The sequence below is a fragment of the Atractosteus spatula genome, chromosome 24 (assembly GCF_055471065.1).
Source record: "Atractosteus spatula isolate fAtrSpa1 chromosome 24, fAtrSpa1.hap1, whole genome shotgun sequence".
Taxonomy (NCBI): domain Eukaryota; kingdom Metazoa; phylum Chordata; class Actinopteri; order Semionotiformes; family Lepisosteidae; genus Atractosteus; species Atractosteus spatula.
In genome coordinates, this window is record NC_142729.1 from 6195252 (window position 1) to 6267340 (window position 72089).

The 72089-nt window shown below is 39.2% G+C and overlaps 2 protein-coding genes across 2 annotated transcripts in view; one reads left to right on the forward strand and one right to left on the reverse strand.

Moving 5' to 3' along the window:
• Positions 1–16680: 16680 nt before the first annotated feature.
• Positions 16681–42299, forward strand: LOC148815826 (cytosolic phospholipase A2 gamma-like). The gene is made up of 8 exons (XM_088904710.1): positions 16681–16772; positions 16946–17144; positions 17624–17732; positions 30775–30972; positions 37319–37369; positions 40258–40412; positions 40809–40985; positions 42144–42299. The coding sequence occupies exons 1-8, from the start codon at positions 16681–16683 to the stop codon at positions 42297–42299; spliced, it is 1137 nt and encodes a 378-aa protein (XP_088760836.1).
• Positions 42300–67806: 25507 nt separating this feature from the next.
• Positions 67807–72089, reverse strand: part of LOC148815827 (uncharacterized) — a 6195-nt gene continuing 1912 nt past the window's right edge. Inside the window, exon 2 of the mRNA XM_088904799.1 lies at positions 67807–69355. Coding sequence (XP_088760925.1) covers positions 68265–69355 — 1091 coding nt within the window. The 3' untranslated portion in view covers positions 67807–68264. The remainder of the gene's footprint in view (positions 69356–72089) is intronic.

Consider the following 72089-nt stretch of genomic DNA (forward strand, 5'->3'; position numbering starts at 1 on the left):
CTTTTAAAGGTGATATGTAAAATAAAGTTTTTTATTATTGTTATAGAGAAACATGATCAGATTTTCCCTGGTTCAGAAAAAAGACGATTAAAATCTGTAATCTTTCCACTTGTATGTCATCGGAAAATACAAGAAGTTTCTGCTTTGTGTAAGGATGGTATCAAAAAGTAATCTAAGTGGTGAGAAAGCTGTGCTCCTCAAAGCACTTTACGGGATAAAAACAATAACAACAATAGTGTTAGGCTGGGCAAACGATTTTTTTATAGAAATACAAAATGAGATATAATGATGTGTTCCGGCTTAGACATTAACGAGTACAACCCCCCTCTCTGCGGGAGTGCTGGCTGTGACGAATTAAACTGGTTTCACAGGCATTTTCAAAGTAGAAGGGGGCAAGTGTTCCAGCGAAAGACACCTCCCCCCTCCAAAACCAAGGAAGTAGTTAAGAAAGCTAGGCTCCTCAATGAAATCGCTTTAACATGCTAATGCGTTGGTGTAACAGTCCGGGCGTGGCAAGCTTCTAATGTCAACTTGACTCGATTGGAAGACAATGAACATATTCTAGCCCTAAATGAATTAATAGCAAACATGGTTTACATAAAAGACATTTTTCCAAGAAAGTTTATAATAATACGATCTATAGTTGAAATCTGAGCCTAAATAAAAAGAAAAAGCATTTTCAGAGAGCAATTACACTGTGTTTAATTGCTTCTTTTAATTGTGGCAAGCTTCTAATGTCAACTCGACTCGATTGGAAGACAATGAACATATTCTAGCCCTAAATGAATTAATAGCAAACTTGGTTTACATAAAAGACATTTTTCCAAGAAAGTTTATAATAATACGATCTATAGTTGAAATCTGAGCCTAAATAAAAAGAAAAGGCATTTTCAGAGAGCAATTACGCTGTGTTTATGTAGAAAAAGTGATTAGGTTTATGAGCAATCTAATTACTTATTTATTTAAAATGCTATATAAAATAAACGTTATTATTAATGTGCTGGACAGAGCAGTGAACATTATTATGGATAAGACAAAGATAACGATCCTGATCAGTTTATAAATCTGTGTACGCTGTAAGGTTTTTACTTCTTAAACTTTTAAAATACACGTTTCGAATAGAAAGAAATCATCTTCCTGGTACAGTATGTATAGCAAACCAGCATGTCTTTTTTCTCCAATCAGAGGGGTTAGATGCTCGGTTAAAAGCAAAAGAGATTGTCTGTTATAGTGGACATAAAAACAAGAGTTTGCTGGCATTATATCCTAGAAGACACAGACCGGGAGAATGCCCGCAGCGTAAAAGAAAATGCCTGATGAACTAGGTATTGGACAGTTTCCAAGTGCTTGTACAATCGATGGAAATGTTCAAATAAATGTGCAAAAGAAATAAACAAAATAATCATTTATTTCTTTATCATATTGGCTAGCTAATGTCTTCTCTTTGCCAGTTAGTGGCTGTGTTTCTGCGTTGGGTAAGAGATGGTAACCAGCTTAATTTTCGTGTCAAATAATTTTTTAAAATTAAAATTTATTCTATACAGCAATCGTATATTTGGGTACCGTTTCATAAAATGTTCATGCTTAAAATGTTTAGGGAGAAATGGAAGACTGGTGTGTATTTTTTCTTTAAACTACCAAGGCCAGCCATACACAGTACAGTTTATGTACATACAGTAATGTTTATGTTCCTAAATTAATATCGTTTATGACCTTCAGATGCATTATGCTCCTCTTCTTTTTATGCTCAGCTACTAAAATTTCCCTTTAATGGTAAAATTCCATATAAATATTCAAAACTAAGCAGATTAAAATGTGCACAGTAAAGACATTAAATGATTAAATCTTTTCACTACCAACCAATGCACCACGAGTGCCCCTGTCGGTCATTTTGGCCAGCCAATCACTTACCTTGTGGCTTGTGGGTAGATTACCATACCGCGGGTTTGTACCGCACATTTTGAATGCCTGCATCTGTACAATAAGTACCGGTAATTGTAATAGGCTGGGTAAATTAGTGACTATAAGTGGCAATATAATCAGAGATAATCAAATCAAGTTAAGTATCCTTTACAAACAGAGGGTTACTAAGAAAGCCAAAAGCATCAGGGAGTGTGTGTCTCACCCCCTCCATTGTGAATTCACACTTCTTCCATCTGGGAGCCGCCTCTGTGCCCCCAGGTGTAAAACCAACAGACTCAGGAAATCTTTCATCCCCACTGCAATCACACTCTTAAACAATGCAAAGTAACAACCTTATCTCTTGTTTCTTTTCTCCTTTAACACTGCTGTGTTCTCTTCCCTTTTGATAATGTGTATTGTCATTGTGTTGTGTTTGACTGTGCCGTAAAACAAATTTCCCCTAGGGGACAATAAAGCTTGAATTGAAATTGAATTGGTGCTGCTAAACTGAATATTTGTTGATATTCTATTTTGTTGACAGAAGTCCAACTGTTTTATTTATTTGATCAGACCAAATGTCTATTGGGAGCTCATTGCAGAAGACTTTTGTAGAATTCTGGTTTACTTAAAGTGCCCAGGTGGGAACTGATTATGTCATTAACAGGTAATCAAAAGTACTTCCATTAAATATGAAGTTCATGGGTCTGAAAACTTATGCAATCAACATGTAGCAGTTTTGCCTCTTTAGTTTTTTTCTGACATTTGCTGTAACCTATCTTAATCTTAGAAGTCTTTAGCTGGAGTGTGAAGGCTTTGAATAAAATCATTTTTAAAATCTGTGCATCATTTTATAATTTCACAAAAATTGGACACCATAGGAAGGGTTTAAATGCTTTCTGGACTTTCAGAAATGGTCTTTTTTGTCACAGATTAAAACACACCTCACTGAACTGCGTTGTGATATCTTGCATCTCTACACTGTCCACTGTATAGGGAAATCTTCTTTGGTATATTTGAAAAGCAGGCTAAACATATTATTGAACTACAGAGGCTGTGTAAAACTCTTGGCATTCATTCACAGAAGCTTACAGTAGCACACTAACAGTAATGATAAAAGCTTTTGAAGAAGGAGTGTGTGATAAACACATGGAAGAAGGAACAAAGTAGACGAAATGTGATTGACTGGATTATTGAATAGTAAAAACAACTGATAGGATGAATCGTGAAATGTATTGTAAAATGGATACCTTTTGTGACACAAATAGGTTGTATATAAGCAGTTGTGTCTGCTTTTGTATTTCAAGAATTGCTGGTATAACAGAGGAACCTGTTACTAAGATTCTAACTCTCTGGTGGCAGCATCATGATATAGAGATGCTTTGCTGCATCAGGATGAGCAGCCTCTTGGAAGATAGAAGCAAAATGTATGCAGCAAACTACCTGGAAACCCTGGAGGAAAACCTGTGGCAGCTAACAAGAGACACAAATCTTGGCAAAACACATTATCTTCCAGTAGGACAAAAACATCCAGCTAAAGCCACACTGGAGTGGCTTAAAAACAAAAACATAAATGTTCTGGAATGGCCCAGTCAAAGCCTGGACCTCAATCCAATTGAGAATTTGTGGCAGGAGTTGAAAACTGCAGTTCACCAACTGAGATTGAGCAACTTTGCAAGATCAATGACCAAAGAGTATATGTATAATTTTGTTTTCTTTTTAACATTATAGTTTTTTTGTTGATCAATGGCAAAAATCCCAATTAAATAGACTTTGATTCCAATAAAATATGAAAAAGCCATAGTGGGTGAATACTGTACCTTTGACAGCCAATGTACAGTCACTTGAAATCACTGGGTTGAATGTTGTTTGTTCTAATATAATCAAATGTGTCCATGGAATTAACCCAAATTAAAACATTTGTTATACTGTATTTTGAATATTTTGAGCTTACTGCATTTTTTTTCTCTTCTCTTGAAAAAAGTGATTTAATTTTTGGAAATTCTCCAGTTTACAGCATCCCAACAAAGATAGCTGCTGAAGCTTCCCTATATGTTTAGATTGACAGGTTATAAAAAGCTCCTATGATTAGTTAAAATGACCCTCCTCTCTATAGCATACATGTGTAAAAAGGAGTGAAATTTTTTTAACTAAACATTATAAGAAGCTTCTCTAGGACTGACAGTATTTAAGTACAACAGAAAAAATGGTACAGATCCAGTCATTCAAAGTGTGGGGCACAGGCACGTGCCGGGGGTAATTGGCTACATCATCGCACATCGTGACGCGAGATGATGCAAAATACCGTGGTATGTGATTGGTTGACCGACAGAGGCACTCATGGTGTGCTGGTCAGTTGTAGAAAGATTTAAATGTCTTTACTGTGCCCGTTTAAGTATTGAATATTTATATGGAATTTTACCACTGAAGGGAAATCTTAGTAGCTGAGCATAAAAAAATAGGAGCATACTTTAACGTGTGTGAAGGCCATAAACTATATTAATTTTGGAACATAAACATATAGTATATGGCTGGTCTCGGTACTTTAAAGAAAAAATACACACCAGTATTCCATTTCTCCCTAAACATTTTAAGCATCGAAGTCTTTAACTAATGTGATACCGGAGTCAACAAGCATACGTTTAGAATTTGATTAAAAGGGAATATAATATGGAATCGCGTATCTAAAAAAATTAATAACGTTATAATTATATTCATGTACCGCAACACAAGAATAGTACATGCTGTACGATGTCTGTTGATAATGTTTCTGTAGGGCTTTTTCAATACTCCTCATGTGAACTTGCCAGTGGTGCTGTGGGTTAGGTTCCCAACTCACACATCACACGTTGGGTGTTTGAATCCAGCTGGAGCCGTGCCTTTTTTTTAACAAACATTTCTTTTTTTAAAAAATAAGGTTAGTGTTAGGGTTACTGTCAAACTAAATCAACAATTGATTTAAGGACGATCTGTCAAAGTGCAATGAAATACAATATTGTTGTTTTTATCCTGTAAAGCATTTTGAGAAGCCCCCTTTAAAGGCGCTATATAAAAGCACTGATTCTTATGGAATGTGTTTTCTTTCTTCTTTTTTTCAGCATGGAATAAACCTATTACTTGATTCTTATGGATGCCTAGTTCCGCCGGGGATTAAAAAAAACAACAACCTGGAATCGCGTACAGTATCTAAGGAAATAGCAGTATAACCTTATTCATGCACAAACTGTGGCCTGTTACATTATTAATTTGGGTTTCTCCTCTTGCCAGAAAGCTCTAAATTGCATTTTGAGTGCAGTTTTTGACTTTTTTTAAATTACAACCCATAAATAAAGCTGATACTGTTTAGACTTTTAATTATTTAAAACTGTATTACAGCAGCACAATGCACAATGCAACGTAAATCGCTATCTTTGTCTTCTGCGTAATAATGTTCACCTCTCTGTCCAGCAAATTAACAATAGTAATAATAATAAACTTTATTGTACAGATGCAGCCATTCAAAGTGCGCGTTACAGACACGTACCGCAGGTGACGTCGCTCAGTATGACGCAAGATGACGCGTGGCACCGCAGTACGTAATTGGTTGACCAACAGGGGCACTCGTGGTCCGTTGGTCTGTCGTAGAAAGACAGTAAACGTCTTTGCTGTGCCCGTTGTAGGTATTGAATTTTACCACTGAAGGGAAATCTTAGTAGCTGAGCATAAAAAGAATAGGAGCATACTGTAACGCGTGTGAAGGCCATAAACGATATTAATTTTGGAACATAAACATACAGTGTATAGCTGGTCTTGGTACTTTAAAGAAAAAAATACACACCAGTATTCCATTTCTCCCTAAACATTTTAAGCTTCGAAGTCTTTAACTAACGCGATACCGGAGTCAACAAGCATACTTTTAGAATTTGATTAAAAGGGAATATAATATGGAATCGCGTATCTAAAGAATTTAATAACGGTATTCGTGTGCTGCGACAGGGCTGTGTAGGGCTGTTTCGCCTGCCTGTTCATGTGAGCTGTCTTGTAGACGTGACTACCAGCTGACAGGTTGTGTTTTCGAATCCAGCTGGTGCTGGTCTTTTCTTTTAACAAACATTTCTTCGAAAAAATAGAATAGCGATATTATGGACAATCAATTGACTTTTATATTTCAAAATATCGCAACATGATCGATATTTGCGATATTTTGAACATATCTTCCCTTCTGACAGCGGTGCCTGCTTCTATTGTGTGTGTGTGTGCAACAGAGTAAATTTTTAATAGCGTTTTAAGCGAATAGGTAATTAGATTGCTCGTAAACCTAATCGCTTTTTCTACATAAACACAGCATGATTACTCTCTGAAAATGCTTTTCCTTTATTTTTAAAGTAGGCTCAGATTTCAACTATAGATCGTATTATTATAAACTTTCTTGGAAAAATGTATTTTATGTAAACCATGTTTGCTATTAATTCATTTAGGGCTAAAATACGTTCATTGTCTTCCAATCGAGTCGAGTTGACATTGGAAGCCTGCCACACCCGGACTGTTAAACCAACGCATTAGCACGTCAAAGCCCATTGAGGGTATTGAGCCAGTATTGGCTTTAGTATTCCCCCCCTCTCCCCTCAATTCAATTCAATTCAAGGTGTTTTATTTGCATGACAGATGGGTACAAGCAGTGTTGGGTATGTATATTGTAACGCTTACGGCAGACAGGCACTGTGTAACAGCCGGCGCACCAGAGCAGCGCACCGAGGGAGCGTCTGCATTTATAACTTGGTTTTTAAAATTAGTCAAGCAATATGAAGCATCTTCTTTTACTTTTGAGTCCCTTAAATACATTGAACACAGCTTTCTCACCACTTAAGATTGCTCTTGATACCATCCTTACACAAAGCAGAAGGGAGATTTTAGTGCCTGAGCATAAAAAGAATAGGAGCATACTGCAACGCGTGTGAAGTCCATAAACGATATTAATTTTGGAACTTAAACATTCAGTATATGGCTGGTCTCGGTACTTTAAAGAAAACATACACACCAGTATTCCATTTCTCCCTAAACATTTTAAGCATCGAAGTCTTTAAGTAACGCGATACCGGAGTCAACAAGCATACTTTTAGAATTTGATTAAAAGGGAATATAATATGGAATCGCGTATCTCAAGAAATTAATATGCAATAACTGAGTCAAGGGACTCAGAGGATCCAAGGCTAGACTGAGTATAATAGGCTTCGGGCTTCTATTGTGACATCTACTGTAAATTACAGAAATGTTAAAAGTAAACAAAATAAAGTAACTAAAATGTGGTCTAAAATCACCCCTTTAGACACCCCTTTTACTTCACTGGTGTCAGATATGAAAGGCAATAGTCTCCCGTTCTGTCTGCTGTGTGTTGCAGCAGAGGGACTCCCTGCAGCTGAAAGGGGCAGAGTAACTTGCATGCCCTCTAGTACAGTTTACACATGCACGACTTTAAAAGCTAGCAAGACAGGTTTCGATTCACATTAGCTGGCGAGCCTTGTTAAAAAAACGAATGATAATGTAACATGCCACTGTTCATGAACAAAGTTATACTGAGATTTCCTAAGATACGCGATTAAAAAATAAATAAATAAAAATTTGAATCTCCTGCGGAGCACATTCCATAAGAATCAGTGGTTTTACAGTATATATCGCCTTTAAAGGTGGCTTCTCAAAACGCTTTACGGGATAAAAACAACCAGAACAGCAGCAACAACAATATTGTATTTCGTTGCACTTTGAAAACCAAGTAATAACTTAACTATACAGTACGTGCAAACGTTTCGTATGTTGCTGTCGTGAATGCCTGCGTACCCATAAGTATCTTATTTGCCTTGAGTCTGTCTACAGTATCTCTGTCCCACTACCCCCATCTCTCCCTCAATTCAATTCAAGGTGTTTTATTTGTTTGACAGATGGGTACAATTCTTGTTGGGAATGTATACTTTGATATTTACACCCGGCGCGGCACCGAGGGAGCGTCTGCATTTATAACTTGGTTTTTAAAATTAGTCACGCAATATGAAGCATCTTCTTTTACTTCTGAGTCCCTTAAATACATTGAACACAGCTTTCTCACCATCCTTACACAAAGCAGAAACTGTCCGATGACTCACAGTACAAGTGGAAAGATTACAGATTTTAATCGTCTTTAATTTTGTCTTTAATTTTGCCTGTGGAGTGTATCTTATTAAGCTCTAAATTGCATTTTGAGCGCGGTTTTTTACTTTTTTTTAATTGCATTTTGGGCGCGGACAGCACATACAAGGGTTAATGAACTGCGCCAAGAAATTTAAAATAGTATTCTTTAGGTGTGAGGGTAGGAGTGGACCGCAGCAGGGATAATCAGCAAACCAGGAAAACAAAGAACAGGACAGGTGAGATGTGTATCCAGAAAGCGAGTGATCAGAAAAAGGAAATGGAAAACGCAGAAAAAGGAAACGCTTTACAGGATAAAAACAATAACAACAGTAGTGGCTGGGCAAACGATTTTTTTTATCGAAATACAAATTGAGATACTGTACTGTATAATGATGTGCATGAACAAAGGTATACTGCAATTTTCCTTAGATACGCGATTAATGCTTCGTAGGAGGAGGCGGTCTTTTCCTCTTGTCTAACAGTTTGTCCACAAACAAAACATTCCTGTTAGACAAAAGGAATTGAAAAAAAACAATTTTGTCAATGAAAACCGGTGTGTGTGTCTCTCCCTGCTGGATGTTCCTCTCACAAACTGCTGAATGAATAAAATAATTTTATTGAAAATGCGTTTGCGATTGTCTGGTATTTAATCTGGTCCCTTTTAACTGTTTTTCGATCTACTGTATTGCTTTGAGATGCCACTTTTAAAGGCGATATGTAAAATAAAGTTTTTTTTATTATTGTTATAGAGAAACATGATCAGATTTTCCCTGGTTCAGAAAAAAGATCTAAAGTGCTACACATAACTTTCTTAATTCGATGTATTTAAAGCAGTGAACTACTGTAGGTGTCACATAACATTCAGAAATACAATCACGTATTTGACAAATAAAAACGATTATAATCTAATCCTTCCACGTTTGATCCCAAAATCCCAAGAAATATAAATCTTGACGGGTAGAAAGCTATGCTGAAAGTTTATTAAGATGCTTAGAAGACAAAGATACTGTATCAATTTATGTTGCATTAGCCTGATTATGATTAAAAAACACATATAATTAAACACGCGTTTGCGATTTAAATCAGAACACGATTTAAATCAATATCGATTCCATATTATATTAGCAGAAAAGCTTAAAACTACCACTTTTTCACACGCTATTTCACATGCTAGTTAAATACTTCGATGCTTAAAATCGTTAGGGAGAAATGGAATACCGGTGTGTATTTTTCCTTTAAAGTGCCGAATCCTGGAATCTGACTGGCTGACACCCCTCTGAAGTGGTTCCATAAAATCTGGTATACGGAAAAGAAAGCGTTGATAAATACAAGTGTCTTTTAATACACTCTTTGCTGTGCTCTTGAGGATCCTTGTGATATTTTAAGCTCTAGTTGAATGATAAGTGTCGCATTTTAAATCATTTTCGTAGTTAGAAATTATGAAACGCCCTGTTAAAAGCAAGGAAGTTTTTATGCCCGTTGAAGTAAAACAAAATGCCTGACAAAGTATGGCTTGGACAGATTCCAAGTGCTTGTACAAATGTGCTAAAGAAATTATACTTTGAGTATACAGCTTGTCTAAAGTCATCCATTATTAATACTATTAGTAATATCTTCAGTAAAGGCTTTGATGCATAAATATTTATGATAAAGGTAGGCTGTGTACTTTTGTCCAACTGAGCAATCTTGCTTTCATAAAATATACCAACATTTTAATGACTGATGATTAACATGCTGTAATACACAGTTCAAAATTAAAGGCTCAAATGCTGTACATGAGAGGTTAAGCTCCCCCTGGCGGTTTTACAAGGCGACGCCGGATAGTTAACCACGTGACACCACGTTAACTGCGTCATACCGCGTGATACTGTGACACGCCCACCGGGGTATGCCGCGAAATACCTCACGCATTTTGAATGGCTGCATCTGTATATAGCGCCTTTAAAGGTGGCTCCTCAAAGTGCTTTACAGGATAACAACAATAACAACAATACTGTTAGGCTGGGCAAACAATTTAAAAAAAAAATAAAAAATACAAAAGGAGATACAATGATGCGTTCCGGCTTAGACATTAACGAAGAGCATAAATAAGGTCATAAAGGTCATAAACGATATTAATTTTGGAACATCAACATATTATGTAAACTGTAGTAGTTCAGGTGGGTAGCTGCGTCAGCATGCGTAGGCTGCAAAGGAACAAGTAATAGGTTTATTCCATGCTGAAAAGGCTCCACGGCCGAAACGTTGTGTTCTCTTTCTTCTTTTTTTCCATCATGGAATAAACCTATTACTTGTTCCTATTATGTAAACTGAATGTTGCTGTTATTGGTATTTTAAAGAAAAAATACTGTACAATCCTGGGTTCGGTACAATGTTTCAGGCATTCATGTGAAGGACAACAGAGCTTTCACTGGCCGATTATCAAACTTTATTGATAAAACAAAAATTATCCGACCAAACCAGAAAAAGAAAAAAAGAATAACGGATACAGCGTGAGCCTGCATTCTCTCCTCAGCCGTCCACACCACACTTTTCCCTGGGTCAGAGATTAAATAAAACTTCACTCGCACCAAACAAATTACCACACGCTGAACACTGAACATGTTAACCTAAATATGTCTCACAATACTATTATGGTACATTACTTTGCTAAAATGTATTTAAAAATAAAAACATTTACAAATGCCAGCAGAGAGAGAGAGACACACACACACACACAGTTCTTCATTGTCAAAAAGTAATTGTTTTTTACTTTGTCAGCACCCAGACAAACGCAAACGCGTTATTAATGAAATGCTTTTATTCATTCTTAATCGAACTCACAAGTTGTCATCTGCTGTTGAAGCTCTGTGAGACTAGACTCACACATGGCTAGACTTGACTATTTAACCATGAGATTATGTTTATGTTTATTAATCTTCCTTGTTATGCACTGAGAATGATAAGCACCCCAAACACGAGGACGGTGTAATGGTCGGCTCTGGCTTTCCCATCTATACTGATGCACTGCAAGTACAACCCCCCCTCCTTCTCTTAATGGCACTATATACAATAAAGTTCATTATTATTACTATTGTTAATTTGCTGGACAGAGAGGTGAACATTATTCACACAGAAGACAAATATAGCGATTTACGTTGCATTGTGCATTGTGCTGCTGTAATACAGTTTTAAACAATTAAAAGTCTAAACAGTATCAGCTTTATTTATGGGTTGTAATTTTAAAAAAGTCAAAAACCGCACTCAAAATGCAATTTAGAGCTTTCTGGCATTAGAACACACCCAAATTAATAATGTAACAGGCCACTGTTTGTGCATGAATAAGGTTATACTGCTATTTCCTTAGATACTGTAACAGACATCGTACAGCATGTACTATTCTTGTGTTGCGGTACATGAATATAATTATATCGTTATTAATTTCTTTAGATACGCGATTCCATATTATATTCCCTTTTAATCAAATTCTAAAAGTATGCTTGTTGACTCTGGTATCACGTTAGTTAAAGACTTCGATGCTTAAAATGTTTAGGGAGAAATGGAATACCTGTGTGTATTTTTTCTTTAAAGTACCGAGACCAGCCAGTTCCAAAATTAATATAGTTTATGGCCTTCACACACATTACAGTTTGCTCCTATTCTTTTTATGCTCAGCTACTAAGATTTCCCTTCAGTGGTAAAATTCCATATAAATATTCAATACTTAAACGGGCACAGTAAAGACATTAAATATACAGTACAGTTTACATTCAGTAATATGTTTATGTTCAATCATAACTCATTTATGAGCATGTGAAAGGCATGGTGAATCGGAGATTCTAAAAAATTACTGTATTTTGCATGATTGGAAACAAATGCGTGATTGCGAAATGCTGTGGTGATACTTTTACAAAGACGGTCAATGGAAAAAAGAATGTGGACCAGGGCAATACTTTGAGTTTACAGCTTGTCCAAGGTCATTCATTATTAATACTTATAATATAACTTATAATATCTTCGTTAAAGACTTTGATGGCAACAGCTCAAACATGAGGTTGAGCTTTATTAGCTCCACCTTGTGGAAATTCCGGATACTATTATTTTACTTGCGGTACCACGTGGTATTATGAGGTACGATACGAGAATTTACGGTAACTCGCGGTAGGCTGCGTCAAGCACACCGCAAAAAAATGCGGTATCACCTGTTTGTTTTGAATGGCTGCATCTTTATATAAGTTATTCTTGTCATTAGTTTTTATTTAACATTTTTGGAAGGCTGAGGAAGCCAATATATGTCCTGCCTTATAAAGAATCATACATTTCTTTATATTTGTCCAATCACTTTCAAATCTCTGTGGAAAGACAATAAAATGTGTCTGTGTTTTTTCATTTTTCTTCTGGATATTTCTTTATAATGTGTGTACTGAGAAAGACATATACAAATCTGAAGGTTCATACAGGATGTCCCATGAATTGTCTTCAATTCAAGACCCTAACCAGTCCTGTACTCTATGTAGTTCCAAGATAATAAGATATTAAAAGGTTCATCCTGGTTCCCAATGGTGTCCTGATGTTTTGATGTCTAATCACCATCTGTACCTCCCTTGGGAAATTGCTACTCTGCGCCCAGAGAGGATATGTACCATGATACCCCTCCCTCTACAGAGTTTGCACAGTAGATCTTCCCTCATACCCAACTTGTACAGATGTGTTGGTGTTGGGAGGGTGTAGCAGACTTCCCGAAGCAGGAAAGAGATATGAAAGGGCTCCAACTTCCACCATTCTGTCCAAGTCAACCTGCTTTCAGGAAGATTCCACTTTGTGCATGTTACCTGTACTCCCAACTTCACTGCTCTGGACTTTTGGTGCTCCTTCTCCTGATTCCTAATTTCTTACTGTACTACAACTATCCTCTGCTTTAAGCTGGAAGTATGTTGTTCCCAGGCCCTGCTTGCCAGTACATGGGTTCCCAATGGTGTCCTGAAGTTCTAATTCACTCTCTTGAGTGTCTGCAGCTGCCAATTTCCTTCCTGATCTGGTAAAGATTCCTGCCCCTCTGGAGTTTCTAAAGATCTTCACCCTGCATTTTGACACCTTGTATTCTTCCACAGCTGAAGAGCTGCAGCTGTCCTGATCTTATGTAAAGCCACACCGATGTGAAATTTGGAGGGCTTTCCCGCCACTTGTGGAGGTACTTATTGATCCTTCACTATGCCCTTCTACTATTATCATGAGTGCCTCATATACTGCTAGCAGCCATCTTGAATTTCTATGGGAGACCTGATCCCATCAATCATGCTCAGCCACGAATGTACCTGTGATTCCCTGTCTGATAACATCTGGTCATACCACTTTCCCAGGCATTGTACTGGATCTGCCTCTAATGACCCATCATCCCCAGTCTATTGATGGAGTGGCTTCACTTTAGACCTAGAGTTTGAATCTGTTGGTACTCTACCTTTCCTGATCACCATACATCTTGACTTACTTGGTTTGATCTTCATTCTTGCCCAGATTGCCATGTCCTCTAGTGCTCTCAAAAGTCAACTTGATTTCATATGGTATAGTATGTAGTTGTTGCTGTAAGATCATCTATGAACAGACAAGAAGTTCACAGACATTTAGGACAGGACCTCTTCACAACACAGCTCCACTGCCACTTTGCTCCTGAAATTTACTTTACCACTGCCTCTTCCTCATCTTCAGTCAGCTTCAGTTTTTTCTCTGTTCTCCAAGTTTGGAAATGGGCAAAGCAAGGGTCTCGGAGTTAATTCTTCCTAAAGAAAAAAATGAAAGAAAGAAATTAGATCCATAAGTGGGATTTGCCATCAAGAATTAAAACATTAACCACCTTCACCTGTTCCCTGTTAGAATCAGTGAGTTTTCAACACTGAACTAGTAAAGGATCAAATCAGTTTTTCAAAAATACATTAGGGAAAACAGAATAAAAATGTTCATAGCACTTGAAAAGAACTCAAACATATATTACTAATGACTGCAAAAAGGCATATGGTTTTCGTGCTTTGAACTAACAGGACTGGTTTGATAAAAAAAAACAGTTGACTGATGATCACAAGGGCAACGCTCTCTTTGCATGGAAGAGTGGCCCTAATTCCTAGCAGAGTAAACTTTCTGATCTGACAGGGGCTGGGAGACCAGTCCACAATCTTTTAATAACAGAATAGAAAATTTGATTTCCCAGTGTGGAATTGAATGTAGTTACAACAACTGATTGGAACCACATGAAAATCTTGTTTAGCTGTAAGTTTATTATATGGGTTCAATTGATGATAACTACAGAGACCCTGCTTCTATCTCTTGCTACTGAAACTTTAAAACTATTTTCCTAGTTTCTTAAGTAGTTGTTGACAAAAAGTGCCTGAGTCAAACACATCAGGAAAGAGCAATATTGTCTAAACCTGGAATTACCTGAACTAACATTGAACTATTACTGAACTATTGTTTTTGCACACTGCCTGTTGTTGTTTTTGCACACTGCCTGTTGTCTGTGTCTTTCTTTTATTATACAATTGTATTGTTGTTTTTGTACTACGTATCATCTAAGAGCTAAATAGAATTTCGTTATACCATATACCTGTATATGAGTATAATGACAATAAACTTGAACTTGAACTTGAACTATCAGACATTTCCACCCTACAGAAATATAATCTTTATATATTTAACAAGTGGAACAAAGACAAAGTTGACACCCAGTCAAGTTGTCCAATCAACGTGCTATAGCACACTCATTTGGGTGTGTTTCATCTTCTAGGAGGGTATGAATTGCACCACAAACAATAATATTGATCAGCTGTTCATTGTTTAATTCTGCTTATTTGGGCTAATCAGGCTGATCAAAAAGGAAATTGGTACTATTGATCTGAAGTTGCAGATAGCAGTTTTAATAGTTTTTAGATAGTAATTAAAAGACAAATAATGTCATTTACAAATGTACATTACTTGTGAGTTAAAAAGAAGAAGAAATAAATCAAAAGTATGAGTAAGGTAAATAGCAGCAATAATAGTGTTTCTGATTAATGGCGTTATAAATTGGGAAGTCCCCATTTACCTACTGGAAATGAATTAAAATAGAAACACATTAGCACACAAGTACTCTTCACATCTATTCATTAATATACATCAGCAATTCATTAAGCTGGTATTACAAATTTCTACACTCAGAAATGGATTGCCAATATTAATCTATACTAAACATTTATGTTACTTTCAGTTTACAGACAAATTCCAGAAAAAAAGTTCTGTGTACACATGTCCTGGAGATTGCAGAGTACTATAGTTACTCGAGTGAGGAGATCATTGTGTGTATCTTGTTTTACATGGTGTGCTTTTGTCCTACACATGCACATTATACACTGCATACTGTAGCAGGGGTCTCCAACCTTAGTCCTAGAGATCTTCTAACTGGTCACAAATTCATCTAATACTAAAGATTAGGATCATTCATCTCTGGTCAATTAAGTTTCTATCAAATTAAAGTTCTGGTCACTTAAGCAAGTTATGTGTTAAATCAAGGACATCCTGATTCTTTAGAACTAAAGCTTTGTGATCCAAGTGATATTTTGATTACTTTATTTAACAAGGCATCTGTTTAATTAGAATTATATCTTTGAAGTGCAGAAATTGGATAATAATAATAATAATAATAATAATAATAATAATAATAATAATAATAATAATAATAATAATAATAATAATAATAATAATAATAATAACCAGCAGCCATATCACCCTGCAACTCACAACTGGCAACCCACTGAAGCTAAGCAGGTGTGAGCCTGGTCAGTACCTGGATGGGAGACCTCCTGGGAAAAACTAAAGTTGCTGCTGGAAGAGGTGTTAGTGGGGCCAGCAGGGGGTGCTCACCCTGCGGTCCATGTGAGTCCTAATGCCCCAGTATGGTGACGGGGAAACTATACTGTAAACAGGTGCCGTCCTTCGGATGAGACGTAAAACCGAGGTCCTGACTCTCTGTGGTCGTTAAAAAAATCCCAGGGTCTTCTTAAAAAGAGTAGGGGTGTAACCCCGGTGTCCTGGCCAAATTTCCAATTGGCCCTTACCAATCATGGCCTCCTAATAATCCCCCTCTATGAACTGGCTACATTACTCTGCTCTCCTCCCCACTAATATCTGATGTGGGGTGAGCGTTCTGGCGCACTATGGCTGCCGTCGCATCATCCAGGTGGATGCTGCACATTGGTGGTTATTCCTGAGATGTCATGTATAACAGCAAGTGTCAGTTTAAAATTCACTCAACCCAGGTTGGGAGTAATGACCCCCAGGACAGAGTCAGATTTCTGCAGTCTGTATTCACTCTGTTATGTTATATACAGTATAGTTAAATGTGTACAGAAACCCAATTACACAATTTCCCTACAGAAGCCCTATCATAGGTTGCTAAATTCATATGATTTATCACGCTGTTCTCTTTGAGAGAAAGAGTTGAGTGGTGGAGTTTAGGCATAGGCTAACCAATTTGCCATGTATCGACGCTATTTATTTAATGGCCTCCAATTCCTCTCTATCAGACTGGCTCAAGGCTTTTTATCATGTTCATTCTCTTGCTTCTCTTTTCCTCAATCAGGACTGTGTCCCCCCTGTCGCCATGCTGGGCTCTGGTGGTGGGGGGGTCAGCGCACCATGGTGGCTCTCATGGGGACTTTAACTGAGCTGGGGACTCAGAACCTGCTGGACACCATCATGTACCTGTGTGGAGTGTCAGGATCCACCTGGTGAGTCTGAGACACTGGACTCTGAGGTCCAGGTTTGTGCCAGGTGCATCTATGGAATCAATATGATTCAGGTTCAGATAAAGAAGCAGAACTTGTGCTCTAATTCTGTAAGACATAAGGATCAAGCTCTGATTTTTCTCCTGGTCTCTCTTCTTGTTTATGTATGAATGCAGGTGTATGACATCTTTGTACCACAACCAGACCTGGTCTTCTGAAGTAGAGAAGGCAGAGAAAGAGATGGTACAAAGACTCACAACTGGTTCATTTAACCTTATAAAAGCTTTGGCCAGGATTATTGAGGCAGAAAAGGATGAGAACTTTTCCTTCACAGATGTCTTTGCAACCACAATTGTACACAGCATAGTGAAGCAGGTCAGCAGTCCTTCCTGCCTGTCTTTTTATTGTCTTTCTCTCTGTCATTTCTGGGTGTCTTTCTCTCACTCTTCCTAGTTATCTGTCCGCAGACCCATCTGGGTAAAGTTTGCAATTGAATGAGGTAAATTGCTGCATTTACAAGAAAGGTATGATTACTTTCTCACAATATTTATTTGCTCTCAAGTGACATGTTATTTTTTTTTACTTCAATTTGTTTATGCTTTACTATTGATGTGTACAATAAAACACATGAGCAATAGACACAAAAATAAATGAACTTTAATCTTAAAGTTTTTTTTCCTGATTTGATGCAATGCCATTTACTGTTCAGGATTGATTCCAAACTATTTCTAAAGGGAAGAGATAAGTTCTGAATATAGATTTTAAAAACTTGAAGATCCATTAAAGATCTCAGGGACCTTCCAGCCCTGGGCAATACCATTGCTTGGTCTTCACTATAATATATTTCTTTCCAGGTGGATGAAGCGTTTCTTTCTAAGAAAACCGATGATGAAATGAACAACCCTTACCCCATCTTCGCAGTTGTGGACAATGAGCAGAGACAGAAGGATGAACACAATAAAGGTAAGATATATGACTGTATTAATGAGTATATATATATTAAAATATAAATCTTATCAAAATGAAGAAAAAAAACATATTCAGTATTTAATATTACATATATAAAACCTTACCAAAATTAAAGAACATCTCAGAAGGCATCAAGTTCCAAACCTTTTGTTATGTTTTATTAACCTTTTGTTATGCTTTTTTTTACAATTTTCACATTTCTAACACCTGATCTTGACTGGAAAATTATAGACCAGCCAGTCTTTACCAGCTGCTACTGGTAAAGTTAAGGAAATGGTAATTAGAGTTTAACTATAAAACTATTAACAGTACAAAGTTTTAATTTAAATTAAAGAGACTACCAAAATGTATTTAAAAATGAAGGTCTTATTTACTTACCTTACTACCATTCTCTTATAAGTTCAACCATGAAGATGAAGACCTTACTTTCTGAGTAAATTATTTATTTATTTTTTTCATTTTTGTGTTCTGCTCCCTTGTCTACATTTTCCCTTGAAGTAAGAGACAAGATGTTAAAAGGGTTAATAACTTAAGTCAGTTCTGCCTGAAAATTAGACTTCTAAGCAACCGGGGTTTATGGCAGGAAAGGGGGTTAACTGATAAGGATTCCAGATGCGAGTAAGGAACCCCCTGGGGGCATAATCTTCAACTGACCATTTGGCCAGGGCCTAACTGGCCAAATACCATGACCCCCCCCCCTTACCATAACATCGAATGACGTCTGAAGCAGCAAGCAAGGACTATATAACCTAAAAGTTTGTACCGGCACATCGAACAATACTTCGGTTTTGTTGTTTCTTGCGGGAAACAAGACTTCGGCTTTATTGTTCCTTGCATGCAATAAACTCATCTGTTTTACTTCATCTCGGGATCAAGAACCTTATTCCTTCTGTTACAACAAATTTGGCGTAGTCGAAGGGATACTCCAGAAGGCGCAGAACTTCCCGTCGGCAGGAGAGACGGTCAGCGCTCACATTACTAAGAGGTAAGGACTCCTCTTTTAAAAAAAAAGTCCCAACTCTCTCTGACCGATTAGGAAGTCTCTGCTCCCTGCGAGAATCGCTCGAGATGACCGAGTAAACGTGAGTTCCTGAATTCCTCTGGCCCGGGGAAGACACCGGTGTATGTAATGGGTGGTTTGCTGTAAGCCCAGAATTTGGTCTGGCAGGCGGTCCGCGGTATTGTGTACAGGCGTTCGAAGCTGGTGTATGCCTTAATTGCGCGTGGAGTTTTTGAACGGGTTTTGGACCTTTACCGCGAAGTTCAGGACTGGTGTGGGCCTTAATTGCGCCCGGAGTTCTGAAGTTCAGGACTGGTTTGGGCCTTAATTGCGCCCGGGGTTCTGGAGCTGAATGGTGCATTAAATGCACGTAGTTCAGGACTGGTGTGGGCCTTAATTGCATCCGGAGTTCTGAGGCTCAGGATCAGTGTGGGCCTTAATTGCGCCCGGGGTTCTGGAGCTGAGTGGTGCATTAAATGCACATATAATTCAGGATTGGTGTGGGCCTTAATTGCGCCCGGGGTCCTGAGATTAGCTACGCCTTGATCGTGCACGGATTGGCATGGCGTGGTTTTTTGTTTTAAAGGAAACAGAAGTAGATATATATATATATGTTTTTGGTGTTTTCCCTGTTTGTGAATACATATACACACGCACGACACTAACATAAACACACCTCATAATAAAAGAGCAAAGCATTAAGTAGCAGGATTTAAAGGACGTTGAGACCCGAGAATCGCCCTGATTGAGCTCAGTGTGTAAGTCCACCCCGGGGCAAAAGCAGCGATGCTGGCGTTCTGGGGATGGTGAATTACTGATCAGGAAAGGGGGTTTTCGAGGTCTCGTTCCTTACCTGTGAACAGTGCGGTGTAAGTCCTCTCTAAAGTCTCTGAGAGGCATTTAGATCTGGAGGTAACAGACGCCCTTGGCTGAATGAGTGCAGAAATGCACAGGTTTTTCAAGTGAAAGCATCCCCTTACTGTATGAGCTGTTACCTCACACACGACAAAAGTAAAAGAGACCGAACATGTGTACTAACTGATGGTTTGAGAAAGTGGTGGAAGGGTCCGTTTATATATCGGAAAAGTGTAAGTTGACGGAAAAGAAGGAGAAAAATATGGGAAAAGCTGAGTTTGTCAGAGGGAGTCTGGGGCGAAGACGCCTGTAAAAAAAGCATATGCGTATTGATTGGCAAAAGCACAAGCATGTAGCTCCCACCCTGGTGCACGGCCGGCACCAGTGGTGGCAGATACATGAAAAAAAAAAGAAATTGGGATGTGACTTCTTAAAAGTGTGTTTACGGGGAAAACAAAAACCCGGAAGAAAAGATACTTTACTCGCTACGAAAGAGTATGAACAAAAGCGAAAAGAGGCAGTGCAGGAGAATCGGAAACTAAAAGAAGAATTAGTTCCTGGTCGCACTGCACTAGTTAATGTGTTATATCCTGCTCTCCCATAAGGGAACAGACAGGCAGGAAATGAAAATAATTGGGATCAATTCCCACAGTGACCATATGGAGATGGGGGGTCCGAGTGCGATGACACATGGTACGAGAGTAATAGAGACGGAACAGGGACTCCCTTCTTAAAGGGAGGGCGCCCGCAGATCTGTATTGTACTCTCACCCGAAGTGGGAAAGGACTTGATGTAGCGGGGGCTGGTGCTGTTGATGACAGCGTCACTCTAAGTGTCTAGCACCCCGTCGAGGGGGGTCCGCACACGCACCTACCTTCCCTGATTCCCCCATACGATCAAATCCAAAACCGGAAGACATTGACCGGTGGGCTAAAGTACCGCACCCGAAATTAGGAATGCAGTGAACCTGGAGTGTGCTTCAGGAATTAAAAGGATTCATGTAGAAAGTAAAACAAGAATACAGCACATTGTAGTACGAAGAGAAAAATATATTCTCGAAGTGTATGTGTGTTTTATGAATTTGTGTGCCGGCATGTACAGATGCAGCCATTCAAAGTGCGCGGTACAGACACGTACCGCAGGTAATTGGCTGCGGTGTCGCGTATCATGACGCAAGATGACGCAGTACGTGATTGGTTGACCGACAGGGGCACTCATGGTACGTTGGTCTGTCGTAGAAAGACTTACTGTAAACGTCTTTACTGTGCCCGTTGTAGATATTGAATTTTACCACTGAAGGGAAATCTTAGTAGCTGAGCATAAAAAGAATAGGAGCATACTGTAATGCGTGTGAAGGCCATAAACGATATTAATTTTGGAACATAAACATACAGTATATGGCTGGTCTTGGTACTTTAAAGAAAACATACACACCAGTATTCCATTTCTCCCTAAACATTTTAAGCTTCGAAGTGTTTAACTAACGTGATACCGGAGACAACAAGCATACTTTTAGAATTTGATTAATAGGGAATATAATATGGAATCGCGTATCTAAAGAATTTAATAACTGTATGATTATATTCGTGTACTGCGACAGGGCTGTGTAGGGCTGTTTCGCCTCCCTGCTCATGCGAGTTGTCTTGTAGCCTACTGGTCTACGTGTGTGACTAACAACACACAGGTTGTGTGTTCAAATCCAGCTGGTGCTGGACTTTTCTTTTAACAAACATTTCTTCAAAAAAATAGAATAGCGATATTATGGACAATCAATTGACTTTTATATTTCAAAATATCGCAACATGATCGATTCTAAGTCATTTTTGATAACAATGAATAGTCACCTTCTTCCCTTCTGACAGCGGTTCCTGCTTCTATTGTGTGTGTGTGTGCAACAGAGTAAATTTTTATAGAGAAATGGAGGCTGGACAGTATGCGTTACAATATAAACATTTATATTGATTTAAATCGTGTTCTGATTTAAATCGCAAACGCGTGTTTAATTATCTGTTTTTTAATCATAATCAGGCTAATGCATTTCTACATTTTCTGTATGAACCAGCTTAGAGGTTCATACAGAAAGACAGCTTGTGTTTAAATTGAGTGTAAGGTAATTTATGCTTCTAAAGTCATGGTCAGCATTTATTATTGTACTGTGCTGTAAACTTTTTCTGTGCCTAGTCACATTATTTTATAGCGTTTTTATTGCGTTATTAAATCCGGTGGCGCTGTGTGTTAGTTTCCTGACTCCCATGTCACATGGTCTGTGATTGACTCCCATGGAACTATGACTTTATTTTTTAACAAACATTTCTTTGAACAGTCCGGGAGTGGCAAGCTTCCAATGTCAACTCGACTGGATTGGAAGACAATAAACATATTTTAGCCCTAAATGAATTAATAGAAAACATGGTTTACATAAAAGACATTTTTCCAAGAAAGTTTATAATAATACGATCTATAGTTGAAATCTGAGCCTAAATATAAAGGAAAAGCATTTTCAGAGAGCAATCACGCTGTGTTTATGTAGAAAAAGCGATTAGGTTTATGAGCAATCTAATTACCTATTCGCTTAAAACGCTATATAAAATAAAGTTTATTTAGAGATGAATGATCAGTGTTGCAGTTTAAATAATTTTCGTATGAGGGCTTGGACAGATTCCAAGTGCATTTTTGCAATTTACGTTGCAATTTAGAGCTTCCTGGCATGAGGAGACACCCAAATAATAATGTAACATGCCACTGTTTGTGCATGAACAAAGTTATACTGCAATTTTCCTTAGATACGCGATTAAAAAAATTTTTTTTGAATCCCCCGCGGAACACACTCCATAAGAATCAGCGCTTTTATACAGTATATCGCTTTTAAACATATATATATTAAACACGCGTTTACGATTTAAATCAAAACGCGATTCAAATCAATATAAATGTTTATTTTGTAACACATAGGTGACTTTTCATTGTTATTAAAAAGACTTAAATTCGATCATGTTGTGATTATTAAGAAATATAAATTTGTTTGGTGCGAGTGAGGTTTTATTTAATCTCTGACCAAGGGAAACGTTTCGTTTTTTCAAAGAAATGTTTGTTAAAAAATAAAGTCATAGTTCCATGGGATTCAATCACATTTATACATTTTAGAAACGTTTCATCCATACAAACACCACAAAACTATTCTCGATTGTATTTCTGAATGGTATGTTACACTTAGTTCACTGTTTTAAATACATCTAATTAAGAAAGTTAGGTGTTAGCATAAACTATTAGCAATAATATTAAATTTAGCACTGTAATAAGTTGTTGCACTTTCCTCCGCATCTTGTAAAAATATATTTTCATTGTTCAAATATACATTAAATCTGACTATCATATAATAAGTTAAATACAAAACTAAAGATAAAAAATAGGGTTAAATATAATTCAAAATATTTTGCTAACAATGTTAACTGTTTATAAATAATAAATTGTATTAACTAAAGAGTAGGATGGCACAGTTCTTAGTATGCTTTTTGTTTTGTTTTGTTTTTCATAAATACAACAGTAGTACCTGATGTCTCAGTGGCTTTCAAAATTAAATTATGCATGCAAACCTGTGAACTAGAAAGATAACTAAGCTATCCATCCATTTATAATGGTGGCAAAGTGGTTAGCATTGCTATCTTGGAGCACTGGGGTCCTAGGTTCAATTCCTGCCATCCTGTGTGTGTGTGGGGTTTGCATGTTCTCTCTGGGTTACATGGTTTTTCTCCATATGTGTGATATGACTCCCTCTCGCACTCCAAAACATACTGGTAAGTTAATTGGTTTATGGGAAAACTGGCCCGGGTGTGTGTGTGTTTGTGTCTGTCTGTCCTGTGATGGACTGGCGCTATGTCCAGGGTGTATTCTGCCTTGTGTCCGTTGCTTACTGGGATAGGCTTCAAATCCTCTGTACTGGATAAAGAGATTAGAAATGGATGGAAGTAAAGGCACTGTGTGGATGGAACTATACACAGTGTTAGAAACCCACTATGAAATGGCAGCATCTCACTGAGAATAAAATATTTTATAGTGCTGGCTTAAGGAAACAGCCTTTCCACCTCTCTTGCACATCAATATCCATACCTAGTTATTTAAACAAATTGCCTCTAATTATAAACATCTTAATATGCTGGCTCTGTGGATCCGCATCAGCTATGTTTGCCCATTCCTTCAATTCATGTGCATCCAACACACAGTTCAACGCTAGCAACTACACAAAATCTAAAATACAATCCTCATTTCAGTATCTATGTAAACATACAGTCTGTTAACTTCATCATCTTCATCAAAAGTATGCCTAACCCCATTAGGAAGTGTTCTTGTTATCAGTGTATTCCTCAGCTATCCCAAAATTATCTTCTTCTTACCAACATCTCTAGTCTTTTATCCTGCAATAACTCAGCCAACACTTAAATCTCCAAAAGCTGCTTGTGTTAATTTCTTGAAATCACAAATATCATGTGTAAATACTGGCCATGTAATACTCTGCATTGTGGAATAATAGTTTATTTTAAAGAGAACTAGAGAAACTAAGAACTAGAGAAATCAAGAAAGGCTTTTTTTTCTAGAATTAATAAATGCACATCCTGTTCACTGGGGAAATTAAATCCACACTGAGCAATCTTCAATATGTTTAGAATATGACAGTGAGAATCCTATCAGGGATGCATTACACCTGTTTTCAAGTCCTTGCATTGGTTATCTATCAGGTTTCGAGTCAACTTCAAAATCCTCATCCTCATTCAGTACCTACAGTATATGGCTTATTATCTGTCTACTCCCCACCTTTGTCCATCTGACTCTGGTCTTCTAGCTGTCCTCAAGAACATCTACATTCTGTGGGTGACAGGGTCTTCTCTAGCTGCACCCCAGAGCTCTCAATTTGTATCCCCTGTGATATCAGTCACGTACCCTGAGTGCATTTAAATCTAACCTCAGAACCTTTCTTTTCAGAAGACTTAGTGTCTGTATCTGCTTCATTTTCTAATTTTGGTAGCACTTCTAACTGCTTGTCTTTCTTATATGTATTTACTTTGTAATATGTGGTCCTTTTATCTGTTTTTATATCTACTGTATTGCTTTGAGATGCCACTTTTAAAGGTGATATATAAAATAAAGTTTTTTATTATTGTTATAGAGAAACATGATCAGTTTTCCCTGGTTCAGATAAAAAGATCTAAAGCATACTAGTTTGTCACTCTTCTCATTCCCTTTGCTAAATAACTTTTCATACTAATCTGATCAATCTAACTGCCTGTTTTCTGTGCTTTCTCTATCCTGCTAGATTTGCAATTATTCTGAAAATTTTCTTCTTGAAATAACTCATTTCTAAATACCTTTTTTCACTGTTAACATCTTGCAGCAACTCTGCGACAAAATATACACTTAGCACAGTTCATCCTGCTACCAACATTGAATAAAAAAAATCTTATGATTTCTATATTTATGTCTTTATTTAGTGGTTTCATTAGTGACAAAGGCTAAACTTTCTTGGAAAAATGTATTTTATGTGTTGCGGAAAAAACTTGCTTTAACAAAGTATGTTTACAAATCCTTTCACCTGGCAATCTACCTGAATGCCCAACTATCTGAGAAGCCCTCCATGAAACCATGGTTGCTCTTAATTCATTTAGGGCTCATTGACAGAATTGCTGTTTTTTATGCATGCTAATTTTCTGATTCCTCACTCTGTTTCATGTTTATAGATAAGACTTTATTGATCGCGAAGGGAAATTGATGTACATGTTCATGTACATGATGAACATGTTTGCATGTTCTTTTGTAACATACTGTACACCTTTTTGTGATTTTTTTGTATATCTAAGCAAGTGTTCCTGCATCCCTCTTCTGCACTATAGGCATGGCTTTTTTTCTGTTTGCTCCATTTCTAAAACTTTTTGCTCATGTGCATTTTTGTATTTTTTTACACCTCTAGCACTTTAACGTCCTGAATTTTCATTTGCCTTAATTTGTAGAATGAATTTGAGTTTTAGCCTTAAAAATCTTAAGTTTTCACTATCTTTTGTTTCTTGTCCTACAACTGTTATTATTGATCACTGAATTATTGTACTTGACATGACTTCATTCAGCCTTTCCTGAACGTCTATGACAGGCAGAGAGAGTGCTGTTTCTGGTGCGATCTTTTGCAACTGACAGTTTGTAACTGACACTTTGAGGTAGCCTATTGTGTAAATTTCGCTTTGTTGCTGATAGGTTAAGCTTTCGAAACTCATAGCCCCAAAGTAATGTGACTGATTTTTCGCCCTGTTTCGTTGGTTAAACGCAATGATCACAAGCCCCACCATGGTAACTTGGATGTGTAGTTTTTAATTCCATTTGAATTATAACTTCATATTTGGCCAGGGCTTTAAAGAGAAGGCGCGCCAAAAAATTTCGGTGCCGTCGTCTCCGCTTTAAAGGTACCCCCGTGCTGGAAGAATTTGACCTCGGAACATTTGCCCAGCGTACTCCTAGGTACTGTAACTGTCGTGTGGATAGTTTCACAAGAATCAGACAAAGGTTTAAGCATCGCTTGTTCTAGATAAAACTGCAAAAAAAACAAAACAACAACCCATAATGTACTTCTTTGCGGCTCTGTTTGCCCAAATCATATATTCACAACGTGAAATCTAGAAAATAATATTACGTAACCAAAATCCGCAATATGGAAACAGAACCTGTGTAATTGTTGATAGATGATGTACTCGTAACATTTTTACAAGACGAACTACAACATTTAAAAAATGACTTGTATGTACTTGATATCTCTAATCAATTCACGGGGACATTGTTAAAAGCAGAGTCCCAGCACAAAACGAAACTAGAACGCATACCGTTTCGCGCTTCTTATTAGTTGCTCAAAAGTAATTTGACCGTATGAAATGCATAATATAAACCTAGAAACATATACGTGAGCAGTATTTACGCACTGTAATATCGGTGTTAAGACATACCTCTCAAATACTATAAATCAAGTTAAAAATATCTCAAGACCGATTCTGGTCATAATGAAACCATGTTTCGTGTATGTTTTCTTTAAAGTACCAGGACCAGCCATATACTGTATGTTTATGTTCCAAAATTAATATCGTTTATGGCCTTCACACGCATTGCAGTATGCTCCTATTCTTTTTATGCTCAGCTACTAAGATTTCCCTTCAGTGGTAAAATTAGATATGAATATTCAATACTTAAACGGGCACAGTTAAGACATTAAATATACATATACATACTGTATACAGTACAGTTTGCATACGGTAATATGTTTATGTTCCTAAATCAATCTCTTTTATGAGCATGTGAAAGGCATGATGAATCACTGTACTTTGCATGATTGGAAACAAATGCGTGATTGCGAAATGCTGTGGTGTTACTTTTACAAAGACAGTCAATGAAAAAAAGAATGTTGACCAGGGCAATACTTTGAGTTTACACTTACAGCTTGTCCAAGGTCATTCATTATTTATACTATTAGTAATATCTACGTTAAAGACTGATGGCCACAGCTCAAACATGAGAGGTTGAGCTTTATTAGCTCCACCTTGCGGAAATTCCAGATACTATTATTTTGCTTGTCGTATTGTAGGAGAATTTACGGTAACTAGCGGTATTTACCGGTAACTCGCGGTATTTACTGGTAGCTTGCGGTAGACTGCGTACAGCGTACCGGAAAATAATGCGGTATCGAGACGTAACTAAAGAGACTTGACGAAAATCAACTTAAGGAGATTGGAAAATATAAGAGCGTCTGAAACGTATAAGTACAGTACAGGTGGACGTAAAAGTAGTTAGATAAACAGATTTTTTGTATTTTTATACAATTAGTTGCAATAGTGAAAACAATGTGGATTTATTCGAATGTCTCGAAACCAGACATCCTGAAATGCTGTAGGTTTAGAATCGAGACTGGGGAGAATAACGTCTTGTGAGAAGATCTGTTTACCTAACGATTAGATCCTGTAAATCCCTTGTAGCCTCCCTAAGTCTGTCCCAGTCCAGTGGATAAAAAATTTACTGTTGATGGAGTGTTGGTTTCTCTGTTAGGGGATACTGGAGCACTACTGTCATGCTTGTTTCACTCCTCTGTTCAACAGTGTGCTATAGAGTAATGTATATGGGAAGATGGCAGGAGGCCACAGGAGTATTGGGGCAGCAAGTTTTACTTGCCGAGTACCAGATTTTAATGGGTGGTTTTATCCCAGATCTATTGGGTTGGAATATTATGCATTACAAAAAATGACTATCCAGAACAGGATATCACGTAGCTTCAACTGACTATGATCACTCAGTATGTTGATGGTATTCTGAGGGCTTCCCCTGACGAGGAAACCCACAAGTCTGAGTTGCTTCAGCTTTAGAGTGTCTAATAGAAGCAGTTATGATAAGGCCCTTTTGTGTCTAGCATTGTGAAATTTTAACAGGGCCTGGGTGCAATGTTTTTACGGGGTGAGCACAACTCTTAACAGATCTGCTTAAGGGGGGAGTGCAGTACAAGGACAAGATTGCCTTGGTTCCAGCAGCAAAAGCCGCCTGTAATAATTTGAAACAAGCTCTCTTACAGGTGCTGAGACTGGGGTTTCCTCAAATGGATCAACCATTCCTTTGTATGTAAGTGTGGACAAAGGGTTACTGTATATGTATATAATGTATGTATTTGTTGCATGTAGGCCACAATTCTGGATGGCTATGGAGAAATAGGATTCTCTCACAACGGCAGGGACTCCAGTTAAGAATACTGGGATTGTCTCTGAACTGATTTGTAGTTTTACAGCTGCCGACAGAAGCAGCTTGAGTAAGGTATAAATAACACAATAAATAAAGAATTCCAGTAACTCAAGGTAACAGCCATGCAGATGCAGATGCCAGACGAGCGGCACTGGGAGAGCGGGAGTCTAAGACCCCTGTGAAACCTCTATTGGGGAAAAGGGAGAATTCAGGTTGAGGCCTTTAATAGATATTTAATAGTGGTTAGAACAAATGTGTAAAGAATGTAGGGTTGTATGATGATGGGATGTGGGCTGGCACATACCCAAGTGTTATGACAAAGATGATCCCATGGTACGGACTGCCCTGCCCCTTGGATACTGATCTAGGGGCAGACTACACTGGGAAGGTGTGCCAGGCTGTAATTGCCTCACTAGGGGTAAGTTGGAAGTCACATTGCCCCCATCACCCACAGTCTGAAAGACCAACTAAGGAAATATCAACTGAAGGAACACCGTGGGTAGATGCTCTACCTGCAGTCCTGTGCAGTTTGCGGGCTGGAGCAAACGGAACTGTGAGACTGAGCCCATTTGAGATCATCACAGGCAGCCAAAGAAACTCCCTGGAGGCCAAGTTTGGCTAACGCACTGATGAATTTACTAACTCTCTATTAAAGTGTTGTAGGTTTGTTAACTGAAGCGGTGCACAGGGCTCGTGAACAGGTGCTGGACGCTTGGGGCCTCCAGTAGAGGGGAGACACAACCAGATACCTGGCGAGTGGGTGTAGGTGAAGAAGAGATACCCTGCCAGACGTTGCAATCCTGCTGGGAGGGACCATATCAAGTGCCACCAACTACTGATTGTGCCATCTGAGTGACAGGATGAGATCGCTGGATCCGTGCATCGCACTTTCACCGACCCACGGCACCAGAGACTGAGTGAACAGAAAGAAGGATGTTGTTACCGTTTCTGTGTCTGATGCTTCCTAAGACCAACAGTGTGCTTGTTAAGCCTGAGGAGCATTACTGGGGATATGGTATCAATACATTCCGGGTGTTGGCATATCTATCAGCCAAAAAATTATAATCGGAGTTGGGTCAATATTGCTATTCCAAGATCCTGACGATAGATCTCCACATGGCTGAGGTCTGCGTTTGGGTCCTGGGGTAGGACTTTATGTATTTGTAGGATTAGGATTGTTTTATGTGTATAATTGTAACTATCACTTGTACAAAAACATCAATAACATCTTGTTGTAACTGTGGAACGCACAATGTCATGGTAATGCATGCCTGTACATCTAAAAAGGAAAGATCTGCCTTGACATTGTATTTGTAAAAATAGGCAGTCCTGACGTATGCCATATTTTATAAGGGGGGAATGAAGTAAGAGACAAGATGTTAAAAGGGTTAATAACTTAAGTCAGTTCTGCCTGAAAATTAGACTTCTAAGCAACAGGTGTTTATGGCAGGAAAGGGGGTTAACTGATAAGGATTCCAGATGCGAGCAAGGAAACCCCTGGGGGCATAATCTTAAACTGACCATTTGGCCAGGGCCTCTTAACTGGCCAAATACCATGACCCCCCCTTACCATAACATTGAATTACGTCTGAAGCAGCAAGCAAGGACTATATAACCTAAAAGTTTGTACCGGCACATCGAACAATACTTCTGTTTTGTTGTTTCTTGCGGGAAACAAGACTTCGGCTTTATTGTTCCTTGCATGCAATAAACTCATCTGTTTTACTTCATCTTGGGATCAAGAACCTTATTCCTTCTGTTACAACACCCTCAAACCAGATTGTGTTCCTTACTAGGTCCTTACTAGGTCTGAGGTCCAAACCAATTCCAGATTCTTTAAAAAAATAGCTTGCCCAGGAAACATTCCTTCAATCTGGAAAAACTCAGAAACCCTTCCCTTGTCTCATGTTACATAGTCTAAAAGATCAACATAAGTGTGGCTTCTTCTCCTGAAATCCTGAGGCAGATTATTTACGCCATTTGTAACCAATCCCCATAATTAATTTTACATTCTTCCAGGGGTTTCTGTGGTTTATAGATTCATAATCTTTAAAGGGGCCATGCATATTTCCATTTCCCTTAATTTACTTGTTTTTTCATGGCCCTCTGGGTGTCACTGTTCTTATAAAATCTATATCTACTCATCTACCTGACAAACAAAAGTTAAGATGGACAACGTAGTACAAGAACACAGCAAGAATATTAATATTAGTATCAAGTTATTATTAATATCAATATTAATATCAAGTAACAATAATAATACCAATTTATATGAGAAAAACAAGCATGCAACAGCGGCCTCAGTGCCTTTAGAATAGGTTTAGAGATAACCAGGGTTTTAGGGATGAAGGAGTTTTTCTAGTTCTGGTACTTTTTCTCTCTTTACTTTTCTTCTGCTCTTCCTCCTTTTCTCTGTGTCTCTTCCCCTCACAGGGGTGTGGTTTGAGATTACCCGCCATGAAGCAGGATATTCTGAGTATGGAGCCTTTGTGGAAACACCATTCTTTGGGAGCCGTTTTGCAGGAGGGAATGTGGAGGAGCCCAGAGATGAGATGGACATCCTGTACTTGCAAGGTCTTGGCTCATTTTTACACTGTTATTACAACCAAGAGGAGAATAACTCCTGTGGATGTCACAGACTGGGATAAACCCAAATAAAAGCTAATATAAAGTTAATATGGGATTTGTCTGCGGTATTTGTATATTTTAGTTTTTAAGTTATTTTTGACTTCTGTTGGTGGCACTACCATAGTGTGTCGAGCACTTGTTCTGTTTGCTAAAAGACACTGACATACAGATGCAGCCATTCAAAACAAGCGGGCGATACTGCATTATTTTGCGGTGGGCTTTACGCAGTCTACCACGAGTTACCGTAAATTCTCCTATAGTACCGCAAGTAAAATAATAGTATCCGGAATTTCTGCAATGTGGAGCTAATAAAGCTCAACCTCTCATGTTTGAGCTGTCGCCATCAAAGTCTTTAACGAAGATATTACTAATAGTATTAATAATGAATGACCTTGGACAAGCTGTAAACTCAAAGTATTGCCCTGGTCCTTTTTTTCATTGACTGTTTTTGTAAAAGTAACACCACAGCATTTCACAATCACGCATTTGTTTCCAATCATGCAAAGTACAGTAATTTTTGAGAATCTCCGATTCACCATGCCTTTCACATGCTCATAAAAGAGATTGATTTAGGAACACAAGCGTATTACAGTATGTATATGTATATTTAATGTCTTTACTGTGCCCGTTTAAGTATTGAATATTTATATGGAATTTTACCACTGAAGGGAAATCTTAGTAGCTGAGCATTAAAAGAATAGGAGCATACTGTTACGTGTGTGAAGGCCATAAACGATATTAATTTTGGAACATAAACATACAGTATATGGCTGGTCTCGGTACTTTAAAGAAAACATACACACCAGTATTCAATTTCTCCCTAAACATTTTAAGCATCAAAGTATTTAACTAATGTGATAACAGAGTCAACAGGCATACTTTTAGAATTTGATTAAAAGGGAATATAATATGGAATCGCGTATCTAAAGAAATTAATAACAATATAATTATATTCATGTACCGCAACACAAGAATTTTACACGATGTTCAATAAACCATTTCCCTGGCTCAGAGATTAAATAAAACTTCACTCACACCAAACAAATTTATATTTCTAAATATCACAACATGATCGAATTTAAGTCATTTTAATAACAATGTATAGTCACCTATGCGTTACAATATAAACATTTATATTGATTTAAATTGCGTTTAAATTGCCTTTATTTAAAACCCATAAATAAAGCTGATACTGTTTAGACTTTTATTTAGAACTGTATTACAGCAGCACAATGCACAAAGCAACGTAAATCGCTATCTTTGTCTTTTGCGTAATAATGTTCACCTCTCTGTCCTGCAAATTAACAATAGTAATAATAAAGAACTTTATTGTATATGGCGCCTTTAAAGGTGGCTCCTCAAAGCGCTTTACAGGATAAAAACAATAACAACAATACTGTTAGGCTGGGAAAATGATTTTTTTTTAAAGAAATACAAAATGAGATACAATGATGTGTTCCAGCTTAGACATTAACGAAAAGCATAACATGTGGGCGGCGTAGCGGTCGGCTCTGGCTTTCCCATCTATACTGATGCACTGCAAGTACAACCCCCCTCTCTGCGGGAGTGCTGGCTGTGACGAATTAAACCGGTTTCACAGGTATTTTCAAAGTAGAAGGGGGCGAGATTTTCAGCGAAAGACACCTCCCCCCCTCCAAAACCAAGGAAGTACAGTACTTACTAGTTAAGAAAGCTAGGCTCCTCAATGAAATCGCATTAACATGCTAATGCGTTGGTGTAACAGTCCGTGCATGGCAAGCTTCTAATGTCAACTCGACTATGGCGAAAGGAACCCTTCTTTCATTGGAAGGCAATGAACATATTCTAGCCCTAAATGAATTAATAGCAAACATGGTTTACATAAAAGACATTTTTCCAAGAAAGTTTAGCCTTTGTCACTAATGAAACCACTAAATAAAGACATAAATATAGAAATCTTAAGATTTTTAAAACACATGTCTTTCCTCAAATTTATTTAAAAACAAAAACGATTACAAACAGCAGCAGAGAGAGAGAACAGGGGAGGGATGTTGGTTTTGCATTAGGGGTGGGGCTATTGAAATTAGGTCTATCTGGGAATGTGGAGTTACATGTTCTGGCTGTTTGTGAATTATCGTTGTTGAGTATGGAGTGTTGAGGTATTGATTTAATGCTTTATTTTGAAAATTGAGGTGGATTTTGTTTATGATAAAGAGGATAAACTGAGATGGGAGGAGGGTTTTGTTTTGCATAAGGGGATGGATTATGATAATTGGAGGAATTTGAGAGAGTTTAATGGTTTGATATATTTGATTTTGTATTGTGGTTGTTATCTATGTTTTTGGTTGGTCGTTATTATGTTTATTGTCATTTTTGATGAGAGAGGGAGAGAGAGAGCCTTCTTTTTACTTTTGTAGCCAAAGGGCCTTGTAGATCAGATTCCCTTCCCCCTACGGAAAGACAGACACGTGTTTTCACAGTTTAGAAGCCGCTCCTCAGACGCAGGTGAGCGAGCAGCCCCTAGATAAAACATCAACTTTAAACTCCAGCTTTAAAAATACACATTTCAAATAGAAAGAAATCCTCTTCCTGGCACAGTATGTATAGCAGACCAGCACGTCTTTTTTCTCCACTCAGAGGGGTGTCAGATGGTGTCAGCCAATCACCATTCTGAAGCCCTACCGTAATCTCTGATATAGGGAGACCCCAAATTCTGTCCCATAGTTTAGATAGATGACTTTTATTGATCCTGTGAGGGAAATAAAGTAAATCATTTTCATTTAAGGAAATTATTAAACGCTCGGTTAAAAGCAAAGGAGATTGTCTGTTATAGTGGACATAAAAACAAGAGTTTGCTGCGGCATTATTGGAAACCCAAATTTAACAAAAAATCACTGACATTATATCCTAGAAGACACAGACCGGCGCCAGACTGGGAGAATGCCCACACCGTAAAAGAACATGCCTGATGAACTAGGGATTGGACAGTTTCCAAGTGCTTGTACAATCGATGGAAATGTTCAAATAAATGTGCAAAAGAAATAAACAAAATAATCATTTATTTCTTTATCATATTGGCTAGCTAATGTCCTCTCTTTACTAGTTAGTGGCTGTGTTTCTGCGTTGGGTAGCAACGGGTGACTGTTCTCAGGCGTAAGATGTAAACAGTTTAATTTTCGTGTTAAATAATTTTTTTTAATTTAAAATTCATTCTATACAGCAATCGCATATTTGGGTACCGTTTCATAAAACTTTCATGCTTAAAATGTTTAGGGAGAAATGGAAGACTGGTGTGTATTTTTTCTTTAAACTACCAAGACCAGCCATACACAGTACAGTTTACGTACATACAGTAATGTTTATGTTCCTAAATTAATATCGTTTATGACCTTCAGATGCGTTATGCTCCTCTTCTTTTTATGCTCAGCTACTAAAATTTCCCTTTAGTGGTAAAATTCCATATAAATATTCAAAACTAAGTGGATTAAAATGTGCACAGTAAAGACATTAAATGATTAAATCTTTTCACTACCAACCAATGCACCACAAGTGCCCCGTCCGTCATTTTGGCCAGCCAATCACTTACCGCGGTGCCCTGCGATGGCTTGTGGGTAGTTTACCGTACCGCATGTTTGTACCGTGCATTTTGAATGGCTGCATCTGTACTGTGTTACCTTTCCCTGAAATGGTGTTCCTTCAACCTATTAATCACAGTCCTAAATAAATTGTGTAAATAAATACATTTCCTCTTTGGTAAGAAATTGTTAGCAGACTTATTAATATTGCCTTTCTGGATGATTTTGATGTCTCCATGATCTGTATAGTTAGGCTTCTAGTCCCGGCACTGGATTGGTGCTTCACCTCAGAGTCAGACGAAGTGCATGAAGTGGATCTACCCTTGTATCGTGCTTTGGGGGTCTTTAGGATGAAAGGTGCCATATAACAGCGATCAATTATTATTTTTTGTTACAACCTGGAAACTTGTTGTTTGGTGTCATTTTAAATTGTCAACTAAGGTGCAGATCTCCTCTGTTAGAATAAATACTTCAGATTTTGGTTTAATTTGGCCAGGAACGTGAAATATAAACATTCACCAAAACATTTTGTAAATGAATTCAATTCTAAAAGGGAAAGGGAAATTTCCCTTATCATTTGCATACAATGTAATGTATTTCGACAATCAAAGGTTAATTCCACATTGAAAAAGAGACAGGAGAAACAGCATTTCTGGTGCTGAGCCTTATTCTGTTGTCACACACATGTAGGTTGTATAAATAAAAAATAATGATAATTCCAAGCTCCTTAAAAAAACATTTATATTGTAACACATTAAGTTATGACTTTGATAAAGTACGTATCCTTATTTCAGTTCAAATTTAGCAACAGTAATTACATTTGCATATTTGATAGCAATTACTTCCTATGCATCCGGTACAGGATGCCAGTCCATCACAGGACAAAACACACACATTATTACGCTCTGACGAACGCGTGTGCAAAATATTCAAGAGGTTCCTATGCGGCATACCCAAAAAATGGACAAACTGCAGAAGAAGAGAGAGTAATTACCAGAAGCCGGTATCCACAAGTCGTAGTCAAGAGTCTGATTCAGGGGTTCTTATGCCAAAAGGAAGAGTGAGACAAAACGACAAATCAGAAACCTGAATCCAGAAATCGTAATAGAGAGTCCAATTCAAGAGAATCAAGTGCACAAAAAACAATAGTGAAACACTAATGCCAGAACCAGAAATCGAAGTCCAAAAGTCGTAGTAGAAAATCCCACCCGAAACATCTAGTACCAAAAAACAGTAAACTAACGCAAAAGCCAAAACCAGAATCCAAAAGCGTGAGTCAGAAACCAGAAAAAGAAGTTCCAAGCAGTAAATACAAAGGCAGCACAATGAAGTTAAACCCAATACTGAGCAGTGAGTGAAGAGCAGGAATTTCCAGAAATAATAATAGCTGCTATAAACCTATCCGGGGGGATGATGGGTTCAGGGTCATAAAGCCGGCCTTGACATTCTTTGAGCCAGGGGTATATGTAATAAAGTAACAAAAACGGGAGAAAAATCATGAACATCTGGTTTGACGGGGATTCAGTCATTATGCAGATTGTAAATATTCCCAGCAGGCGATAGTCTCCTGGATAAATAAGCACAGGGATGAAGAATTGCTTTTGGACTGTGGCGCTGAGAACTGCCCCCACTCCATAGACTGATGCATCTAACTCCAAAACAAAGGGTAGAGAGGGATCTGGGTGCCGTAGTAGAGGAGCTGTTGTAAAAAGATATTTAAGGCAAGTAAATGCAGTCTCTGCCTGAGGGGTCCATTTGCCTTGTTTCGGACCCTTGCGGGTAAGCGCAGTTATGCGAGCAACAACCAAACTGAAATCCCTAATAAATTCGCAAAACCCAGAAAACGCTGGATTTGTTTCAGATTTTTTGGTGATGGACAGTCTTTGATGCTATTTTGCTTGGATCCATTTTTATTCCTTGAGAAGAAAGAACATACCCTAAGACGTGGACTGTGGAAACATGAAAAATACATTTTTCCACTTTAGCATATAATCTGTTCTTGATAAGATAGGAAAGTACCTTTCGGATGTGAACAATGTGATCTTGAAAGTGGTTGGAAAAAATTAAAATGTCGTCCAAATAGATTAAGACAAATCTTTGTAGGATATCCCAGAAAACTTAATTCATAAAATTCAGAAAAACAGCAGGGGCATTAACCAAGCCAAAAGGTATAACTAGGTATTCATGGGTTGAAATGAAGGTGGTTTTCTATTCGTCACCCTCGCTGATACGAATGAGATTGTATGCACCACGTAAATCAAATTGTGTGAAAAATTCAAAATTACAACAGAATCTTGCTAAACTAAGGCAGTAGCCCACTCTAATGCCCGACCGGTAAGTCATGGAATGATAAAGATGACCCTCTTAAGGGGACCGCAGAGGAATTATGTGGAGCTGTAACACGTTTACACCGTGGCTACTTTTTTTAAATTGAAACCAATTAATCTACCACTATGTGAACATGAGCAGAACCTACAAACTCCATGCAGAGAGCTTCTTTGATTGTCCCTGCAATGCTAATAGCTCTACAATGCTAACCACTGCACCAAATTGCTACCCTCTTCTCAATATTAAATTACAAAACCTTTATATTGCAGGATGGATTTTAAACTATTTCTTCAAGGACAAAATAAAAGAGACTACATTATGTATGCTGGATGTAATTATCTCGGGTGAGTTGTTGAACTGGAAAGTATAGACCAAGGTCATGGTCTTGTTTAACTAAATTACTGAATTGTATAAGCTTGTTATTGTTTCAACTATCTGTGAATTATGCTAATATTTATTCCAAACAGATGTCTTTAGCAGTGCGATTATCACTGTTGGAGTGCCAGTCAGCTGGGAAGGTAGCATTATTAATTGATGTTCTTTGAATTTGTTCCACTAAGCTTTCAGTTAAATGTATCATGGTTTCTCCAGCAAATGTATAGTTTGTTGTCCTTTTTACAGAATATTCAGTCAGCGATTTCTTTGTGCATGTAAAGGTTTGGTAAAATGCAATTCGTGATTCATGGAATCTGATTTATGTAATAAAATCAATGTATTTGTGACTGGTCCACCATTGTTTATTGTATGGCATCTTAAAAAATCTCACTGTGGATCAAATACTCTTATAGGTTCCTGTCCCTTATAAATGGTAATATTGGTGGGGTTTTAAAAATTTGCATTGTGGATGGATCTTGCTGTAGACTTTTAAATTCCTTTTTGCACATTCTGTTTTTTTTCTCTCAGTAAGGTAGTCATTGAGTAAGTGTATTGCTGTTCAAAGCGTTTTCTCTCTTTTTGGCTCGTACTTCAGATTTAGGTTTATTGATTTTTTTACTATGGAAAACCATACAACCATCTATTTTGTAACCAGTTTCCCCAAGGCAGGGTTGTGGGGGAGCCAGAGGTGGAACACTTCCAACAGTTGGAAGGCAGGATACACCCAGGATGGAGCACCAGTCCATCGCAGGGCACACTCAGACACAAACACACACTCACACGAGGGCCAGTTTGATTAACCTGCCAGTACAGACAGTAGGAGGAATCCACAGAACCTGGTGGAGACCCACACAACTTTGGGGTGTGCTTCATGTAGATAGCACCCCAGGATTTGAACCCAGGGAGCCAGTGTTACCAGGCAGAAATGCTAACCACTGTGCCACTCCTTTTTGATATTAAATTACAAAACCTTTATATTGCAGCATTGACATCAGCACTTAATGAGACTGAAAGAGGAAGCAAAAAAGTTTGTCAAGAATAAGACTGTTCAGGGTGAGTTGTTGTACCTGGAAAGTCCAGAACAAACAGTCTTTAATATTTAGTCTATAAGTTATAGAAATAATTACAGCCAAACTAGATGAGTAATTTAAAAAAACATTTTTTTTTAAAGTCAGCCACTATGTAAATTATAAAAGGGAGGGTCACGCTTAACTAAATTTAAAATTGGAAAGCGCATTCTCCCTCTATTACTCATACTCCATATTTAGCTTTATTTTTACTTTGGGAAATCTTGATTGTTGCTGCAGATTGTCTCTGCAGGCCTTTGGGTGTGAGGAATTGTATTGAAATTAAGAATAAATGTCAGAGGATAGCAGTGTTAACAATAGAATGTAAAAGGATGGTAATGTCCAAGAATAATATACTATTGACTGTTTCTAAAATACTGTCTTCAGTATTCAGACTATTGCTTTAAAGCCTACAGTCATGAAACTTTGAAGTAGTAATTAACATTTATGTACACAGTTTACTCCAACAATTCAAAGCATAAAATTGCAAGAAGTTATAATGTAAATGAAAACAGATAATAACATTTGCATTATTAGAATCCTAACCCTTTGGTGTGCCAAACCTAAATTAAAATAGGTGTACAAAATCACATTAACGAGCAACACAATTAGTTGATTGGCCTCTGTGTGCTATAATGCTTGTCATAATAAATACAACTGTCTCTCCAAGGTCCTGATCAGGTAGTGCATTCTTACAAAACACTAAACCATGTAAAGATGAGATGATCAATAAGAAAAGGAAAGGACCCAAACTGAACAGCCCAGCAATGGTTAGGGAGGCCAGCAGCCACTTTGAAAGTGTTTGAATGTCCAGTGGCTGAGATCGGAACAAAATCACAGAAATAGGTGTATGTATCTGAAATAATAGTACAACCAGTAATTCTGAAGCACTACTGCTGCACACAGACAGAAGCTATTCAACCTACTGTGTGACTTGTCAAATGCCATCTGATGCCATCATCAGATTTGAGTTTTGGATTTTACTTTGCAGTTTTTGCTATTATTTATCTGTTCAGATATACAAAACATTCCAATTGAAGCATTCAAGTTTAAATTAAAAGGGGTGCCTGTACAGTATGTTAAAAATATAGATAATGAATTAATCTAAGTAACAATAACTGTTTATTGTACACAGAGGTTTTCCTTGCACAATGAGGTAAATCTTCAAAAATTTATGGGAAGCGCATTCAAGGCAGACAAATACAAGCAAAAGCCCTGCATAAGTCCAACAGCATTTAGAGCTCAATTATATCTGTAAGAACTGCTTTTCCTACTCATTCTAGTCATGTGGGCCCCTTCAATCTGAATTTGTAAGTATTCTAACTTCAATTAGAAGTTGTAGAGAAAGTCTGGTAACAGACTACAAATTGTTTTTCCACAAAGAACACAATACAACAATACATGACGTGCATAGAAACTTAAACTAAACTATTTAATGGAGAAGACAAGTAGCAATTACCATAGAGCAACATTATAGCTATTATGTATCTTATTGTTCCTTTCTATCCCCTTAGATGTGTTTGCTTCAGTGGGAATTTCATCAGACTGTTTAAATAAACTCAACGATAAAATACAGTATATTGAGGTACTAAAGCAACAAGTAATGGATTATTTTAGCAGTGCAGGGGCTGTTGACATTAATGTGATAAACAACTAACAAACACCCCTACATTCAGTATTAAAACATATTACAACAATGTTATCTGCATGTAAGCAGATCACATTACCAATTAACTTCCAACATGTCAGAGACCCAGATTGTTTAATTAGTGTTCAGCCAGTGGAGATCAAAAAGAAGCATTCATAACTGCTGTGGAAAATCATGAAGACAGCATTGTGTGATTGCAAATTCGAAAATGACATTGTTTCCTCAGAAAAAAAAAGAAAGAGACAAGTGTTATGAACTAAATGATTATGAATGCAAGTAGTAAAGCATAAAATTTTTGCTTTTGTCACCTGTCCAGAGAACATAGTTCCCGGCTACCTGGTCAATAATGAGAAGATCTACTTGGAAGATGCTGGTTTTGCCATTAACTGTGGGTACCCACTGGTCCTGAGGCCAGACAGGGGAGTGCAGCTCATTCTGTCATTCGACTTTGGCATTGAAGACCCATTCGAGGTAATTCAATTCAAAATACTTTATTCATCCCCAGGGGAGTAATTTATGCAACAAGTGCTGCAACATACAACACGTAACAACAAAAAGCAACATTGCTAAGAAAACAAAAGCATATACATAGATAAAAACAGCAAAAAGACCATTGAAGTGATTGAAAGTAACAATGTGTAGTATTTAAGAAGGTATTAAGTATAGATAAAAAGGTATAGAAAAGTACAGTATTAAGCAGTACAAGGCAGTGTAGTCTGTAGCACGACAGACCTTTAGGATAGACAGAGCTGTTCATCCTGTCTCTGCGCCTTTTCATCTCTTCTCTTACCTTAACTCTTGCTTCTGACACCCCCCATCCCCTTCACAAATCCTTCTGCTCCACTCCTCTCTCTACTCCTATCCCAGACTGTCACTAAGGCAGCTAAATACTGTGAGAAGAACAACATTCCCTTCCCACCCATCCCACCAGTGAGTGAGGAAGAGAAGAATTGTCCCTCAAGCTGCTACATCTTCCCGGGTGAAAACACCCCCACTGTAATGCACTTCCCCCTCTTCAATAAGGACTCCTGTGAAAGTAAGGGAATCAGACCTTAATCAAACCACTATCCTTGTCATTAGGTTTGACCTGAGCCCAGGGGCTAGGCGATGTGTCACCTGTCAGCTGAAACATCTGTCTTCTAATGCGGGGAGAGCAACAGAAGTAATGTGATCATGGGAACAAACTAATCACCGAACCATCCATTTTCAGTCACAGCTTTATCCTTCAACTCTCACAGTGAGCTGGAGCCTAATCTGGCAGTTTACACCCCATACAAATACCAGTCCAATACCATGGGTACAGGAAAAATTCAATGTGCCACTTAACCTGTATAGGCTTTGCCAGCTGGCAACTGAAGTTTGTATACAGTGTTAAAATCATTTGTGAAAAAAACAAGCAAAGCTCTACAGTGGTCAATTTGCGATCAGACCATCTTTGCATCAGAGACACATGCCAGGAAAACCTTAAATTGTCTTGAAAAGACACTCTTAATTTATATGAGGCTCATGATTATGATGATACGAGGTGATTACTTTTTCATTCTTTGTAAAATATTATTTGTACATGTTTGTTTCTCCAGTCTAACACAGAAGCCAGTGTTTTTTCAGATCTGAAATTAAATTAAAATGTAGAAGCATACCTCCCCTACTTTAGCTTCCCCAAAATATATTACAGTGAATTTAGAATAAAAGTGAAAATACTTCTGCTCACCTTTAAGCTCTTGAATTCTTTGGCTCCTGACTACATCAATTTACTGTTAGCTCTCTATACAGTATACCTACACCCTGTACTATACACTACTGTGGACTCCAGCCTCTTTCCCATAATGAGGCTCATGCCCTGGCACACCTCACTTTGTGTTCTGTTTCTCCAGCCCATATTCTAAGTTACAGATCGGTCAAAATTTGTACCTGGCCTTAAAACTTACTTTTTATGCTAGTTTCAAATCCTGTTTAATTTATTAAATGTTAATTAAATGTTATTTTTTGGTGTTTTGCTATATTTAAAAAATATTTAAATATTTTAAATAATTAAAATAATTTTTGAAAATAATTATCCATTTAATTAATCTACATTTTAGGCAAACTATAATAATTAGGTTAAGCAATTAGTTAACCTATTGACTTATGAGTATGTCTTTGAACTGTGGGAGAAAACTGGAGCACCTTGAGGAAACCCAGGTAAACACAGGGAGAACAAACAAACTCCAGGAACTGAAGAATATCTACAGAACAGCAAAAGGCATCTACAGTGAAGAGGAGGTTGATGACCTCCTGGAAGTAGCTAAGAACAATGTCAGAAAGTACAAAGATAAGATTATCACTGAAATGCAGAACACTGTAGAAGCAGAAAGATAGAAGAAAAAGCAATAAAAACTATGTACAATGCAAATAGTGGCCATTTTGGAGAAAATGTTTAATCCAAGTTTTTCTTAAATCAGCAGTTTAATAGACATGCACTCAATAGGAATCTTCATTGCTTTATATTTACACTTTTCTCTGGCTTCTTTTCAAAACAGCATTCTGGAAATGTATTGACACATATAAACAAAAATAGGAAAGACATATCAAAAGGCATACTTTTCTTAATGATACATTTACAGTAGAGATTAGGGTGGATTTTAATTTTAATATGAATTATTTGAATCTGAAAAGATATTTGTTTTTGGCTAAAACACTAGTTGGTTGATCATATATGGAGAAGAATTACAAAATCCTAAAGGTTTTTTAGAATAAAACATCAAAATAAGAAAAAACAGAACCTTGTGAAAGAAGTTCATTCTGAAATCATGGGGCAAATCCCCAACTCCAATTACTCAGCTGTTCACCAAGATATAAATATTTTATACTTCCCAGTGTCCTCTGCTAACTGCAAGCTAACACCAACACAGCCTCCTTCTGGTCTGCTTTATATATAGTTTCCATCATCTGTGCGATTGATTCTTCAAGACATGTATTTTAAAGCCAAACATGTTCAAAAGGCTTAAAACTTTGTTGAACTGGAATTTAAGAAGATTCAGAAATAATTGGGGGCTCAATCAAAAATGAGTAAAAATGAGATTATGACTGTTTGGGATCACAATAAATTGATCACTCTATCATTTTTTGCTGTTTGAATTTAAACTTCTTTGTTCAGCACTGCAAAAAGAGATCCCCGAGTGTTTGCACTGAAAACATGATACATGCATGTAACTTGTAAAGAAATGTCAGGAAATAGTGCATTTCCTTGTGTACTCTACCAGAAAAGAAACCACCATGTTTGCTATAGAGGAAAAGCATTCATGTCTGTTATGGTCTTTCTCACATTCGTAATCTTACTATATTAAATGCATATATTCCATGTTGAATTTGGATTTGTTTTTTGACACACATGACTATTTTTTCATTTTGTTTTGGAACATTTGTGGATTAAATTCACCTAGGAAAGAAAAATAGAGACATTGAAAGATACAAGAATTTTACTCATATATACTGTATATATATGGAAATCTGGGATCAAGTTTTACTACGTGGAAGCTCTGTGTGCCTCCAGTCCTTATTTGTGGTACATTTTCACTGTATCCTCTGGTCTGTTAGGTCACTGAGAGGCAGCAGCATCACTGAGGCATGAGCAGTCCTCCACAGCCTTGCTGTTGACTGGGATGACCCAGCTGATCTACATGCAAGCCCTTCACTAATTAGTCACTAACTCACTAATGCTGATCCACAACCACAAAGTTCTAAAAAAAACGTTTCTAAAACAAGAGCACTTAATTAAATCCTCCCTTACATTTTACTAGATTAATAAAAAGCATTACCTCCACAGTTTCGCTATATCTTAATACCCATGTTCTCCCCCGAGAGTCACCTCATTACAATAAGAACATTTTTCTCCTAACTGTTACTTTGAGATTGCTACAAATGGTACAGTATGTACCTAACACTTGTGTAGTGAGTATCTGTGCACTAATCATGCCATCATACCCAGTTAGTTATCCAATATGTACAGTATAACTTTTTTTTTGCCCTAATACATTCTGAACTGCAGTTCAGACTCTTTTGAATGTTTGCATTGGATTTCCCTTTTAAATAGAGCTGTGCACAGCTGTGGTGGCTCAGGCTAAACCAAGTTCCTAAATCACCAACAGGTGTGCACAGTGAAGTATTTTGGTTTCCAGGCTGCCTGCAGCTTCTTGTAAATAACAATTGAAATTAACTTCAATCTTCTGCCTCTGTCAGAAACTAGATTCACTGAAGAACATTTGCAGGAAAGTTACTTTTCTCTTTTTTTTTTAATTCTATCCTCAAATTTTTAAATGATGTCTGGATTTATCTCACACTCTTTTAGTATCCTCAGTCAACCTGCCAGAAAATCAGCCATTTTCACTCCAAAGGTCAATGTGGTGGAACAAACTTGCTGGAGGAATTTTGCATCTCTTGCTTATGCAGAATCCTAAGCATACTTTTTAAGAATGTGAACACCTCTAGTGGCTGCTTCATTCAAAACACCATGACAAGATATTTCTTTGCAAACCTAAAATTCTTTAATCATCTAACGTCAGCTGAATTACCATTGGACTTACTACCTGAAAGATAAATTCACAGTTATTATTAATCTTGCATATCTGCTGTTGTATCATATAACATATTTTAAAATAATATGTTTATGAGCTCTTGATGTGCAAGGCAAATACCATTAACGGCAACAAAGGTTAATTTTAAAAAAGCTGCAGTCCTGCTGGTGGTGTCCAGGACCAGAGCGAGGGAGAGTGGGAGAGCCCAACAACACCTGGAGATCTGCATACTAGCTGTTCTCAAATGACCCAGTGGCCACACCTGCCCCTGACTGAGAACGTGACAAAATGCCTCTGAGGGGGACTGGCTAACCAAAAGTGGTAAGAAGACCTGAAACTGCTCTGTCTTCCTCCCATGAGCCCCTCAACAAGAGACGGACAGAGCAAGACTGCGGGAGAGAGGAAAAATGAATTCGGGAACAGCAAAACTTTGTGCTTTTCTTCTTACCACTTGACACTACTGCAGGCAGATAGGTTCTTTTTATATATATATACAGTAAGGGTGCTGCACATGGTAATATGGACATTCAAATGCCCTTTTCTTAATACCTTAATGGATTGTTGATCCTTTGAAATCAAGAGTGTCCCCTTGGAGTTAGGTTTTGTGTTGTGGATGCTGTGTTTTTGGGTAGTGATGAATGCTGTAAACACTATAAAAATAAAAAGGGCATTGGTCTGTTCAGTATGTGGCACTGGGCACTGGTAGTTCTGGGAGATGAGAGCACCTGTGGCAAGGCAAGAGGCTCCGAACACCTTTTACAATTGCTAGTTGGTGTAGTTCGGCTACAAACCAAAAAAAAGTTCCTGAATTTACCCAACCCTAACATCTATATCACGTGAAAAAGGAAAAATAGAAGCCCGTGTACCCATCCTCAGATATGTTACATTACTAAAACAAATATTCTTAAATGTTACAGACAAAATTTCATCTCAAGTTTAATAAGCACAGGTACACTGGTACAGGAGAAGAACAATAGCAATCCACCCCTGACTTCAGTAACAGATCTCTTTATCTTAAATGGTAACATCTTTGACATTACACTTTCAGTTACAATGAAGGATTACTGTACCTTTGAAGGGTCAAAAACTGAAACAACATGTCTGTATTACATTAAACTACACTACAAACAAATAAAATTAAAATTATTAAGGTTATTATTATGTTTTTAATCCGTAAGTGACATGTATTGTTGATTCCTATTTTAAAAACAATTCACACAGCTGTATCAATGCCATTGCTTTAGTTACCTGTTAAACAAGGAGTCAATCACAGAGTACATTATATTGCTCACGTAACAAAGGACTTCAGAAAGATACAGTACCTCAATTATTTAACAATTTTAACATTTTTTAACATTTATAATTAAATGTAGTAGTTTCTCAATTTTAAATGTAAAACAGGTCTAAAAATGAAAATAATTACACACAAAATCTGAGTAAACACAGTAAACAGACTAAAAATCTATATAATTTTATGAAACTAAAAAGTGTAAGACAATTAACTCCTGACCACAATATATTAAGTGATGTATCTGTACTTAGGAAACACACAAATTCCTAAATTAAATTCTTTTAAAATGAATTCCTGAAAGGGACACGTAAGCAATATCTTACTAGAAGAGTGTAACAACCACAAGTAAGTTTTAAATTTATAATGGTAAGTACTCCTAGTGCAGCTCAAATGTGTGATGAAAGTCAAGCATGACATTAGCAGAGCTACAGATGAGTAATTTGATATGTAGGTAACTTGAACATGGTTTTATAAGAATATATTTCCTGTGAATCATCGCACCTTAAGATGACATGTCAAGGTGGAACAATACCATTCATAGTAGCCACTGAACATAAAGGACAGGGCAGAGACTGATACAGTACATATAGTGCCTTAGAAAGTCTGCAGTACACACTTTTTTTTTAAATAACACATTTTGTAGCCACACAGACAGAAATCAAAACATATTAAACCTGTATCTTCACATTTTAACACACAACTTTCATGTGAAAACTGTGCAGGTCCTTGTTTATCTTAATCCTACCCCCACTTCAGCAGGGAGTATGTGCAACATTTGTAAATGCAGAGATCACACTTTGAGATGCAGTGGTTTGTGCTATGGATGCAGATGACGTAATCCCTTCTACTCACAGTACAGCCTTTGTAAATGATGTTATTGCTCTTTTCAGTACAAACACTAGAATTGTAAGGCATTTTGTATTGACAAACTGATTTTAAAAAGCTGCATTCCTGAATTTTATGTAACTTAATCCATAAACAGCCATAATATGAGGATGTACGTGTTGTAATACAAGTAGTGTCACCTATGTCTTTATTGTGTGCGCTTAGTGTAAAGAACAGTGTAAGGAGATGTTATTGGATTATGTTAACAAATATACTAAATAGGACTGTCATTAGCTACTTTAATGACAGATTATTTTTTAAATCCTTAAAGGATTTAGTGAAGTTTGTTTAATTTCCTCAACTTGAACTTAACTTATCAGCCACTGTTAGTTGTCAGTCTCCAAGGTGTGTTCCTTATGGAGTAGAGGTAGGTGACGGGTTGTACAAAGCTACTAATAGTGATGAAGAAGTAGGCAGCAGGTATTACGTAACATTCTAGCACGTGGGCAGGAAGAGAACTTCCCAGCTGCAAAACAACCATTACTGGAGCATAGTTTGCCAACATTATGAAAAGAATGCAAAGAACGGACTTAAAGGCCTTTCTCTTCATGGGGTGGATTGTCTCCCTTGCCGGCCCAGATTGTGCCAGACCCCTCAGGATGGAGAGGTTACAGAATACCATGAGAACAAGCACTGCAGAGTAGCAAATGGTGAGTATTTGGCTGTAGAACATGGCCCTGGTGTAAGATGAGAAGAAGCAGTATGCTGTGGTATTGGCCCAAATCACACCGCATCCCAGCAGTCTGTACCTGCCATCCTTAAATCCTATATAGGTGATTGGATGGATTACTGCCACATACCGATCCACACAGATGATGGAAAGAAACAGTGGGCCCCCTATCTCATTTAAACCATAGAAAAACAGCGAAACACGGTAAATTATGTCACTTCTTAGACAGTAATAGTTGTAGACGTCAAGGGGAGAGCTTAGGCAATACAAGGTATCCATGACAGCCAGGTTCAGAGTGAAGACAGCAGCAGTGGAAAAATCAGTTTTGTTTCTTAGTAAAACCCACAGGACTAACACATTTGCTGGTAATCCCAAAACAGCAGTTGCAGCCTCCATGGCTCCCCAGAGTATTATCCCTTCAGGGTATTCTCTACACACCTCCTGGCTACTGCTGGAATCGGATGAATTGCTGTACTGGATGCTGGAGTTTGATCTGATGACATCCATCTCCTTTCAAAGAGAATGCAGTGGTACAAAGTGAAATTTCACCAGGGGAACTTGTGTACTGAGAACAACTATTACCTTTCTATATTATTTCGCTGATGCATTCAAATCCCTGTCACATGTTGCTGATGCTGACTCAATGGAATCGTATAAAGATGTTGCTAGAATCCTTGGATCCTTAACGCTAGGAACCAATCAAGTAAAATAGACAGAATTATTAAAACTACAATCTTATAGTATTGGTAGTTTATTTGGCTGATGCTTTTCTCCAAAGTAAAAGATGTATGTTTGTATTATTTTACAGAACTGAGATTGTACTGAAGCACTGTTAAAGGGTACAACACCATCTAGTCCTGAACCACTGTTCTACCCCTTTGTTAAACAGCCTTCTCTCATCTCTGTTTTTCCGATGGGCAGTATGGTGGCACAGTGCTTAGCACTGCTGCCTTGCAATTATTGGTTTACTTCTGCACCTGGGTTGCTTGGAGTTTCTAATGTTTTCTCACGTCTGTGTGGATGTTCTCATGTTTTCTTTTCTCCAGGTGCTCCACTTCCCTCCCACAGTCCAAAGACATACTAGTACATTCATTGGCTTCTGGGAAAAATTGGCTCTTGGTGTGTGTGTGTGTGCCCTGCAATGGATTGGCATCCCAACCAGGGTGTATCCTGCCTTGTGCCTGTTGCTTGCTGGGATAGGCTCCAGCTTCCCCGTGACCATTTATTAGATGAAGCTGTTCAAAAATAGACAGATAATGGATGTTTGTCTAACGTGACATGCACAAATAGGGCAGCAGTGTACAGCAGTGGTTTGGATTCTAAACTGGACAGTCATATTTCACTCAATTTTCAGCAAAATACCCATCTGTGTCAATGTTACTGTGAATAAAAGCATCAGCAAAATTAATTAATAAAAACCACCTATTTACAAAAGCAAAATAAATTAGTTAATACATTTACATAATAAAATGAAATCATTAAAATACTAGGCTTTTGCATATTACACATACTATTTAAATTCTAAACAGGAGGATAATCTCTAATGTGTTGACAAATGTTTCATTTTGGAGTTTCTTTATTTGTTTTTCTGTTTGGGCTTATGTATTTAGTATTGCCTGGCACAGAAATGTGACTCTTGCAGAGAGATGATTCTCAATTGGCCCCACTTTGATGGAAAAGTAACTATCTGAACATACAGTATATGCTTATGAATCTAGAAACAAGTAATCTCTAATATCAGACTATATCTGTTCTAAATCAGTTTCTCAGTTTGTTTTCTAGAGAAGCCCTGTGTCTTCTGATTTTTTTTCCTACTGAAATTCATTAGCTTGTTAATAACAGTATTGAATTTTTCTCTGTAAACCTATCAAGCAGATATTATCAGAGTTTTTCAGACACTAATCTCAAAGGTTGTCTATGTTTTGGAATCATTTTCCAGTGCAACTGTGAAGGATTATTTAGTAAGTGACATTTATGTTTTTGGGAAACAAATTACTTACCACTACACTTACAAGAACATTAAGAAGTATCAAAAAGCACTACTATTATGAGTGTGTTAGTGTCAATCTTAATTGAAAAACAATCAGAGTTGTTTACAAAGGTGTAATGGAGCAGCAATTTTAAAGTGTGGTTCAATTAAGAATTCATTATACTCCATTCATTAAGGACTGAACTATAATAAAAGAAAACAGCACAGGATTACAGGAGGATCAAAATGAGAAACTCGGTTCTTAATCCAAATTCAAATATATGGAAACAATAAATGCCAATACAATGCAATCTCGACTGAAGCAGGTATTTATCCATTACTAAGGAAATTAAAGCAACATGTATAGTATTTAACTCTTCAATTGGTAATATTAATTTAAAATTTAATACTATCAATGATAATATTATAGTATCAATGACTAATGATCAATCAATGATATAGTGTCAATGATGTTTGAAACTCAAAGTACAAAGACCAAATTCTCTCTTACCATTTTGAAAATATATCTCAACAGGTAAACCAGGTGTAGCGGCGAGGCTTAATAATAAGGCAGAATTAAGTGTTTCTGAGCTTCCCAAATGAGGCCCCATTTCTCTGTTCATCTCTGTGGTGCAGCCACAGAGAAACTATTCATGCAAGATGATTTAAGGTTTCCTAGGACAGCTCCCAAAGGGGGATGCACTTAGCTAAGTCTGGCTATCATGATCAATGGTCATCCACTGGCGCCTATCAGTCTAGGGAGTGCCGGATGGACATCTGGACTGCATTACTAAGTGTCAGGACTAAGTGACTCATATCTCACCTTGATCAACCAATCAGGGACTGGTAGGGCTGAGTAACCCACGTGGGACTCTGATGCCCATGGAACTTTCAGCCAATCAACAAGCTGAAGTTCCTCCAGGTAAAAACAGGCAACACAGGCCTGGAGATTGAGATTCAACAAGATTCAGATTCAACAAGATTCAGATTCGGGAGATTCAGTAAGATTCTGGAGAGGATTCTGTGGACTGTTCTAAAGGGAATTCAAAGGAGAATTCCAGGGCAGGACGGCCCAGGAGCAGAAGGCTCCCAAGGGCAGGACAATCACGCAGCGCGCCTCCTGACCATCCCGAGACTCAGCCCGGACAACCACGGAACGGCCAGTGTGTCCGAGTGCCAGAACTTTCCTTTGTTCTAAGAGTCTAGAGTGGAGGTTGCCAGAGAGTAACCAGCAGCAGGCCTCGTGGACAGGTCAGAACTGTGGACAGCTGAATCACTATTCAGAACTAGCTCTTCATCAGGAACGAACCGGTCCTCTTCCTGACTTGCTGGGATCCACAGTCATCTTTTCTCCTGTGCACAAACTTTGCTAGTTAAAGCCAACACTAACTAGCCGGTCAGTGAGCATCTGCAGCGCACCGTCGCAAGCCGCACAGCACAGCCTGGCACCGAGCCAGACAGCGCGGATTGGACAGCAACAGCCTGCAACTGTTTCTTTGTGCCCGCAGGAGATCTGAATCCCAAGAAATTGGATGAGTATTCAACTTCAATGCATTACAGCTCGAGAATTCAATTGTTATCCCAACCAGTTGATATCAATTTAATTCCTAAGAGTTATGTACTTGTTTCAAGTATCTAATGTAGAAGTTGTAACCAAGTTCACTTTACGAAACGGTCTTAATGAATGATATACTGAACGTATGTCCTCTTGATGTGTAACACTTCGTAACTGATTGAATATATACCTTTTGTATTCTGATAACCCTCTCGATAAGATCTGTTAGGTTTACATGCATATTCTATGTATTAATAAATGTATCCTCGTGTATTAGTACCTGTGTGTGTGCGTTGTTTGAGTTATGTCGCATGGTTGGATTCTAAAGCCATCAAAAGAATCAATTTTGTGATTTACTGCTACAATTAATAATTGTCTCAGTAAATGCCCAAACCCTACAGAACTGGTGCCTTCAGAGAGCCACTATGATTACATATTTGGCGTCCCTGAACGGCTATGAAACACTACATTTATGGCGTCCCTGGACCGGCGTGGCAAGACTGAAATGAATCAACCAAGCGGAATAATTCATATAAAACGCCGCGGGTTTCATACACGATAATACAGTGTGCTGAAAGCCGAAAGAAAAAAAAAGTTCCCCTTGCTCTTTAAGCAGTGCTTGAGTGTTTTGTGATCTTTTGCAATCTACCGGGTTGATTGCATACTTGATCTTGTGGTTTTCTGTGGTAAAACTGTGATTTCGTACTTAAAAGTAATACTCTTTAAGTTTAACGATGGTTGCTAAAAGGTCTGAATTCGAGTCGCTATTAAGCACTCTCTCTAGCAGCGACAAGTCTGACCACGATCTCTTCCATATCTCCGTCAGCGGAGAAGCTAGAAGAATAAATCTCCATTCTCTGAGAGAGCTAGCGAAGGACATAGAGAGATTTGACCCCGCAGTGTCAGAGAATAATATCGAGAGTTATATTCAGGACCTCAGGTATACCCTGCAGTACCTGCCAAACGCCACAGAACAGGAGAAAGTGTTTCTGGTCAGGAAAACTACCAGCAGAGCTGTACATGAGTGGATGGCTAGGCAGATGAAAGAAGTCTGTAATGACTTTGAACAGCTTTGTCATGCACTTATCGAAGAATACAGTGCGTTTATTGACCCGACTGCTGCGATAGCCGCCGCTCTTAACATTAAGCACGAGAGAGCAGAGTCCCCTCGCGAATATTACGAGAGACTTAGACGAACTTATTTTGCAGGGCGAAATTATGAGGGTTGCGAAGAGAACACACATTTCAAGGGTTTATTCATTGCGAATCTCCACCCGTCAGTCAGAAAGATGATCTTAATGCATACAGATGCACAGACCATGAAAATGACTGATATTAAGAGATTCGCGCAGAAAGCCTGGGAGTATGATGTCCAAAGTCGCTCTGAGCAAAAAGCTGCTAAAGCGACTGTGTTCGCCGTCAGAGCCAGCAGGGTTAATTCCCCCCTGCTCGAAGGAGCACAGGCTCCTGAGCTGGCTAAGCCCCGTTCCAAAGCACTCACACAGGACCGCACCCAGCGTCCTAAGTGCCATGAGAACACCGGGGAAGGGAAAGGGCTAGAAAAGGCTGAACAAAAGGATTCAGTAGCCGCCCGCCTGGCCAGGCTTGAACAAGCTTTATTAGGACAGGGACAACCGCTCCCCAAGGCTGCCGGAAGCGTGAATGAGCTGATACTCTCCACTGGAGGAGGCGGAGACCCGCCCCCTCTCCCTCCCTCAGTCTATCTGATTGAGCGGAAGGGTTCCTGCCTGGATGAGGTCAGCCACTCCCAAGCGAGTGCTGACTCCACCCCTGAAGTCACAGAGCAGGCAGTAAAACACAGAGGAAAAGCAGGAAGCTTTTACCTCAAGGCTGCCATGGGAGATGTCTTACCCAGTGAGACACTGATTGACACTGAGGTTGAAAGGTGTTTGATGTCACACGGCAAGCTCAAACGGGTAGAAAAAGAAAAGGGTATGCGACTCAGAGTGGAACCTTTGGTGGATCACCAGAAAGGCAAAGTGTGGAAACAGGTCAAGGCTCCTAAGCCTTCTGTACAGAAGGAAAGGGGGGCCAAGAGGCAGACTGTGCTTACACAGTGCCCACCGAACACAGAAGCCTATGCGGAGATTCCTTCTGTTCCCTCTGGACAAGAAATAAAAATATTTTCTTGTTCCCCGGATATACAGGGAAGTCGTGCCCTGGCCAAGGTCCCAACAGCCTCCATGCCACAGGAGCGGTGCTCCGAGCAGCCGCCTGATCCACCAGGTAAAGCACACACCTTTTACATCCCTAAAGAGGAGCAGATCTCCCCACCTGGCGATGAAAAGGAGCTTTCCCTGTGCACCCTGGCACCCAAGAGGGGTCAGGACCACCACCCTGCAGTGGTGGAAGGGATCCAGATGGCAGGAGAGCAGGTTGGTGATGTAGCCCTCGCCCTTAGCCCTGAGAGGTCCTCTATTAGTGAGGATCTGCTTGAGCAGCTGTCACAGGGCCACCGCCAGGTGCCCCTGGTGCAACATTCACAGGTTAGACAGGAGGTCCAGCTGGACGCTGAGACTACTGCGCTGTGGACACACCTGATCCCAGATGCCGATTCCCTCTGCTGTGACCCAGGGAACCTGCAGTCAGGTAACATTATTTCTCACAACTACCAGGTAGTGAGTGAGACCGACCTGATTGTTCCTGCCTCGACAGCAGGGTTGCCAACACACCCAGTCCCCCAGAAGGGACAGGGAATGAAAGCCGAGCCGGTTTTCTTACAGCCACCAGCTCAGTCTGTCAGTCTGAGTCTGACCAACAGTGGTTCACCCAGACTGGAGCTGGATGGTCAAGTCACCCGCCTGCCAGTGCAGGACATCGCAAAGAGGGGTGTCAGAATCCCCGCCTGCACTGACATGGGCCTGGTGGGTGATAGTAAGTTCAAAGACAATGAACTAGCTATCCCAGTGCTGGGGCAGCTCCCTGAACCCCTAGCGAGGGAAGGGGGGAGCGAGCAGGTGTCCTACACCTACCCCCAGCGAACGATTGTAAACATGCCGATAGAGGGATTCCTCCATCAGGAAGTGTGCAGGGTGGACCTGAACAGTGAGAATGGGATAACAATCCCAGATCACTCAGGTGCTCCAGATGACCACTCAGCCGAGGGTCAGGTATGCTCCACCGCTGCACCGCCCCCTGCAGGGTTCCTAGAGCACAGGCATGAACAAATCGAAAAAGCAGATGCCCTGGAAAAGGAGGAGCAGCATCAGCAGCTGTGTCAGATCTCCCCAGATTTCCAGGATGTTGGTGCCCAAGATGCCACATGGCATACTGAGAAAGACACCATGTACACGCTGCGCCAGCTTAGAAAGGCAACAGTCACTCAGAAGGAGATGACTGGGATCAGCCACCCGAAAAGACTTTTGGGAAGACTGATTGCTGCCGCCACTGTTGCACGTTTGCTTTTTCTGGTAGGTTTGTGTGCTGCTGGCACTCTCATCCTGACTGCCCCAAGAAGGCAGGTGTCAGAGATGCCAGAGGGTAGTGACAGACTGTATCGACAGCAGCAAAAGTTGGAAAGCTTAGGGAAAACCCTACAGGCAACTTCCTATGCAACAGGGTTAAACCTTATTCCCCAACCAGTGGACATGATTGTTGGTGTTATACAGTGGGTTTATGCTTGTGTGCAACAGGCCAGAATGTTGACACAAGACCTGTTAAGGGAGTTTAGTGCCACTGTAGCCAGTCTAGCCACGGCACAATTCCCAACCCACTTGATTCCACTCTTCTCAGTAGAGGAGTATGTGACATTAACCCCATCGCTCATAGCTCACCCAGAAGGCAATCCAAGATTGAATTCGGTTCCAAATCTTGAGATGGGTATGGCTACCAAAGCTATCCATTGGCTGTGTCTAAACGATTCACCAATGAAGGGTGTAAAGCTACTAATGGGCAGAGGGAGGTTAATGAACCCCATGAAGAGCAGGTGGGACGTAAATGGCTGGTCAACACACCACATTTAACTGACACTATGACTTGTGACAGGCATGATACAGCTACCGCAATGCAGCTACCTAATCAAACAGTTCCTGTAAGTTCCCGAGGAGGCCATAGTACAGCTTGAACTTAACACTGTACGGTCTGGAACCAGACAATATAAGACCAAACTTGAGGTCGTGGATGCCTTCAGGTGCCACACTATTGAATTGGATAGAAATCCAAGAAACAGTAAGCCCTGAAGAGGTACAGGTAGTTAGTTTGCTTTAATGGAACAAACCTCCAAACCACCCTGGCAGGTGCCCAACACAGGTGTTGTGGTTCATCAGGGGGGCTGGGAACAGGAACTGTTGTTATTGTAACACTACTGCCGGGTAGCTGGATCATGACTGGATGTACTCTGAATGCTGTACTCTCACATCAAGATGTACTCCGGGTAGCATGAATGAGTCAAAGGTAGCATGTCAAAAGAAAGGAAGTGACTTCTCCCCAAATATCTACTACAGAGGTATCAGATATTGACAGTGAACTTCCTGATGTGTAATTCCTAGACTTAGATAATGTCTCCTACCGTGTTTATACATACTCCAGATGTTATTCATCCTGTTTGTATCCAATGCTGGTTCCGGTATGAATTCTCGAGGAGTAATGTAGACATTTAAGATTAATGTTCTAATGGCAAGGGACATCACTTAACTCTGTTTTGTTTTGAAGGCAACAACGCCTCAGGACCTCGTGACCTTCAAAAAGGGGGGATATGTAGCGGCGAGGCTTAATAATAAGGCAGAATTAAGTGTTTCTGAGCTTCCCAAATGAGGCCCCATTTCTCTGTTCATCTCTGTGGTGCAGCCACAGAGAAACTATTCATGCAAGATGATTTAAGGTTTCCTAGGACAGCTCCCAAAGGGGGATGCACTTAGCTAAGTCTGGCTATCATGATCAATGGTCATCCACTGGCGCCTATCAGTCTAGGGAGTGCCGGATGGACATCTGGACTGCATTACTAAGTGTCAGGACTAAGTGACTCATATCTCACCTTGATCAACCAATCAGGGACTGGTAGGGCTGAGTAACCCACGTGGGACTCTGATGCCCATGGAACTTTCAGCCAATCAACAAGCTGAAGTTCCTCCAGGTAAAAACAGGCAACACAGGCCTGGAGATTGAGATTCAACAAGATTCAGATTCAACAAGATTCAGATTCGGGAGATTCAGTAAGATTCTGGAGAGGATTCTGTGGACTGTTCTAAAGGGAATTCAAAGGAGAATTCCAGGGCAGGACGGCCCAGGAGCAGAAGGCTCCCAAGGGCAGGACAATCACGCAGCGCGCCTCCTGACCATCCCGAGACTCAGCCCGGACAACCACGGAACGGCCAGTGTGTCCGAGTGCCAGAACTTTCCTTTGTTCTAAGAGTCTAGAGTGGAGGTTGCCAGAGAGTAACCAGCAGCAGGCCTCGTGGACAGGTCAGAACTGTGGACAGCTGAATCACTATTCAGAACTAGCTCTTCATCAGGAACGAACCGGTCCTCTTCCTGACTTGCTGGGATCCACAGTCATCTTTTCTCCTGTGCACAAACTTTGCTAGTTAAAGCCAACACTAACTAGCCGGTCAGTGAGCATCAGCAGCGCACCGTCGCAAGCCGCACAGCACAGCCTGGCACGGAGCCAGAGAGCGCGGATTGGACAGCAACAAGCCTGCAGCTGATTGTTTGTGCCTGCAGGAGATCTGAATCCCCAGAAATTGGATGAGTATTCAACTTCAATGCATTACAGCTCGATAATTCAATTGTTATCCCAACCAGTTGATATCAATTTAATTCCTAAGAGTTATGTACTTGTTTTGAGTATCTAATGTAGAAGTTGTAACCAAGTTCACTTTACGAAACGGTCTTAATGAATGATATACTGAACGTATGTCCTCTTGATGTGTAACACTTCGTAACTGATTGAATATATACCTTTTGTATTCTGATAACCCTCTCGATAAGATCTGTTAGGTTTACATGCATATTCTATGTATTAATAAATGTATCCTCGTGTATTAGTACCTGTGTGTGTGCGTTGTTTGAGTTATGTCGCATGGTTGGATTCTAAAGCCATCAAAAGAATCAATTTTGTGATTTACTGCTACAATTAATAATTGTCTCAGTAAATGCCCAAACCCTACAGAACTGGTGCCTTCAGAGAGCCACTATGATTACATATTTGGCGTCCCTGAACGGCTATGAAACACTACACAGGACTTCAGCCAAATGGAATCAGCCTTTTCAGTCCTTTTACTTCTGTTGATTCAGTAAAGAAAACACCTGACAAAGGTGACTTAAAGCAACTGGCAAAAGCAAAACCTACACAGGCTGATTTACATGGTGGATTTTAATAAGAGTAGATCTAGACTCACCACAGATCTCACCACAGAGCTGTAGATGCTTTTACAGACTGCAAAAGGTGCATTGCACATTGGACCAGGTTAATAAAGGAGTGTCTATCTTCTGATGCTCTGAACATCTAAACTCATTCTGGCATTATACTGAATTTGTTATCACATTTATAAAATTCAGCTAAAGAGCCGAAGCCATTTCATCAGAGAGCTGTGATGGAGGATAGTTATAAACAGTTATAATTTCCTTTAGCCCCTATATCTTAAACACAGTCACAACCACAGTACACAACCCACACAGGAAGATGGCTGAAACAGTATTTATAGACCCCTAGAAAAGAATATTTCAACTCTCATTTAGAAAGGGAGCAGTAACCAAAGACTCTGAAATTGCGGCTGTAACACACTTTTATAAAAAAGGGGATGTAAATTAGCTGGGAAACTATAGACAAATCCGATTTACTTCTGTCACATGTAAAGTTTTGGAATTAAGTAAATTGAAGAACAGACAGTGGCACAGTGGCACAGTGTTTAGCATTGCTGCCTTAAAGCTCTGGTTCATTTCCTGGGGTGCTGTCTGCGTGGAGTTATATTCACTCTGTATTAACATGGGTTTGCTACAGGAGCACAAATTTCCTCCCACAGTACAAAACACATACTGGTAGGTTACTGGGAAAACTGGCCCTGGTGTGAGTGTGTGTCTGCAGTAGACTAGTATCCTAGCTAGGGAGTATATCTTACACCCTTTGCTGGCCAGGTTAGTCACCTGCTTCCCTGTGAACCTGTACTGGGTAAAGTGGTTCAGAAATCACACAAATTATCACTCTCTCTCTTTCCTAGCGTTAATCCCACCTCAGCAGGGTCCACTTGTCGCACACCAGTCTCCATTTGGTGGTTTGAACCAAATCTTTGAGCTGACGTTGCCATTAACTGCGACCGAGAAATACTCCAACCGGTGCGTCGCTCTGCCTGCCGTCAGAGTGGGAGGTGGGGGGAGGAGAACAAAGTAATATAGCCAATTCATAGAGGGGGATTATTAGGAGGCATGGGAAATTTGGCCAGGACGCCAGGGTTACACCCCTACTCTTTTCGAGAAACGCCCTGTGATTTATAATGACCACAGAGTCAGGACCTCGGTTTTACGTCTCATCCGAAGGACGGCACTTATTTACAGTATAGTGTCCCCGTCACTATACTGGGGCATTAGGACCCACCTGGACCGCAGGGTGAGCACCCCCTCCTGGCCTCACTAAGACCTCTTGCAGCAGCAACCTTAGTTTTTCCCAGGAGGTCTCCCATCCAGGTACTGACCTCACACCTGCTTATCACTAATTTGAGGTAAATGAATGTTCAAATGTTCAAATCTCTCTGAGCCTTTACCAAGATGACCTTGATTTGGGACACATCACTCCATTTATGGCCATATGCCACATGTTAGAGCCCACATCGACTGGCTGGGCTGTAGACAGACTCTGTCATCTTTTTCTGATGATGGCGTCGTTCTTGATCCAAGCAGCCTTGAACTTTGGAGGAAAGATGGCAGCTGAGATCAACTCCCGTTCCTCCAGTATTTTGCCAAAACACATTTTAATACCCCTGTGAAGGCTATCTTCCAGTAGGCTACAGAGTTAAGAAGAAAGTTTGGAGTCCTGCTGGTACAGTGTTGGCTGCAGCCATGAGTGTGCTGGTCTCATCTTGAAGAATATTCAGTGCGTTTGAGACCTGGTCCATGACAGTAGCATACTGCGCAGAGAAGACCATCTTTGCTGAATGAGCCTGTCAAAAAAAAAGATAAAGATAAAGATATGCAAGATAAATGTATACATCAAAGCAATGTTTTTTTGGGTAACTGCTACTCAAGACCATAATTCATGTCCAGTTCCAGTTCTTTTGAGTAAGAATTCTAGCTTACTTTCCTCAACAACTTTTTTCTCTAGATTCTGTTTTTTTGTCTCTAAATATTGTACATTGTAAGGAAATTTTAGCAATTGTCTGTGGTGGTTCTAATGAATTTCTCTCAGATATGATAATCTGAATGGATGTCATTTAAGGCACTGGCCAAAACACCAAACGTGAGTGAGCCTACATGCTAGTATAACAGAACATCTCTCTAGACTCAATCCAGTGAGATTATCAACACATTGTAACAATGCCACATTCCACTTACAGCATGAGTGAAATTAGTTTTTATGCTTTTAACAGCCTTACAGATCTCGGTACAAACACAGGTTTTAATATGAAGGTAGAAATGCCCTGTACATCATGTATAACATCCTTAAATGCAGTTGTTAAAAACCTGTGTTTTTAATACATTTGTGCTGGATACTAAAGAGTGTCTATATTTTGGAATAAGTTTCAAAAACAGGGTCACCTGCGAAGGATTATTCAGTTAGTGACATTTATGTTAAGGAAAACCGATTTATTTACCATTATTATGATTTATGTCTAATTCCAAGTATATTAGGGTGGTCAGTATTAGGGCTCTATGGATATAAAGCAATTAAGGATCTAAGATGTTTCAACACTGCTAAAATCAGACCCCTATTCCTGTAAATATTATAATGTAATTAATAGAATTCTCTGTATGTTATTGAATGAATCTTTCTCTTCTAAGATATTGTTTTGACCAATTAAATATTCACAGAAAATACAAAAATCCTCTTTAGGTTTTTTAACTTCACCAGACAGGTAAGCATTAATGGCTAAGACATTTTTAGACTATACAATATGGTTATGTATTCTATAAAGTCCTGAGGTGCAAAGGCCATACATTTTGAAATATGCAAAGTTACTAGATACCACAACATGAATGCAGGTGTCCAGTGGCAGTCATTTTTCATTGTGCATTTGAAAACCTTTTTAGGCTGGCAGCAAAATAAAGTTTGCAGGAAATTAAAATGTTGTTTTAATTGTAGACAGCCTAAATAAAAATTCTAAAATAAAAATATTAATTTTCCTCAAAAATACAAATGTCACAAAGTCTTTTAGGAACGTTATAAAGCACCAAGAAGGAGTTTGATTAAGTACACTATTTAAATATTTCTTAAAGGCATAGCAATACATTTTACTAAAGATTAAAAATTATCTTTAGGAAAAATGGCTTTAAACAATATTCTTCTGTTCTTTACAACAGAAAACTTATTTGTGGGGAAAAAATAAAACACACAATTTAAAATGGAACTTATATCCTTTGAAGAAGAACTTGATATCATGTAAAAAAAGTGATTATATATATATCAAATTTCAGGTTTTTCTGTACAGTTGATAAAAATTGGAACAAAAACATTATGATAACCCGAGGGTTGAGCATCTTGGTGATTTTTTATAGGTGGATCCTTGGGAAAACTGGCACAACGCTCTAATAAAAGACAAAGGTGCTCCTTAATTTAGTGCTATAATATAAAACTAAAGCCTAAACTTCTTTGATGTCCTGTCTAAACTCACTTTAGTTCCCTCAATCTATAATAATAATAATTATAATAATACTAATAATAACTGGGGAACTAACTGACTTGACAAACCAGATTCTTAACTTTGGAACTTACAGTCCCATGCAGACCTTCCAGCAGCTCCACACAAGATACTTTGTTCCATCCTTTTCCTTTGTCTTCACCTCCATGTGTCACCACCTGAGATACACAGAATTCTGAGGCCCTTATAGCAGTTTGAGTGATGTGGGTATTCGCAGGGCTGTTGTCTCAGTGATGTGTTGCTCCTTGGACGGAGGCTGTGAGCAGAGTGTTGTTACCAATCCAGTGGCATTGCATGGTGGATGCGATGAGGGCAGTGTAGTCTTCCAGGTGTCGGTCTCTTTCCTTCCTGGTTCATGGAAAGGGGAGAATAACTAGGTGGTGTTCCCCTCCTCCTCTGGAGGATTAATGGTGACATCAGTGGTCTTTCTTTCTACTCCAGAGTCTATAAGACAGACCAATACCCTTTCTCTGTTCTTCTCCAGGAAATACAAGATACCCATCAAACATCAAATACAATACCCATATTCCTTCACCTTCACTTTTTGTGGTGTGTTTGCTGTGGAAAACAGATACCTTTTGATAGCCTCCCTTTCTTCTTTTGGTTGTGTACAGTAGGCACATCTTCCTTTGTGTGATAACAACACCATCACCCTCTTGTCACAGTCACCACACCTACCTCACCACCAAAGGTAAAAGCACTTTCTCCTGATGTCTTTTGGGATGCAAGCAGCTGTTTCTTCCTCAGATGCTGCCTGACCAAAGTAAGCTACCTGCTCAGTGTTTGTGTTTCTATCTGGTCCATTTTCAGCTAGTTGTGGGAATTGGCCATCTTGGTTCTTCAGACCATCTCCCCCTTCTGCACTGCTCTGAAGGTCTTCATGCACACAGTCCATGGTAGCAAGTACTCTTCTTTGCTGCCCATACTCTGCCTCTTGAATAAGACTAACAGGTGCAGTGATTCTCTAGAAGATTGGCAATGGGAATTTGAGGGAAAGGCACTTAAAGATCCTCCTTTTCTCCCCCAACCACGGCCTCAGCTGCTGTTTCACAATACTGTTTGCAGTCTGAACAAAATTTAACTTCTCTTGACACTTCTTTTCAGCAGGTGCCAGTGCTGCTATGGTTTCTGAGTGCTCCAACAACAAATCATTAATCTGCATCTTTGTGGCTTGTAGTTTCTTCTTAGTGATTCTCCCTCCATTTTTTGCTCTCTGGCTAATCTTCTCTTCTAACTGTCCCTTCTCAGGTTGCTTGGGTGAGCTGGAATTGCAAAAACATCATTCCTCCCTCTGCATTGGACAATCTAGACTAGACCTTAGGTAAGACAGCCATCAGCTGCTTAGTGTTTCCCACCTCTGGGATGCTATGGCCTCTCTCATTTGCTTGTGAAGTAAGTACTTGCTCTCACCGTGACTGAACTGCAGCTGATTGATCTGTATCGCACAAGTGGCCACATTGGACCCCAGGCTTTTTCTCTGCTCTTCTTTAGCCTACAGGGCTTCACTCTTCTCTCAGGTGAATTTGGTGCACTCTTGGCAGAGTATTCCCTACCCTGTACCTTGCTGGTTCTTCACTGATTGCAGACCTGAAAGAAGAGTCTGTAAGAGAAGGTAAGTCCTGCAGAGCACTGTGCTGGTATTCCAGCTGCTTATGCAAGCACCTAACCATGGCAAACAGCTACTGAATTCTGGTTAATCGGTTCCAGCAGCTTGACCACATGTGGGACTCTGGAGCTGTGCATCCCTGGTCAGCTCCACTTTTTGGAAATTATTTTAGCTCTGGTAGTTTCTGATTGGTTCTCTTCCCTATTTCCTTTCTAGAAACTTTCTCTCTAGTCAAGCCTGTTTCACTGAGCTCAAGGCACACTGCTGCATGAGCGATTGGCCCCTAGTCTTAGACTTCCACTGCTTCTTCTACTTCTTTGTCTTGCCTGGGCTGAAGATATCTGACATCACCTCAAACACTCCTGAAAAGGATGCACTGCACTCCTGTCATGCTTTAGGTACATCCCAGAGCAGGAAGGTATTTTGTTGGGGTCCATAGATTTGGGGCAGTAGACCCAGTCATGTCCATACTCATTACAGTTGTCACACCAATTAAAGTGTCTCTTGGTGCTCTCCACTGAGTGTGAAGTGGAGTCCTTGTTCAGAAGACTGGACAGGTCCAATCGATAATGCAACTTCCTACCATGCTACTTGAGCCAGCAAGTTATGCATCATCAGTTTATTGATACTCCTGTCTTCCCCAAAACTTCCCTAGGTTTTGGTGTGCATTCAGGTCTCCAAAGCACCTGCTACTAAAATTAATCCGCTGTTAGCACTTTGCATGCCCTTTATACGGCAAAATGTTCCAGGTACATCATACAAGATCACACGTTGAAAAAATGAAACAGATGAAGTCCCTGAAAGTGAGATGATGAAAGATTGCTTTTTCATAGCCTGCCCAACACTGTTAAATGACAAAAGGAGCTTGAGAAAGAAGTGGGAAAAAAAAGCGGCCTGATGGTACTGTGGCAAGACTGGACTGACACAAACTAGGAGACTCTGAGAGTACAAATGTCCTAAAGGATGTTATGGATGAAAGCACCAATATCCAACAGATCCCATCAGAGTTACAACTGCTAATTTGATGTGAAGGAAACAGAATGCAGTGTAAAATGGAAATGGGAGAGTATCTCAAAATTCAGCATTGGGTAAGATTTAGTTACTTTTTTAACAAGTAGGGGAGAGGTAGTACTAAAGTTAGAATTCTGCTTAACCCTTCTTCTAGAGACCCATGCCTTTGACGCAGTCCTTGGGGCAGTTAGCCCAAGGGGTGGAAGGACCTCAAGAGCCAGTTGTTTTTAGTTATTTTAGCCAAAAACTGTAATTCCAAAAGACTCAGTAATAAAGAGTAACGGAATATCTAATCGAGAAATAGGTTGTTGCCAGTTTAAATTATTGCCAATGGAACTATCCATTTGTGATGAAACTTGACCACAGGGCTTTAATGCACGTAAATCAGATATGGGATGTCAACTATCATATTCTGAGGTGTGTTTATCACAGCAGTGCTTTTAAATTTAAGACTTGCTATCATTTCAAAGGGCCCATACTGTATTTGTGTGATGGGAATTTAGTACCATCTGGTGGACATGACAGGGGTAGGATTACTGTTACATGAAGGTTTTGCAAACGTTCACTGTATCCATTTACCTGTGACTCGATAGTGAAACAGAACTGGATTTTGTGAACAAGTACAGTATATGTGGCTATAATTGTGATTGCTTACACATTAACCTTTAGGTGTACTCCCATTGAAAAAAAAAAATCTTATCTGCAAATATTTCTAGTCACAAAATTCTAAAATGTTATACACTAATCTTAACACTTCAATGAGAAAAGCAGCATTTGTCCTAAATTTAAAAAACTCAAGGGTAACATTTGTTCAATCACCTTTTGCTGGTATTTTGTAGATCCTTCTCCATCATTTGAGTACTTACAAGATGCTGAGATTCTGGCACATCTGGGGTTTGGGGAGTTTTGACAATTCCTCCTTGCAGAACTGCTCTAGGTCTTTCAAACCCTTTAGTTTCTATTTATGAACTGTCATAACCACAGGTCTTTGGTTGGATTGAAGAAAGGAGAGTGACATTTAAAGTAATAGTAACTTTAGTGTAATATGTTTTACAGCTACAGTGCCTTGCGAAAGTATTCGGCCCCCTTGAACTTTTCAACCTTTTGCCACATTTCAGGCTTCAAACATAAAGATATAAATTTTTTATTTTATGTGAAGAATCACCAACAAGTGGGACACAATTGTGAAGTGGAACGAAATCTATTGGATTTTTGAAACTTTTTTAACTAATAAAAAAATGAAAAGTGGGGCGTGCAAAAGTATTCGGCCCCCTTGCGTTAATACTTTGTAGAGCCACCTTTTGCTGCGATTACAGCTGCAAGTCGCTTGGGGTATGTCTCTATCAGTTTTGCACATCGAGAGACTGAAATTCTTGCCCATTCTTCCTTGCAAAACAGCTCGAGCTCAGTGAGGTTGGATGGAGAGCGTTTGTGAACAGCAGTTTTCAGCTCTTTCCACAGATTCTCGATTGGATTCAGGTCTGGACTTGGACTTGGCCATTCAAACACCTGGATACGTTTATTTGTGAACCATTCCTTTGTAGATTTTGCTGTATGTTTGGGATCATTGTCTTGTTGGAAGATAAATCTCCGTCCCAGTTTCAGGTCTTTTGCAGACTCCAACAGGTTTTCATCCAGAATGGTCCTGTATTTGGCTGCATCCATCTTCCCCTCAATTTTAACCATCTTCCCTGTCCCTGCTGAAGAAAAGCAGGCCCAAACCATGATGCTGCCACCACCATGTTTGACAGTGGGGATGGTGTGTTGAGGGTGATGAGCTGTGTTGCTTTTACGCCAAACATATCGTTTTGCATTGTGGCCAAAAAGTTCGATTTTGGTTTCATCTGACCAGAGCACCTTCTTCCACATGTTTGGGGTGTCTCCCAGGTGGCTTGTGGCAAACTTTAGACGAGACTTTTTATGGATATCTTTGAGAAATGGCTTTCTTCTTGCCACTCTTCCATAAAGGCCAGATTTGTGCAGTGTAAGACTGATTGTTGTCCTATGGACAGACTCTCCCACCTCAGCTGTAGTTCTCTGCAGTTCATCCAGAGTGATCATGGGCCTCTTGGCTGCATCTCTGATCAGTCTTCTCCTTGTCTGAGCTGAAAGTTTAGAGGGACGGCCAGGTCTTGGTAGATTTGCAGTGGTCTGATACTCCTTCCATTTCAAGATGATTGCTTGCACAGTGCTCCTTGGGATGTTTGAAGCTTGGGAAATCTTTTTGTATCCAAATCCGGCTTTAAACTTCTCCACAACAGTATTACGGACCTGCCTGGTGTGTTCCTTGGTCTTCATGATGCTCTCTGCGCTTTCAACAGAACCTTGAGACTATCACAGAGCAGGTGCATTTATACAGAGACTTGATTACACACAGGTGGATTCTATTTATCACCATCAGTCATTTAGGACAACATTGGATCATTCAGAGATCCTCGCTGAACTTCTGGAGTGAGTTTGCTGCACTGAAAGTAAAGGGGCCGAATAATTTTGCACGCCCCACTTTTCATTTTTTTATTAGTTAAAAAAGTTTCAAAAATCCAATAGATTTCGTTCCACTTCACAATTGTGTCCCACTTGTTGGTGATTCTTCACATAAAATAAAAAATTTATATCTTTATGTTTGAAGCCTGAAATGTGGCAAAAGGTTGAAAAGTTCAAGGGGGCCGAATACTTTCGCAAGGCACTGTATGTACAGTTAACCATCTTTTTGTGGTTCTGAATGTATGCTCTTGATGACCACAATGGTAGACATGGCCAAATGGCATTTTTGGCCAAACTTGCAGATATGTGCAGAGAAATTAGGTGTTGAGCCAAAATATAAAGGGACCAGTTAGAGCGTCCATTCTCCCTATCTTAACAAGTTCAACAGGTCAGAAGATATTATATACCCTGTGCCTGTTGTTAGAGTGGGTATGTTTTTACACATTTCACAACAAATGATCATATCCAAAAATACAAGTTTTCATTGAATTGGTCACAAAGATATCCTTCCAACCGCCGTTCACATGTAATTCAGCAAATTCAAGTCACCCCTTTCTGTTGTTGCTCATAGAAGAGGCTTCTTCCTTACAACTGAAGTAAGACACAAGATGTAAAAAGGTTTAACTTAAGTCAGTCCTGCCTGAAAATTAGATTACTAAGCAACAGGGGTTTATGGCAGGAAAGGGGATTAACTGATAAGGATTCCAGATGCAAGCTAGGAACTCCCTGGGGGCATAATCTTAAACTGACCATTTGACCAGTGTCTCTTAACTGCCCAAATACCATGACCCCCCCCCCCCTTACCATAACACCGAATGACGTCCGAAGCAGCAAGGAAGGACTACAGAAACTAAAAGTTTGTTCCGGCACATCGAACAATACTTCGGTTTTGTTGTTTCTTGCAGGAAACAAGACTTCCGCTTTATTGTTCCTTGCATGCAATAAACTCATCTGTTTTACTTCATCTCGGGATCCAGAACCTTATTCTTTCTGTTACAACACAACCCAGCTGTGAAATGGTGAAATGTGAAATGGTGAAACCATATCTAACTAGTAGTGGATATTACAGTGGAAATTGGTAGATTTTTGTAATTCTTTTAATAATAATTAAACTAATAATAATAATTCCTTATACTTACATAGTGCTTTTCTGGACGCTCCACTCAAAGCGCTTTACAGGTAATGGGGACTCCCCTTCACCACCACCAATGTGCAGCCCCACCTGATGTGACAGCAGCCATAGTGCACCAGAATGCTCACCACACATCAGCTATCAGTAGGGAGGAGAACAGAGTGATGAAGATTATTGATGATTATTGGTGATGGGGATTATTAGGAGGCCATGATTGGTAAAGGCCAATGGGAAATTTGGCCAGGATGCCAGGGTAACACCCCTGCTCTTGTCAAGCACAGAGAGTCAGATCCTCATTTTTACGTCTCATCCGAAGGACGGCGCCTGTTTACAGTATAGTGTCCCAGTCACTATATGGGGCATTAGCACCCACACAGACGGCAGGGTGAGCGCCCCATGCTGGCCCCACTAACACCTCTTGAACAGCAAACTCAGTTTTTCCCAGATCTCCCATCCAGGTACTGATCAGGCTCACACCTGCTTAGCTTCAGTGGGCTGCCAGTTCTGAGTTGCAGGGTGACATGGCTGCTGGCAACTACCACTCACCTTGTAGCGGTCAATGAACATTTGCCTGCAGTACATGGTGATGCATTGTGCTATTGTCTTCCATGTGTTACCCCTTTTTATACGTTCAGAGGCATCTATGTAGGTCTGGAGGCTTTGAGTGCACTTCCAAAACAACTGTTTTTAGCAATTACACTGCATATGTACATGAAAATTTTGTTCCTATTAGGGGAATTAATAAACCTGTAGAGCACTGCATATTTGCATTTCTAAAATTCACCTGCTCTGGAACACAGTAACCTGGAAACATAAAGAAGGTGGGACTACAACCAATCCAGGACACCACAGGTCTGTATCTGTGTCAACACCAAAGAACATCTGGGAACACACTTAAATGTCTTGTTTTTAAAAGATGTTTATTTATTCAAAGGCATAGATTAACACTTAAATCAGAGTGTATCGAAAATTGTCAGTACCGTTGCTCTACTGCAGACATCTCCAAACCTGGTCCTAGAGAGCCCCAATTCAGCAGGTCATTATTAAATCACCATTTTCTAACAATTTTCGTGTGTTAATGTTTTGAATTAGAGATTGGTGCTTAAGATCTAGGGACCACAGTTCACTGCAATAACTTAAAGATGTGCAAGACACAAGCTTCCTGTAAGAACAACTGGATATGGTCTCTCTTGGACCAAGGCTGGTGATCTCTACTGTCTCGTCAAGCAGATGTGTTTTGTATTGAGTGCATGGACCCTGCTGCCACACTAACTGCAGCAATAAGGCAGGTCTCCATAATGAATCTGCAGATGTGTATTAAAATCTCTCACACAATTAAAAGTATTCAAGTATTGACTGTATCAATATGGTCTCTCTCCTTTGTGAATCAGCTGATGCTTTTTAAAATCATATGAATACTGAAACCTCTCCCCACAGTGACTGCAGAGAAAAGGTCTTTTCCCTTTGTGAATCTGCTGATGCTTGTTAAAGTCATCTAAATGGTTAAAACACTTCCCACAGTATCTGCAGCGATACGGTCTCTCACCAATGTGTATGTGTTGGTGTTTCTTAAAGTCATGGGAATGACTAAAAGTCTTTCCACAGTGGGTGCAGCGGTATGGTCTCTCTCCAGTATGAGCTCGTGAATTATGTTTCAAGTAACTTGACTCGCTGTGCCGCTTGCTACTTTGTCTCTCTCCAACGTTGCTGACCCTTGATGTGGTCCCCTGTGTGCAGTGACTCGCGGTCCCAGAACTTCCACTTGGCTCTTTCGTGTCCCCCGACAGCGAGGTCAGCGTGCTGGAGGATCCGTGCTGCTTTTGCTGCTTGTATTGTAATGGCAGTGCTTCTGCTTTAGCTGAGGAAGACTGCATATTTATAGATGCTTGTGGTGTAGTCTTCCTGATTCCTTGGCCTCTCTGCTGCTCTCCCCTTTCAAAATCTTCCTTACATTGTCTCTGATCTGCCCTCTTCACTGTGGACCCTTGTACATTATTACCTGTATCCCGCTTTTCAGAGTGAAGAGGGTGTAGTGTCATAGTGTGTTGCTCTGCAGAGGGACTTGACTGGAACTCAATACCTTGCGTTCTAGGTTTAACCTCATTCTGTCCTTTCAGCACTTCCTTGTCTGCTTCTGTAGCAATAGTCCCCCATTTCCTGAAACTTTCTCTAATTTTCTTTTTGTTCAGAGTCCTGAGAGCTTCTCTATGGGGGTGAGATCCTAAAGAAACCAGATTTTGTACTCTAGGCACTGGTGCTGTCATGTTGACAGACTCAAGTCCACCAGGATCCTCTATACTCTTTCCAATCCTGTGCTGCACAGCGACATTTCCATTGTCTTCTGTAGGAATGAGTTCCATGTTTTGCATCAGACCTGAGCCCCACACCTCGCTATTGTGTTTAATGGGAGACTCCTTTTTTATGGCAAGGGGGGCACTGGCTCCTGCAGCTCCTGGGAAGAAAAAAAAAGGTAGGATTAGACAATCTTAGTTACTACAGTGAGGAACAAAACAAAAATCACCCACCTAGAATGTGCAAAAAGTAATGGCAAAGTAATTTGAAAGACCGGCCCTTGAAAAACAAGCCTGAATGAGAAACATAATGTTTATCCACTGCAGAACTGAATACAATAACCTTTAAGTCAGGTACTGTACAAAACAGAGCTGATTGCATCACTGATGCAACCAACTCCAGTCAGATAACTTAACAAACCAATCAACGACAGCACACCCAGCAACATGCACCAAGCTTTGCCATGTCAGCATCATTCACTTCTCATCCTCGTCATTTTCCCATTTACGAATTAGCCGTGTAATCAAGTAAACCTGACCAGGCCTTCAGGCACTACTGTTTTGGAGTACTCCAGGAGAATTAGAAAGAACTTTATTTTCACTGCTTTGATTGATAAAAACTTACTTTCTCTACAGTTCTAATAATACTACAAAGTGTACCGTTTAATAATCACAATTATCTTAAGATTCCCTTACCACTGTCTTCACTGGGCTAGATTAATACAGACACATCCTCTTGAAGGTACACTAGAAGCCTTAGTTTTCTCCCGGTATGTGAGTAAAGTTTAACTTTTTTCTTGTTAACACTACATGTGTAGTGTTTTCAGGGTTAATCACAATCACAGTGTTTCGTTGTGTTTTCACAGGCAAATAAAAACTGGTTCATTAAATTCAGTAAATTTTATGGGTTCTAGTAAACAATACATTACAACAATTAGGGATGTATACACACATTCAAAGAATGCAAGACAATTATTACCAATAAATTGAGGCAATCAAACCAATACAAGAGCACCAATAACTCAAATGGTTATGATATACACAAATGGCTGATCAATCACTCAAATTTTAAGAGCCAATTAATACCGGGTTAAATATGTTGACCATAATTCTTTGGTGAGCGTTAATCAACTTTTAAAAAAGGCTCAAAATATCAACATTCATAAACACATCGGACAAGTAGATATTACTTGTTAATTACCATCATGACTTAATGTAATACACTCATTTGGAATAGTAGCATATTTGAGAGTCAGAATATGAATAATATATGTGGCAAGATAATCCATCTGGCAAACACCAGCATGTGTCATGCGAAGTGGCACTGATCTATAAACATCTATTTATAAAAATCTGTATTTTGTTAAAGAAAACAAAGCACTAGCACTTCGGGATTGTTTCTCATTACTGAAAACTCTAGGTTTAAATGTGTGGGTGGCATTCATTTTGTAAACATTATTCGTTCATCGTTTTACATCAACCACCTCACATTAAGCGTGATATATTTAAGAGTTAAGATTATATATCCTCCCACTCCCCTAACCCGAATTCAGACGAGGCTGAAGTTGGCTTCTTATTCACATTTTGCGTTCCACCTTAAATGCTGTTGTTGTGATGTTATATCTCCTTTCGCCTGTAGATGACTCTTTTCGGTCAGTACTAATCCGAATGGAATACTGTAGACCAGTGGTTCTCAAACTATGGTACACGTACCGAGCGCCACCAGGTGGTACGCCATATGACCCTGGAAATTTGTTGTGTGCACTGGAAAAATTGGGACAGGTTTTCATATTTTCTATTTTAATAAAAATGAGTTTGTGTCCAATACGCAGCCTACGTACTACGATACAGCACACGCTAATACTTGAGTGGACACAAGAGCTACTATGTAATTTGATACCACTGTATAGGAATGCATGCTACGAATATAAGTGACCAATTGTATTTAAAAAAAAGTTATCTTCAGCAAATAGGAAGGTGGGAGAATGTGCACGGTTTTGGAACACTGGCAATCTTGTGAGCACAGGAAAATGTGATAGATAACAGAAAAATATTTAAGGACTGTTCTAGGTTAATTTGAAAAAAATACACTTAAATAAAACTTCTTTCAACTTCTGAGACGGACTTCTGAAATGGAAACGGGGAAAAACGCAAGCTTGCGGATTGCTAAAGCAGGTAAGCCCCACACTACTTGTGAAGAACTTTGTTTACCATTGGCAAAAGACCTGACATGTATTATGTGTGGAGAAAAAGCTGCTAAACAGCTCGACCTGCTGCCCCCTTCAAAAAACAGTCACTCATAGAATTATTGATATGGAGGATGATGTCAAAAGTACGCTGATAGAGCGCGTTAAGATGAGCAGATGCTTTTCACTGCAATTAGATGAGTTTGTAAATGTGGTTGATTTGGCCAATTTGCTCGTTTACGTTAGACACAAGTTTGAGGGTATGTCCCATGAGGACTTTTTGTTCTGTAAGCCACTACCAACAGGAACTACAGGAGAGCACATATTTCAGCTTCTGAATGAATGTATCGAAGACAATGGCATCATCTGGATAAAGTGCGTCGGAGTTTGTACATCCGGTGCTAGAGGGATGACAAGCCGACACAGCGGTTTAGTTACACGAATTAGAGAGGTTGCTCCAGATATGAACTGCAGCATGCACCGCGAGGCCTTGGCAGTCAAGAAAATGCCTGACAATTTAAAATCTGTTAGACTCTGTTGTGAATTGTATCAAGGCTCGACCAATGAATTCACATCTGTTTTGCTCGACTAAACAGGCTCACCTCTCTCACTGAAATGGTGCTTTTTTATTGTTTATTTTTAATTGTTGTTGTTGTTTCTATTGTCATTCTGTAAAGCACTCTGAGAAGCCACCTTTAAAGGTGCTATA

Coding starts and splice junctions, on each gene's coding strand:
- LOC148815826 (XM_088904710.1), top strand. CDS start 16,681: ATGGTGGCTCTCATGGGGACTTTAACTGAGCTGGGGACTCAGAACCTG. Junction 17,733..30,774: donor GAAGGATGAACACAATAAAG/GTAAGATATATG, acceptor TTCCCCTCACAG/GGGTGTGGTTTGAGATTACC. Junction 37,370..40,257: donor AGTGCCAGTCAGCTGGGAAG/GTAGCATTATTA, acceptor TCACCTGTCCAG/AGAACATAGTTCCCGGCTAC.